A 72,089-nucleotide genomic window follows, 5' to 3' on the forward strand; every position below is an offset into this window, starting at 1 on the left:
TGGGTTAAGTCTCTTGCCCAAGGCCACACCCAGGAATACTCAGTCTTGAGATTTGAACCCATAACCTTATGGTTGCTGGCTCACAGGTTGCTCAATTGAGCTGCATCTTTCTTGTAATCTAGACTGAGCAGCTACAGGTAAGTAAAATAGCTCCTTTAAAAAAAAACACATCCACACACTGATATCATCAAAATGCAGACTTGGGGCAGGCCATATGAGTCTGTGGCTTTGTCCACTTGCAGAAGCTCCAGTTTTACTATTAAGGTTAGAGTATCCCAAAATTTGATTTCCATTCTTCTGTGGATCGGTGATAGTGCCCAGTGCAAAGCACTGAGCTGCAGGTTGGGAGTTTCTACACTATCTGAGGCTGATGATGGATTATACTGTTGTGGGCAGGGAGTAACCGGGTGGTCCCTGGAGTTAGCAGGATGTTGTTGGGTTTTGACTTGGGCCATAGTGTGCCGTTTGTGTGCTCAAAGTGATTGGACATGGCATCTGATATTTGAGAGCTCGCTGTCTCACTGCCCCCGTTCTCCAGGCCATCCACTTCTAGAGGTCCCCTCAGGACCCCTGAACCTTCATTAACTGGACTCAGTTCAGCCTCTTCCTCATCAGTGAGTGTCGGGTAGTTGGAAGAACTTAAGGGAGAATGGTGCCCCCTGCTGCCTGCTCGGCTACCTGTTCGGCTGCCTGTTCGGCTGCCTGTTCGGCTGCCCCCTCCTGACAGTGGTCTGCCCTCTGCTGGTAGAATGGCACTGCCATTTCGAGACCTGACATGTTCAGCAGTCTGATCCAGTGGGTAGAGAGAAGGCTGAAGAGGAGGGAGAAAGTGGCTTTCCTAAAATGGAAAAAGAGATAAGACATATAATAAAAAAAAACTGTAAAAAAGAACAGTATTGAATAATCTGTATAAACATGCATTAATAACATAATACAGACAAGAATCACCAATTATTTTATATACAATATTGCATACAATAGTTTAAATATTGCTAGACTAAGAAATGTTGTTTAAAGATGTTTCAGGCAATGTTTCAAGAATTTTAGATGAATATATACTGTAAATTATACATTTTAATTATAATTTTTATCAGTATATTTATCTCAATCATAGCTTATATAAGGAATTCCAAATATGAACATTATTACAACTCTCTATAAAATTGCAGAGGGCTAGCATAACGAATTCAGTTCATACAACCGATCTGGTTGTGTATTATTAAAACATTATTCCAAACTTATAGTATATGAGTTGAAAGCAGAAGTAATGTATGAATATGGAGTTACACTGACACAGTCGCAGCTCATAAAGCTGTGCAATATTTTAGTGTACATACCGAATGCACCAATGACAAATTGCTGTTCTTCACAAAAGCCTCCACTTTCAGCCGAGAGAACTCTCTGTCCCCTTCTCTCTCTCTTTCCATCGCCCGCTCCCGACCTCGTCTAGATGTGTTGTAAATGACCGGGCGACCCAAGGTGTCCAGAGCCCCTCCTAGAGTGGAACGGCTGTCCCTAGAACGAGGGTGGTCCTGTTGCATGTGAAAGACAGTGAGTGGAAAAGGAAGAAATCAAATGAAGCCAAATCAAAAAGGAAAAAATATATCATAAAAGAGATAATAAATTAAATACCAATGAACTGAGACTGGTACGTAATGTTCCTTCAACTCTTAGGGGCATTGTCTCATCAATCTGACAAGACAAAATGGAAAAGGATATACAATAAATACACAATTAAACTTTAATACATCATATATAACAGTTATACATTGAGTGTATGTGTTTGTACCTGATATTTGCTATCTGTGTTAACTGAGCCTACTCTCCTGATTGAGGCCTGTCTGGATAGAGTGCTGATTTCTTCCCTAAAAAACAGGGAGAAAGTGACAACTTAAAACACTTTTATTAATGATACAGTCAAATTTTCAAAGTCGATGACTGCTAACATATTTGGAATACCTGTTAGAATTAGGAATGTGAGTTATAATGTGAAATGTGTATAATAATTAGGATTGTTATTCAGAATTAGGGGTGTGATATAGAATGTAAAATGTGGATTAGAATTTGGATTGTTGGTCAGAATTGAGAATGTGATATAGAAGTGAAATGTGGATAAGAATTAGGGATGTGATATAGAATATAAAATGTGGATTAGAATTAGGATTGTTGGTCAGAACCAGGAATGTGAGATAGAATGTGCAATATTAAGTTTGTAATCAAGGGGTAGTAATTCAAATATCAGTTAGGAATACAAACGGTAAGTAGAAATATTGGATATACTGAAAGTAGTTTAGAATCATGAATTTGGAAATAAGACTTGGAATATGGGTTAGAATTAGGAATGTAAATTAGAATGTGTAAAATGGACTACAATTATGAATGTGAGTGGCATTTTTTTTTCTATTTAGAGCTTGGATTAGGAGGTGGGAGTAGGAATGTCAATTGAGTAGGAATGTCAAAGAATCAGGAATTTGGGTTAGGCTCATTCACACTCATTCAGTTAGCATCTGCAATATGGGTTAGAATTAGAAATGGGTTAGGAGTAGGAACATGGGTCAGAATGTGGAACCTAGATTTGAACTTGAAATGTGGTTTAGAATTAGGAATGTGTGTTGGAATTAGGAATTCTGGTCAACATAACCAGTGTCAAGATTACAATCAATAAGTAAAAATGACTATGTCCTAAAAACTTACCTTTTTTCATTCAGCTCTATGGTCAGCTGTTGGTTTTTTCTCTTGTAGTGTCTGTTTACTGTTACAACCACAGCCACTAGAATGAACACCGCTGCTACGGCCACACATCCTATGATGATCAACAAGAGGTTGTCAAATGATGTCCGTTTCTGAGGTTCCTCTGTTGGCACACAAAAAAAACACATAAATAGTCATAATAACATACATAAATAGTCATAATGCCATTCATCTTGACTACCCAGTCATTTTATAAAGTAAGTTTATGCATTGTGTATCTGCATGACACAGTATATACACTAGGGGTCACCAATGACAAGCTTGTCAAAATCTCTGAACCACAGAACCTAAAACAAAACAGACTGAAGTTAAGGGCTCTTGATATACATACAAAATCAGTGAAATTCAGTATGTTTTTTCAGTGAAATCTAGTGAGTAGCAATATATTTTAGATTATATAACATTGTTATATTATACATTATACATACAAGTCACTAATTTTACAGTCAGTCTCTGAAGACAGAATGTACACATTAACACATTAACAGAGGAAGACAAATTCAAAGGTTTGTTTTTATTATTATGTTATAATGTGATATACTTTTTTGAGGTTAAGTTATGAAACAAAAATATTAAATTTAAAGGTCCTGGCCAATAGAATAGGTGTAAACACTGAATAGAACGGTCAGAATAGATGGTAGGCTACAATGCAGTTGAATATGTGAATTGGCTCAAAAGAACCACAGCACAGATCACTGATTTGTTTAAATTAACATACTGCCATACTGGTGCCAAAGCACCAGCCAGTCTTTTGGTTAATTTTTCTTGTGTAAGAGCAATCATTAAAAACATGCAGGCCATTGTGTCATAAAATTAAAGACATGTGAGTACACTAAACCAAAACACTGAATATTTAAGTGAGTAGAAGATGAACTGATCTCCAAACAATACAAATAAACAGTGGAAATATTTAAAGGACATTTAAAGCTTATTTATACATTTTAGTTTAAAAAAAGAGCACCATGTAAAATATTTAGCAACCTAAAGCTCTGAGCCCTCAGAAAACTTTTACCAGGGTCTGAGATTAGCCTCAGATCAGTTAGCTTGCTAGAGCCATGGTTTGTTCATATGTTCATATGTACTTCATGGAAGAAGTTCTCACCACAAAATTCCTCATTTTCAAAAAGTTTCATATAAACAAGCCTGATGCATTTTAGAAACAAAACAGAAAACGTGCAGGCTATAATGAAAAGAACACATTTGGATAGGGTGGATTGCTCATGCTTTATGCTTGTGTTGTAGCCAGTGACATTTATTTACTTTCTTAAACATGAAAAGATCTGTAGAAGCAACAGAAATGTAAAACATAACAACACACATACATACCTGTTACAGTGACGTTCAGGTCAGATTTCCCTGACCCTGCCACATTGGTGGCCATGCATTCGTACACTCCTTTGTCTGTTAGGCTGAGAGGCCTGTTAAATCGCAGAACCCCCTTTTCCACGGTTACACCCTCTGGTAAATCTCCGTCTTTCCTGTGGAGTAAGAAGAGATTGTTCTGTGCTTAACTTTAATTCCTCTAAACAGGAAAATTGATGGTGGTGCAGCACACAGGTTATGACTGAAGCCACTGATGTAAAATCACTTGTTATTCTGTTACATCATGTATTTGAGCAGAAGTGTGGTTGCTTGTTTTGTAAGTATGGTGACCTGGTGGTCCACTTATATTTTAAATAGTTAATAAGTGGAATTTGCAGGAATAAATAATTCAAAACAGTCTTGTATTTACAGTGTTTTTATGCATTCCCAGCAGCTGTAACATTTGAGAAAATAGAAGTGAATAGAACCTATTTTTCATGACACACACACGAGTTTGCATAGTGACAGTAAACAACCTGTCCTGTTCCATCAGACTCAACCAGCAACATGTTTCATTGCTGGTTGCTTTTACGTGTCCATCTACAGAAACATCACTATGCAAACAAATGCAGTCAAATATCTTTCATGTAATGCACTGCAGCTATCCTTTCTCTCCCAACTGAGTACTGGCAATAATATCATATCATAACATCATAAGATTTGTCAGTAGGTATCACAATACTGCTTCTGAAGTTTGCGAACAAGTAGGAATGGTCACATTATGGTCACATTAAAATGTATATAAAATACCTGGAAAAATAATCAATTAAAATCAGATAATTCCATGATGGGTTGACATCCAATCAGGTAATTGGTACTATGCCGGTTTTGCAACTACACTCACAATAAAGGCGCTATAAAGTAATAAAAGAATCACTTTTGGTTTCATTAAGAACCATTTTTGTCAAAGTGATACATGTGTGAAAAACCCTTTATGGTTTGGATGGTTTGGACTTTGGGACCAACTACAGGAAGTTAAGCTACCGTCTCCCATTAAACAACAGAAGACGAAAAAAAAAAAACAACAACAGGAAATTAGCTGCCATAGCACATGGGGACAATTATTGGAGTATGTCATTTACACTGCTGCAACCTCATAAGGGCTGACCCAAAAAATGGAGCAGAGAAACACGTCCTTCTTTTTGCCAAATTCTGTATCCACGGTGTATCATCAAAATGTATCATTTTCAGCTTTGCATTCTCATAAGCAAGTTTATTTTCATTAAATTTAAAGTTGTGAATGTTACGGAAGACCAACTGTTTAATTAGCATTAGGCCAAATACAGACCAGTTACACTACTTTCAGGTCAGTTATGGCAATAAAAAGAATACTCTTGGCCAGCACTAAACTGAGCCATGGTATTTGAGCTCTGGGCCATGTGCAGCCCACATGCAAGCTACAACGAAAGATGTTTGGCATTTCTGTTTTTTGGTCACTTTTTCAAAGTCACTGCAATCATTACATGGTGGTAAGTGGGATGGATAAAAGTATAAGCATGAGCCAGAACTGGGCCATGTCTGTTTTGCTATATCCAGGTATACACTGTCTGTATCTTTTCTGTGCACTGTGACATCATGTATCATGATAATGATAGCATATCATCAAATTGCCTATCCCCACATTTAACCTCTTCCAAAACCATGTACACTCATCCCAAAATCATCATCCGCTCCTCCCTAGTTCTCCCCCTCCTGCCCTCCCTCCCTCCTTCGTGTGAAAGTGCGCTTGCTGACGGTTTTTGCACAAGCTGCAACACGATACCAGGACACAGTTACTTCACTTGCTTTGCATTTCCACGGAAGAGACAGAACAGGTTCTGCAACTTCAGGGCCCTCATCAAAATGTGTGTGTGTGTAAGACAAAAACTCAAGGAGCGAGTGGCTGACTGCTTGAATTTGCGTGCGTACAACTTTGAGTCACTCCTATAGACAATCCGAAAATTAGGTGTGTGCGCATGACTAATGAAATGAAACACTGCGACTTATTTGCAACATAATTACAACACAAATCATACCTGTAACACAATATATCTTCACTGTCACGCAAAAACCAAAATGGCAACTTTACAGGAAAAGGAGAAAACCTTCCTAACTTAATGGAAGTCAATGTAAAAAGTCATTCAGGAGCATTTCTATTGGTCCATTCATCATGTAATTTAACACAATGTACAGAACAACTTCCAGATTCAAATAACGTCAAAAAGTGAAAATCTGCAATAATGGAGATACAGGGTTTTTGTGTGACAATCAAGGAGGCTAGAGCTAAAGGGACATTCTGTCTAATAAACAAGAAAATCAGAGAGGGTGTGTTAATGAATTTAGCTGATTGAATCACTCACATACCACACCTTGAGACTGGATTATTGTGGCATGCAGGGAAAGAAACAAACAGAAACGCAGAAAGTGGCCATGGTAGCAAAGAGCCAGACAAAAAAACAGCACTGGAAAATGTGAATGTTTTCTCTGACATGTAGGTTGATGATTCTTACATACATACACCAAAAAAGGCAGGAAAATGTTCAATATAAAAATATTGCTTATCATATAGCCACCTTTTGTGTCTTGACATCAAAACAGAAAAAGTTTTTTTTACAAGTGCAGAATGTAAACTGAATGTAAACATAGAGTGAGATAAAGAAGAACTATGATTACCATGAAAGCAAGCCATGAGTTATGGGAGTAGAACAGGACACATACAGCTTACTACTGTTGATGTATCTGTACCACTGATTGTACTGACTGTATTTCTTAAACTCCAGAAAAGCATGTTTAGGAGTTGCTGGACTACTGCAATAAAAATACCTGCATTTTATTTAATTTACTGCATTCGTAATTTAATAGATATAATGTTAACATTTCTCTGTACATACATTTTTTACATTTTATAAATGTTTATGTATCTGCATTAAAATATATGTACATAAAAATACATATCGATTAACAGAGGGCAGACAACTGAGTGACGGTTAGGTGCTCATTTACCTGGTCCAGGTGAAATTCTCTGGTTTTGGGTTTCCTGTGCCATCGCACTGTAGTGTCGCATCCTCCCGTCCCACGTACCAGTTCTCATCATAACCTATGATCGCTGCATCCGGAGGGTCTAAACGACACACAGAATATGTCTTTAAATACCAACTTCAGTAGGTGCGGCCCTTAAAAGGTTACATTTCCACCAGTGTATAACCCGAAGGTTTGATTAATTACACGTTTACCAACTGATAGGCTTTAGATTCGCTGTTGCAATGCTAATAACATTAAATGAATATAAGCACTAATAATACAATAATCATTAGTAATAGTATGATGTCACACAGTGCTAATCTTACCATCCCATTAATAATGCTGCTTAAGAATTTCTCAGCATGGGTTGTTTATGAACAAGAGCAAAACATTTAGCCACATCACACACACACCCAAACTCTCCATAGCCAAATTCTCAGAACTTAAGATGTCAAGACAATGACTCAGGCTGAAACCAGGTAGTCATTCTACCAAGCCAGACTAAAAACAGGTGCTGCAAACCACAGAGAGGTTCACAGAGGTCACTAAGCAGATGTGAATAATATGAAGGATGATTTTCTTTCACTTGCTGTAACAAGCTGTGACGTTAGGAATGGATTGTACCTGGTGTGCTCCATGATCAAATAACCTTCACTAACTGCTTGATTACACCAGTCATAATTCCATCACATCTAAACCCATACATTCTTACACATAAAAGGTGCTTCAGTGGTTCTTTGAGTGATGCCTCAAGAAATAAGTTTGTAATACGAATGTTCGTGTGAAGAACCTTTACATGATTAGAACCACATCTCTATTACAAACATTTTCCTTTCTGGCATCTTAAGTGTTTTTCATTGTAACATGAGTTCCCAAACAAAAAATGTGACCATGTCAAACTCACAGTGTACGACAAGCTGACTGCTGTGCCTCCGGGGGCTTTTTAGAGTCGGGTGCCAGACCAGACAGTCCAGCTTGCGGCCATTCATGCTGCGCAGGGGGTGCAACGAAAACTGGACGAGGGAGACTCCATTCTCCAAACTGCGGTTCTGGCTCTGGCCTGGAAGGTCCGTGTCCCAAGACATACCCGCCCGTGGTTTCGCCATTGAGCGACATGCAGCAGCCGGCCGGAACTCCTGACCCTCCACTAGTGTAAAGGACTCCAAAGTGGAAAGGGGGGAGACTAAAGTAAGAGTAAACACAGGAGTTATGATGTTTAGTACACTTCAGAAACTGCAGAAAAGGTTCAATGGTTTATTTGACTTAACTGGAAATGCTTAGGTAACGGAATCTGTATATGTTGACCTTGTTTAATTTAGTGGAAAGTGTGGCAGTAATACATTTGTACAATTGTTAGTGTGTCATGAAAAGACCGGAAACAATGTTAAACACAAAACTAATGACTACGTATTAGTAAGGATTAGACTTGTCCCAATAGCAGAATTTTGATATTGATACTGCTCCAGATATAGGCTTGATGCCCGAGAACTCCATATTTTGGCCCTCAATAATAATTAGCTTCCCACATTTACACAACAGAACAAGTTCTGTTCCTGATTTTTTTCTGTCATTTTTAAGAGATGCTGATCTTCAGCATACGCTTTTCCTCTTCAAGGGTTTTCAGCCTCTAGCGTTTATTCAGAATAATGCAATACAGAAAAAACATCCAGTGAAGAGGCAGCTCTGCAGACAGAAACAAGAGACATCAACAGAGAATGTCCAGCAAAGGGAGGTCCTACCCAGTATTAGTATAGTGTATAGTATAGTATAGGCAAGTTCCGTCCCTGCATTAATTTATTTTATTTTAAACTAACAATTTATACAATATATGAACAAAAGTATTGGGTCACCTGCTCATTTACTGTATGTTTTTTATTAAATTAAAAGCATGAAAATTAGTTTATCCTGCTTTTATTGCATCTATTGGATTAACTGTCTTAAGTGCCTTTATTATGCTGCTCTGTTGTTTGATTTTGCTGCTGTACAAACTGACTTTCCCTGTGGGATAAATAAAGTGATCTATCTATCTATCTATCTCTCTCTCTATCTATCTATCTATCTATCTATCTATCTATCTATCTATCTAAACAGTGGGGGTTATACCCATTAGGCATGGGCTAATTTCTTATTTTAAATTTGAGTTACTTTATTTTGATTTTCACTTCGTCCATCTAGATTAGGGCTTGACATATGCTTTAGCTATATCTAACTAGCTCATAATCTAGATCATGTATGCTCATGAGTGTCAGAAGAAAATACATACTCTGCTCAGCCATGCTAATCTGTGAATCACTTATGAATGACTTATGAATGTGGAGAAAGAGAGATATCCTGCCTCATTTCCCATATGATGAAAATCATCATGTAGTGATAGTTTACTCCAAGAATCAACTTACAAAGTCAGTCAACTTACTCAAAATCTGTCAACCAAATGTACAGACAACATTGTTTCTACTACCGTTTCAGCTATGCAATGCATTTTTGCTCATTTTATAAAGAACCATATGAGATCATACAATATGCACGATTAAGTCAATTTCAGAATACAGCTTTACACAGTCTGAAACAAATGTTTGATAATTGGCATTTATTAAATAAGTTAAATTTAGACACCAAACATCTCTCAGGGGCTGTTTGAGTACATTTAGGGTAAAAGAACAACTGTATACATTTGAGTTTGGGCCAAACAATGACTTTAATATGTAGCCAACACACCATTGAGTGAAGAGCTGTGTTGAGTTTTTATGTGCACACTTACTCCACACAGTGAGAAACAGCTCAGCCTCAACAGTTCCACTGGGGAAGGTGGCAATGGTACAGATGTATTTGCCCTCATCAGCAATCCTTGTATTCATGATAATCAGAGCAGAGTTCACTGCAGGGTCACTGCTCTCGAATCGTACGCGTCCTTCATAATCAGGAAATTCTGAGAAGGAGAGACATAAACGAAAATTTTGAGAAAGATCCTGCTAGTGACAAAAAAGTATACCCTTTAACAGCCTTTAAACCATTCAAACTGTGAATGCTTTTGCTTAGCAATTAAACAAAAATACAATTTTCAAGTTTTGTTTTCCCCAATTACCAACAATACAGATTTGTATATAAAAACACTCAGTGATGGCGATGAATGCTTCTGTAAAGATCATATAATAGAAGGCTTTTGCTTCATGTGTAAAGTTGCTATTATGGAGATACAAGGGTTTTGTGTGAATCTGCAGTGCAGTAGTGCAGTAGTAAAGGATAGAGTATAATACACAGTTACTGTGAGCACTCTAGCACAACACTGAGCTTCCAAATGCACTGAGGGTGATACTGCTAATCAGTGATACTGCTAATATGGCTAATATTTATGAGCCATATACATACAGGAAATGTTTTGTAAGAGTTACCTCTGTTCTGTGACAAATGTTTAAAAAAAACTCTGAAGTCTGTAAATAAAAACTTTTAATAATAATAAAAAAACAAAATATATACAATAAAAAAACTCCTATCAAATATTAAAATATTATTTATGTTAACATTTTATGTTGTTTCATAAAACCACTATCCCCCACCAATGTGTGTTACAAGGATTTTACCACCAACTAAATGCTTTAATATGTTAACAGTATAGATACATTTTACCTTGTTGTCCAGCCAAATAATGAGCAGCTATAATCTGCTCTTTGGATCCATCCGCCTTTTCCTTACTCCATGTGATTTGAACTACTTTATCATTATCTGATGGTGCAAATTGACAGGGCAGACGCGTCTCTCCTTCTGATACTGCAAACACATTTGGCGATGAGGGCTCCACAAGCACCCCACAACTTACAGAGACCACTGGGAGAAAGAGAAAGAGATAGATAGACAGAAAGACTATTAATTGTGTACAACATTATTATTTTTTCATCATCTGATCATCAACTTCTCAATGCATCATTATGCCATTATGCCAACCCTAGTCTTGGAATACCATGGTTGACTGAAGCAAAAAAGAGTACAGAACAGACTTTCATAGCGCATCAGCCATTTTCAGTGCAGGTAACATGTTCACACTGGAAAACGAAACAAGATGTAATGTACTCCTAATACCAGAATTATGTATTAGTAACTTACATGTAACTTACAGTACAGGCCAAAAGTTTGGACACACCTTCTCATTCAATGTGTTTTCTGTATTTTCATGACTATTTACATTGTAGATTCTCACTAAAGGCATCAAAACTATGAATGAACACATGTGGAGTTATGTACTTAACAAAAAAAGGTGAAATAACTGAAAACATGTTTTATATTCTAGTTTCTTCAAAATAGCCACCCTTTGCTCCTTCTTGGTAAAATAGCCCTTACACAGCCTGGAGGTGTGTTTGGGGTCATTGTCCTGTTGAAAAATAAATGATGGTCCAACTAAACGCAAACCAGATGGGATGGCATGTCGCTGCAGGATGCTGTGGTAGCCATGCTGGTTTAGTGTGCCTTCAATTTTGAATAAATCCCCAACAGTGTCACCAGCAGAACACCCCCACACCATCACAGCTCCTCCTCCATGCTTCACAGTGGAAACCAGGCATGTGGAATCCATCCGTTCACCTTTTCTGCGTCTCACAAAGACACGGCGGTTGGAACCAAAGATCTCAAATCTCCTCTTAACAGTTGTTCTAGAGATGGGTCTGCTGCTAGAACTCTGTGTGGCATTCAACTTGTCTGTGATGTGAGCTGCTGTTAACTTGCGATTTCTGAGGCTGGTGACTCGGATGAACTGGTCCTGAGAAGCAGAGGTGATTCTTGGTCTTCCTTTCCTGGGTCGGTCCTCGTGTGTGCCAGTTTCGCTGTAGCGCTTGATGGTTTTTGTGACTCCACTTGAGGACACATTTAAAGTTTTTGCAATTTTCCAGACTGACTGACCTTCATTTTTTAAAGTAATGATGGCCACTCGTTTTTCTTTAGTTAGCTGATTGGTTCTTGCCATAATATGAATTTTAACAGCTGTCCAATAGGGCTGTCGGCTGTGTAGTAACCTGACTTCTGCACAACACAACTGATGGTCCCAAGCCCATTGATAAAGCAAGAAATTCCACTAATTAACCCTGATAAGGCACACCTGAAAACCATTTCAGGTGACTACTCATGAAGCTCATTGAGAGAATGCCAAGAGTGTGCAAAGCAGTAATCAGAGCAAAGGGTGGTTATTTTAATGAAACTAGAATATAAAACATGTTTTCAGTTATTTCACCTTTTTCACCACATGTGTTTATTCATAGTTTTGATGCCTTCAGTGAGAATCTACAATGTAAATAGTCATGAAAATACAGAAAATGCATTGAATGAGAAGGTGTGTCCAAACTTTTGGCCTGTACTGTATAAAATTCATTTTGGAAATGGCATTTTTTTTTTATTTTAGTGTCACCTAAAAATACTGCAAACAACACAATACATGGTTGGTTTATATATGCTCACTACAATGAGGACCGTAGCTTGCTATTTTTTGTAACTTCTCCTTCAAAAGGCCACTGTTGTCTGTCCAGAGTGTGTTTATTCAGTGAAATCCAGAGCAGCAGCCGTAAGAAACATTATCAGTAGTCAGTTTAAATTGCTGTTTAAATTAGAAAAGTCTTACAGCCAGGGCGTTAGCTCTCGTAAGAGTGTAGTGCATAGTGTCCAAATTGAGACTTCCCCATAAGCAACAGACAAGGACATTTTTTTTTCTTCATTTTTTCTTATATATATATATATATATATATATATATATATATATATATTGTTTTAGAAATTCACTATTTTTATTTTTTGCTTGGTAATGCCCATACAGCGTTGTCTGAGCAGTTTCCATTTAGAATGTCTGACTGCAATTATAATTTTCATATACTACATCAGGTAACGCTGTGACACATGTTTTGGATGTAAGTGTAGTTATTGTCATTTCCAACCTATATTTGATTAGCAACATATTGTAAAGCAACATAATGTAGCATTTCTACCTTAATAACAGCTTAAAAACCTTGTGATGGTACACTGACTTTAACAGGGCGAATAGCGTCTCTTTCACTGCCACCCCATGGCTGTAGCGCTGCTACTATGTAACTTTGCACTATGTCCTCAAGAAGAAGCTAGCTGAGGCTGTGAAAAGATTGAAGTTGTCTGAGGAAGCGAGAAAGAAAAAAAGTGTGACCGAGCAAGAGACTACAACAGAGTAAATCTCGGACTTAAGACAGATGCTGAGCTGGCCTTCTTGCTTTTGGTGTATAGGTACATCTGATTGCAATGGTATTTGTAGTCTTACTGTTTCTCTTGCTGTCTCTCTCTTAATTGTGTAGAGAGAACATACAGTCAGTTTTCTTTCCTTTCTTTATCACTCACTGTTCTGTTTGCAAGTGAAATGACTGAAGAAATGATTTTATTTCACAGACATTATTTCAGCCTATTTTAGAACAAAGAAATTCAAAGAAGTGTCAGATGAGAGCAGTGTTTTGGTGCTATTTGACAGCTGAAAGGTATGTGTTCAAACATGCTAACCCAACTAGCTAGACTATATAGACAAAGGTATTGGGCACCTGTCCATTCATGGTTTCTTCTGAAATTAAGGATAGTTGATGATCCTGTTTTTGTTGAAGTAACTGTCTCTACACTTCATGGGGAAGCCTTTCTACTAGATTTTGAGGCATTCCTGTAAGTATTTGATTGCACTTAGCAATAAAAGTGTTAGTCAGATCAGGATGTTGGATAATCAATATCATCAGCCCAACGCATCCCAAAAAGAATTGGATAGAGCACCATCAATAAAGAGAACCCAGTTCCACTGCCCCCTCAATGCTCATTCTATAGGCAATATGTCTCTACCAGGACTAAACAAGCTCTGTGTGCATTGGAACATCTGTGTCAGCAATGGTTGCAACTTGTGAATTTATTAGAAGGGTGTACAAAAACATTTGGACATATAGTACATTTGACAAAAACATTGACAAAAAGCTCTTTTTTTGTTCTACATAAATGAAAAGAAACCTAGCATTTGGCATTTGAGGTGTTTTGCTGTGTTAGCAAAGCTGTCAACTGGTTTTATAATATATTATAATAACCCATTTTGACAGAGATTTGCTGCTGGTGAGACAACTCAAGCTGATGTTAGCAAATTTCCTAAATAACTGCACTTGCGTCACTTATTTTTGCATCTGATTTAACAAACAAACAAACAAAAAAAAAACAAGTGGACAATATAATATTTTATCATTTTGTAATCAATTTAGGTATTTGTTGATACACAGTATGCTTTTTGAGCACTAAGTGCATTTAATCCTATTTAACTGCTACTGCTTTAAAAGCTGCTACTTCTGGTGCATTTTGCCTACCTGGTAAATTATTGTGAAATGTATTGTATCTTGTGAAAATGTCTTTAGATGTTGTATTTTAACATTTTTAGCATATCACCCAGCTCCAAAAAACAACAGAATTATGTGACGCATTTTCACATTTTCCATGACAGGACACAAAAAGACAGAGCAATGCCAAAGTAACACGAGAAGCAAAACAGAAGAAGGGAGTGAGCAAGCTGGAGTCAGGGAGGAGGGAAAACCAACGTCTAGCAGAGATTTAATGGATGAAGGCCAGATATGCTGCTTAACTTGTTGTTCAGTGTCTCAACCATAATTACCTCTGGGTGGCAAACATACAACACACCCACATACACACACACACACACACAGAGAGAGAGACTTCACCTAGTTAATATTACAGGTACAGGAGTTTCAACAATATCTATGCAAACCCTAGAGTAGTGAAAAAATCACTGCAGCAGGCCTTATTACAGTATTACAGTCATCATCATAACAAGTCAAGTCTCATGTGACAGGCGGCTAAAACTCTTGACTGTGAATCACTTTCATGATCTGAATGATGAAAAAAAGTATATTGGACAATGCTAAGTTACTGTGCAGCAATTCCATCCTAGTGAAAAAGCACCATTAGGTCAATGTTGAAATTATGTACAATCTTCATTTCAGCACCTATTAGACACCCACATATTTGCTAGGATGTTAACTACACATTTGATGATATTAGAATACAAATATGTGTCTAAAAATAAAATTACAATTACAAACTCTTTACGAATAAAACCCTTTCTTGTTTAACTTAACTGAGAGTTAAGAGCGTTTTTGGCTTCTTTTGTAACATTGTTATTTTGGAGATACAAGGTTTTGTTTTGACAGTGATGACAGCATATCTTTCTTAGCAATTCACATTTTGGCTCCGCCCCTTAGTGACGAAACTTTACACTTTAGTGTTTCAGCCAGGCTGCCAATCAGAACAGAGCTCTTTTTCATTTCTCATTAAGCTCTTTAAACCTGATAAATCATCACTTTGCATCTTCATTTTTTTTTGTTTTTTTTTTTCATAATTTTATTTTTAAGTTGTTGTTTTTTTCCACTGTGTCCAACTTTCATGATAGAAATCCAAAACGCTCCAAAATAACTTGTACAGTTGCCATTTTAGAGATATAAGGTGATGACCTGAGGAGATATCAGTGATGATTTATCTTGTCTTAAAGGCACAGTGACAAAAACAGCCTGTTTCATTCACAAATAAAAAAGAGGTTAAGAGCAGTTCAGAATTTTGTTGTGTAGGAATGAATTGGGGCCGTTAGAGATGGTGTTATAAATGAACCTCTGAGGGGGAGAAAATAAGATACAGAGCCTTTTTGGGTACTTTTTGAAGTTTGGGTGCTGTGTTAAATGTGCTGTTGAAAGAGAAATAGTCGAAAAAGGTCTGCATTTAAACACACTCAGAGTAAAGCTTTTAACAAAGAAGTAGAAGGTGTAGAGGTGTAGAGGTGTGGTGCAGTGAGCAAGGCACTGGTAGCTCAGTGGTTATTGTTCAAGTGGTTTTGGGTTCAATACATGTGCCTGCTAAACTTCCACTGTTGGGTCCCTGAACAAGGCCCTTAATCCTGTCTGCTCCAGGGGTGCTGTTGTATAGCTGATCCTGGCTGTCTAAGCTGGATATATGCAAAAAGAAGAATTTTGTCTGTCCATATTTCTGTATTAGTGTGTAATTACACACACACACACACACACACACACTGATCTGGATGTGTGTTGTTGCATCTTTCTCAAAAAAAACCTACATTTTGAAAACCAAAAAGGAACTATGGTGATAGTTCATCTTAAGAGATAAAAACAACATGTACATTCACACCTAGGCCTAAATACCAACTGCTTTCCCACACTGTGTGTGTTAGGGAGGGCCAACCTGTCACCAAGAATCACACACACACACACACACACACACACACACACACAGGAGGTGAGTTGATAATCATAACCAGTTCTTCCAGAAAGGTCAGACAGCTGTGGACGTGTTGAGCGGAGCAGAAGCTTGAGCAACAAGTGAGAGACTCCTCAGAAACTCAGTTTACACTAAATACTCACACAAAGTGCAGAAGATCAGGATCCCGGAGCGGCTGAACGCTGAAGTCATCCTCGATTTTTGTCCTAACAAATGTCTCTTGGATGTCTGTCGACCTCACTATAAACAAAGTACATCGGCCAAAAAATGCCAATAATAAAAAAATAATAATAAAACAGAAACAATAGTGTCGAGGTAGAGAATCCGAATTAATTAGTCGTTAATCCGTTAGTTGGGGGTTATTCCGTTTTCCAGGCATGTGCAGAAACGAGTGTGTTTATAAAGTCACAAACAATCCATATTAAAAGAGCTGCTGTCACCACAGTCCAAGCGAGCAGTTACAGTCAGCAGTGCCCTGGTCGTCCTGAGGGGATTCACAAAAGTGTCTTTTCGCTCCAAAAACAAACACGATAAACGTCGTTTCTACGTCCGGTTGAAAAAACTGGCTACAAAATGTGTTTAAAAGACCCGGCTGATTGAATCCTGACCGTTAGTGTGTGATGTGAGTGTCCGCTGAGGTCTGACTGGTGCTCTTCCTTTCAGACACCTGTCTGCCACACGCCCCCTCCACCCCACCCCGCCTCCTTCACCGAACCGACTCTTTTGAACTCTGAATCAACGATTCATTGATTCACATGTCACGTTCACCTTCACTATCATCGTTTCTGACTGCACTGTTCTGTACTCACGGAGTCTGATAACACCAATATCACTCACTAATGGAGTCAGAAAAAGGAAAGAGGAAAGCTTCAGGGAAGAATTAAAACATGATATAATAATTTATGCGTACGTTCGAATCAATTATATTAACATTAAAAGTCATCAGCGTGTTAACAATAAAAAATAGCGTAAACGATTCGTAGAATAGACGCTACTCTACAATTCAGATGGGCTTGTGAATCGGTTCAAGAGAATCGTAATGGTCACACTCACTTTTCTGGTTCTTTGGAGCTGTCTGAAGGAAAACAAGTTCCAATTTCCAAGGAATAATTGTGGTAATTTTATCTTAAATCTGCGAAATATTGTTTGCATGTGAGTGATTTTCATATATAAAAAGGGGAAGTGCTTAAATAATGTAGTGTAGTAATGTAATTAAAAGTAATGTAGTCCAGCAGTGAAACATGGCATTATTATGATTAAAAAAAGAAGAAAAAAACAACAACAAAAAAAAAAACAACATAATGGCTGCCTCAGTTTTTACGCTTAGTTTTTGCAGTCAATCTCATAAACCAGCAAAAGAGAGAACAGTTATTGACCGTCCATATTAAAGTGGAGGTGTGAGAGCAGATTAATCTGAACAATCTGTAACCTTCAACCTAGTCTTATTTAATGCACTCCTTTACTGATTATCTGTCTAGGCTCAAAGCATTCGCCCCCCTTTGAAGATACAGTGGTTTTCCTTAAATACCAACCCTCATTAGAGTAAAACAGACCTCCAATCAAGAGAATGCAAACCATGTTTGATGGCAATGATTGGGTACACATCATACACATAACATGTGCTTCAAATGCAGCCATGAAAGGACCAACCCCTACTTTTACTTTTGGCTAGACGTCTTTTTTCGCAGAGGGGATGCATCTGTGTGTATCTGGTTGCAGTATTCACCTAGAGGTGAAGAAACTCCACAACCTTTAAACTTTTTCTCCATTAAAAGCAGTTAGAGCCTGAGGCTGGATAGCATATAGCAGGTTAGCTGCCCTAAAAGCAAGATAGAATGACAGATTTCTGTAATGTGAGTGCTTAAGGAAGATTAATATAGTGGTCTGTGCACATTCTTTGACTAATCTGAGCTTTCTTTAAGTTGCTAAGACCCGTTAAGGGCCTCAGCCATCAGAATGATGTGATGATGCCATCTGGTGTCACATATAGGAACTTACAGAAGCTCACTAAAACTTCTGCTCTGCAGCACAGTTTTAAAGATCCACTGCTGTAATCTAAAGTCAGCAGTGTTAAGGCAGAGTATAAAACACACTTCAGCCAGTAGGCTACGTATGTCTCCAAAGGGAGGAAAACTGATAGTAAAACTGAAGGTTTTGGTACTGTGTCAAAACCTTACTAAATAAATATGCAAGTGTGAAACCAAATGAGTAAGTCAAAAAGTATCTACATCTAAACCAAACCAGTCTTTGAGATTTATTGCTGTTTCAAACATTCACTCTTGGAAATGTAACTGACAAAGTATTATAATACCGTTTAAGTTATTTTTAAATAGAATTTCCAAAATAATACTTACTTAGCAAGTAATACATAAAATCTAATGAAAACAATAGTTGAGTAAAATAGAAAACATCCAAAAAATAATCATGTATTACATTAGTGAAAATAATTTAGGTTACAGATAATATATTGTAATGTAATATGGCCGTATTTTAAGGCTTAAAATGTTAGATGATTTATTCAACATAAACAGTGGCAATAAATAATAAACATGCTGCTTCTGTTAACGATAGACGTAAACAAGCTGCTCTGTATTGTGCCCAACTCAAAAGGCAGCCCAGGCTGAAACACCTCCATAATGTCAATGTGAACAGGTGGGGCTCATGGTCTGTAGACTGAATAAGCATATATGCAGAAGATTTTTTTTTCTTTTGTGATTACACATTAAACAAACAATATAAAACCCCCTGCTAGTTTTCATATATGGACTGTATGACTTGGAAAGTGACTGTCACATTAAAAACTTGAACAATACTTACACTCTACATGTTACATTAAATAAGATTAATAAAATTACGAACTCAAAATCTAAGCAAATTTCCATTCCAAACAAGGATTCAAAGTGTAGTACCTGCTGAAGCCTTAATGCTGTGGGACAGTGGCTTTTTATTCATGTTCTGGAAACCATTGCCCTGTGTATTGTAGAGTTTTCCTTCTCCAAGACAACCACAAATTAGGAAAAGCTTCTTAATACATTGCTTGAGGAGCGCTAAAGCCGGAAAAACATGAAAACAACTCCAGCACCAGGGTTGAAACAAGAAATGTTACAATGTATGTATGTTAATGAGCCCTTCTACCATTAGGGGGCAACCACATGCCAAAAGAGGGGTGAACCATGTGACATTCACAGATTACTCAATATTTCCAGAATACCTTACCAAAGCCTAAAACAGTGATCACCAACCCTACGCCTAGAGAAGATCCTGCAAAGTTCTGTTCCATCCTGCATACATCATGCTGCACCCCTTACCTACACACAGCTTATCTAGCCACCATGTTAATAAGCTGGAGAAGGATGGTTTTAACTAGACTCAGCCGAAATACAGATATCCAGTACCAGTGATTATGAGCCCTGGACATAACTAAAAGGAAAATGAATGCACTAGAATTTGTACCTGGATAGTAACTACACTCATTGAGCAACAGATCAGATATCATCTTTAATGGTAGTGAGAAAGGTTCTGATCTCAGGTCTCTGATCTTGCAGGTGGTTAAAGTCTTGCTAAACTGTAAAGAATGTATAATCATAACCATTAAAGATTAAAAATGGAAAAAAAAGCTTTCCAGTGTTCATAAAAAAAAATAAATTAACAAGAAAGTGTATTTATGAGGTAATTTCTACATGTTGGGTTCCATGTTCTTGTTGATCAGTTGATTGGTCCTTCACATTTTCTGTCTTTTCTGTGACTTGCTCGCATGTGTCGGAGTCTCTGTCAGATTCTTCCTCGTCCTCATCATTGCCCTGCTCCTGTTTGTTCTCTTGGCCCACAGGTACAGCTCCTTTCCGCTGGGGCAAGACGGTGAAAAACGCCTCCCGCCAGTCGCGTTTTTCCAGATACGCCAGCAATATCTCAAACACTGAGGCAGATGTAAGAAAAGTCATCAGATTCAGGTAGAGACAGTGGTACTGTTACTAATTGTAAGGCTTGATACATGCATTGATGACACTTGATTGTGATGTTCCTTATAGAATGAAAACTGACCAAGGTAAAGTAAATGTTAGTTAGCTAGTGCAAAACAGGGAAGAACATTGTTTGAGAGTTTTGCATGTGTATGTAGTCCCCTAACCGTGATTCACAGCAAGCACTTTACGGCTGTTCATCTTGACAAAACTGCCCAGTGGGAGTTGAGCATGGGCAATTCCAAGCTCTTTGGCACGTTCAAAAGAGATTCCCTGAAACATGATGAAGATTGCAATCATGTTAAATCAGTTCCACATAAATAAAATGTAATGATCAGTAAAGGCATACCCCGTTAATATATCAGTAATATATGGAAGTACTGTGTTTTTCCATTGTAACTCAATTGTCACTTGAAATGGCAGACTTAACACACATCTATACGATTTAAGTTGCTGATGTGCCAAGTTGTCTCACAGGTCACTCACAACTAACCTTGTGGTGGTTGTGGTCCACTAGGCCTCCAATCACATAGGCTTTATTCTCGTCTAACTCCTGTAGCACATTGGGCGAATCAGAGGTGAGGTATACCAGATCTTCTTTGCTTAAGACTTCATGAAAGTGCTCAGGCTTGATATGTACATCCTACAGAAATTAAAATTAACAAGAAGACATGTGTTTAATGTGTTAAAGTGAATGATTTCTAGAATCCAACAGTGACACCTACACCACAAACCAAACACACCCCCACCCACAGCACCCTCAATGATACGGTTTCTTACCCTGTGAAAACCTGCTATCAGATAGTGGCATTGAAATTTATATGGGTTACAGAGATACTGGATGGAACTGATTTACGTATTACTAATATGACAGTTGGAAGACCATGGCTGCAAAGGTGAAAACCATCCGAATACAGTTATAACAGACTACAGGCCAATCGATTTGGTCCCATTACTTTTAAAAACACAGAAAAAAAATATTTTATTTCCATTTAAATGTGGGAAACTTTTAAATGGAAAAGGTTTTGTTCCCATCCTTCATTAACTCCACACGTTTAAATGAAGATCACCTGCTTACAATCCATCATATTGGATCACACAGAGTAACTCTGCATGATAAATTTACAAGCTGACTTATCAGCAAGTCAAGCACTCTGCAACATCCTCACTTTATGGCTTACTGTATTACCAGCCACAACCACCTAGCAGGGCACTTGAGTTTTTAGGACATATTGTAAGTCTAAGTAACTGGAGCTGCACTGACACTACTGCAGAATTAATAACAAACTCAATGCTTGAAAGCTTACAATCCAAAAATAAACCATTGTTTGACTATTAGTGAACAAAATCTTACCTTCCAGTTCACCCAGCCTTTGTTAATTTCATCCATGTTCTGTTTTAACTGTCCTCCATGGCTTGTTATATAAAACTGTCCAGAACAAAAAAGCTAACTGTCAAAACCGGACAAATGTACAGCTAATTGGCATACAAATAGTTCGGAAAAAAATGATTTCACTATTTACCTGCACCGGGTGGGCAGCCCGTCTGTTTTCTGCATAGCACCTCTGGATCTGCTTGTGGAGTTTCTTTACATCCTGCAAATTGATTCCATTTTTTTTTTTCAAATTATGGACATAAACATAAAGCACATTCTAGACTTGAGCCAAATAAAAACAACAGTGGGAATCAACAATAGTTTGCATCTTTGCAATGGCTAGTTGGATAATGTAAATGTAAAGACAAAAGTCATTAGGCAGAAATGTTTTTTGCAGTAATTTTATATATAGACGCTACCAAGTCGTCAGTAAAGAGGAGAGGAAAAAAATAAATAAAAGTGAATACTGATTCAGGTGTTGAATAGCTGGCAACCTATAGACAGAAAGGGCACACTGATGTGGCTGTTCAATAATATCACCATAGATGATTTATAGCTGAATTCATTTAGCTTAATTTTTTTCTTAATTTTGTATTTATTTATTAAATGTGCAACTGTGCACAGACTAGAAACAGAAACCAGCCAATCTGTTTAAACTGAACCTGCTACATAAATTATTAATAAACTTAATCCTACCTTTAGCATCATTAGGTTGTCGAAGCTACAGTCTATGACCAGACGAAGAGGACTGGGCTCTGCTTCTCTGCGGAAACGCTTTCTAGCTGTGTACTCCGTTCCATCTTCAGACTGTGTCTGTCTCTCCTGCTTCCTCTGCTGTTTCCGCTCCTTGCGCTTCTGCCTGTACAACCAAGGGAGAACCACAGAGGCACAAGGTAAAATCATAAACGCTAAAACACAAAAAGCAAGCAGGTGTCTAATTACCAAAGCTAAATTAAGTCATTTAGCATCGCAGTCACAAACAGTGTGTTTAGATTAAAAAAATTTTTTTTTTACATTTTTACATGTATTTTCATGTTTCAGTATTAATGGCATGTTTACTTTCGCAGATCTCTTTGCTCTTCCCATTGTTGTTGCTTAAGTAGTTTCTTTCTCTGTCTCTTTGACAAGGTCTCACTTTCTTCACCCTGGGCCTCCTGCTTGGTTCCATTAGCTTGGGCATCAATGTTGTCATCCTGTAATGCAGCCACACCAACTCCATCAGAGGCCATGTTAGCCATTCCTAGATATGAAAAGTTCAAATGTCAATAAAAGCAAGGGGAATGCCTTACAGCGACCCGTAGTTGAGATTTAATATGACTTTCGTCAACAGTGGCTTTTTTCCACTATTCTTTAAAGCTTTGGCTGGAAAAAAAAACTGGGCAACAGTTGCTGTCTCTAATCTTAGCTGCTGTAGCTTTCAACTCTTTCAGAGTAGTTAATAGATGTCTTGGCGACCTCCCTAGCTAGTCTCCTTCTTGTATGGTTTGATAGTGGCCTTCTAATTTCTTTTTCATTGATTTGAACTGAACTCCAGGGGATTAACCAGATTAACCAGTGACTGGACCTTTCAGGTGCCTGTATACAATCATCACTTAAGACACCTTTACTGCACTGCAGTACCAATTAGCTACCTGGGTCTCTGTTGAATTAGGTCAGTCTTATTTTTTAACTAAAAAGTCAGTGAACAGCAGCTAACAGGTAACATTAGCCAACATCAGCGCCATATCATTACTGCAGTTTTTAAGGTCACAAAACGGCTGCCATGTTATGGTGTACATATTTGGCTGCCATGTTTTCAGACATTTCTGTGTCTCAACTCAGTTAACATTAGCCAGGCATGTCCCTCTATTTCCTCTCTTTAGTAATCAAGCTTATCAGCGGCATTGGTGTTAGCTACTTGTTACAGCAACGGTAAAAACTAAACTGGTCACTAAAAGCATACATTACAAAGTTCCCCAAAAAAAACAAAATGGTCCACACACACACACAAGTCAGGAGATCATGAGCTCAAATGACAATTTTGTATAAAACTCCCAAAAACTCACCTTATTTTCCTCCAGACTAGTGTTCAGCGTGGCTGCGCTTCTACGTCATTTAACTGCGCCTGTAGTGAAGCCGATATCCTCCGCCATTTTTGTGAGGTCAGAATGAACATGGATTGCCACACCTCGGTTTAAACTTGTCACAGATAATAAAACTGTTCATACCTTGGCATAGTTGAGTAATGGGAGTTTACAGAACTGACATGGTGTCGTAAAACAACAAAAAAAAAACACACAAAATCAAAGCTGTAAACCAAGTTATGTTAAAAATGATCTGTTCCGTAACGGTCTTGACTCATTATATTTACACCCTTAATTACATATAACCAGCCCACTAGCAAAAGCCGTCCAAGCTTAACGTTAAATGTCTACTTTAGGAGTGTATGGAGCGAAGCTGTAAAGGCAAAAAGCTAACGATACGCTGACCAGAAAACGCGCACATGGACCGGCACATCTTAAAGCAGTAGACACACCACCTGACACATCCTAAAGCAGCTAGCACGTCAACCAGCACAATCAATATCAAGAGAGACTTCTCTTTGATTGTTGAACCGAGAGAGGTTCATCTGGCACAATATAAGGCTACCTTACCTCTACCATTACCTAATACTGTACCTTTTGACCACCAGCAAATAGATGCTATGGCACCTTATACTATGTTCAAAATGGTTTAAACCCTGTCGCTGCTTTTTATTATTTATTTTTTATTATTTATTATAATATATTTTTTATTTATTTATTATTCTCTGTCTGTACTGTGTTGTGTTGTCTGTCTGCACTTGTACTGTGTTGCACTTGTGTTTTGTATGCACTGTGTCTGTGTTGCACCATGGTCCTGGAGGAACGTTGTTTCGTTTCACTGTGTACTCTGTATATAGTTGAAATGACAATAAAACCCACTGGACTTGACTTGACTTGCTCTGTACAGTACAATAATACCAGTAGAAATGCTCTAAAATACTTGAAATTAGGGCTGGGCGATATGATATTAAAAATTAATAAATTAATTAATTAATATTTGCTGCGTTTCATCTAAATAAACCAGACTAATTGCACTGTTACTTATGAATATGCTGTTGATCAGTATTTATTAAGCTCTAACAATATCATCTAGTATGCTTACACGAGCATATTTTGTATGACGGTAACAAAATTAATCACAGTACAATAAAATAGTCATATTGCCCAGCTCTAGTTTGAACAAACTCTTATTTTACACTAACTTCTAATTAAAGTTCAGAGCATTGTTTCCCCCTCTGTAAAGTCACCATTTTGGAGATACATGTTTTTGATTGGACAGCGAGGTATATCTATTGCTGGATTGGCTTAAACAAACTTGTTCAACTTGACAGAAAGGCGAATTAAACTGATAATTAATCAGTTTTAATATTGATATTATGTTTATTACGGTTCATTAAAAATTAATACTGAAGCTTTTATTGTTTACATTTCTTTTTTAAACCTTAAAAATCAATGTAGACAGCTGGTTTGTGCTATACCGCTCAATATATAAAAACCTGCGATACCGCTCCTTCACACACTTGGGGTAAAGCAGCCGGTCACTAAAGGAGCTGCCCAGTGCTGCCAGAGTCTCATGCATGGGGTGGGAGCTATTCTCAAGCATGGATGCCAGCTTGGCTGTCATCCTCCTGTCTCCCACCACCTGCACTGGGTCTAAGAAGCACCCCAGGACAGAACCGGCCCTCTTTATGAGTTTGTCCGGTCTCTTCTTATCTGCCGTCGAGATGCTACTGCCCCAGCAGACCACTCCATAAGATGGCAGATGCCACCGCTGTGTCGAAGAAAGTCCTCAGGAGTGCTCCCTGCACTCCAAAGGACCTCAGTCTCCTCAGTAGGTAAAGTCTACTCTGGCCTTTCTTGAAGAGTGCAGCAGTTTTGACTGACCAGTCTAGTTTGTTGTTCAGATGAACACCCAGGTATTTATAAGAGTCCACACTCTCGATGTTCATACCCTGGATGTTCACTGATGAAGGGGGTTGTCTGCACCTGCGGAAATCCACCACCAGTTCTTTGGTCTTTCCTGTGTTTATCTGCAGATGGTTTATGATCATAGATTTATTTAATTTTTTTGTTCCGAAATAATTATATATTATTCTACAGAATGTTTTTGTCTGTTAAATTACCATTAAATGTATGTGAAATTACAATAATAATCTGTAAATAAATATGCAGATAATATAAACGTGTATGGTCATACTAGATTTGTTTAAACATGGGGCCTCTAATAAAGACCCTGAAAGCGTACACTGGAAAACAAATGATCAAATGACGAGGAGCAATGGCTGACAATCAGAGCCAGCAACACTAAAAACAAATTTTCTAATTTGAATTCAAACAATACATTTACAGAAAAACTTTTGCTGAGAAACACTGATAGAATTGACAGATTTTTCCTAAATTATTAAAACCCAACATCTTCTGCAGAAATCAAATTAAAAAGACAGAGTTAAATGTACTGAGGTTACTGATATGTTACAACCTACATTTGGTTAGAGTGACTCAAAGCCTTTATACTTCAAAAGAACGTGAGTTAATAGTTCCAAATAGTTCCCCATTCCGGATAGCAAGCCCTCTGTTCCATAATGCAATAACTGAAAGAGGTTTCTTAGTAGCTTCAATCAACTTGCTATAGATCCTGGCTACACATCCTTTGGAAGGCATAGATGGCTGAATACAATCCACCATAGGATGGGCATCTATGGAGGAGTGCCATGGAACCCCATAGGTTTTAAGCACTGATCTTAATTGCAGATACACAAAGTAAGTAGAAGCTGGTTGACAAAATGTAATCCTTAAGGTTTCAAAGGAGTGAAAACCTCCATCATCATAAAGATCACCATACACATTAACACCCCTAGAAGACCAAGAAGGTTGAGTAAAAGGTCACGCTCCTTTTAAGAAATTGTAATTATGCCATAATGGAGTAGAATGACAGATTTTAAAAGGGCCTTTCTACATGGGTCCAGACCTTAAAGGAGTGCACAACAACACAGCTGAATGTCAAGTCAAGATTCTAAGAACCAGTACTTGTAAATAATAAATCTTGTAATCGGTGTGGCCTTACTAAACAAGAATCGATAGTCCTCCGTGGGACTTTGGATTCTATGTCAAGCCAAGACTGTAATGCTGTTATTTGAAAAGACAAAGTAAAATTTTTAATTTGGTACAGCTGAGTCACCCAAGACTTTTGGCAGCTGCAATGTTGCTAGCTTCATTCTCGGGCTTCTATTATTCCATATAAATTTGAAAACCATTGAATCAATATCAGCAAAGTATTTTAGGGGAGTGGGGAGTGGTAGCATAAAGAACAGAAAGTTCAGCCGAGTCAGCACATTCATCTTAACTGTTGCAATTCGACCTTGGAGGGACATTTTAAGACTATTCCATCTTTCCATATCAAGTTTGATCCTACTTAGTGTACCAATAAAGTGTTCTCTGGCTGATTTATAGATATCAGGATAAATATTAATGCCAAGGTAGGAAAATGAATCCTTAACTGACATTACTGAAGGAATAGTAGCACTTTCATACAGTTTATTTAGTGGCATTAAAACTGATTTAGACCAGTTAATCTTAAACCCTGAAAAGCTAATAAAAACCTCACATTTCTTCGTTACAAGATGAATTTGAGACGTCCATGTTGTCTAAGAACAGAAGAATATCATCGCCATAAAGTGAAATAAAGTTGCTGTGACCTCGAATTTTGATAGGATATATTTCAGATTGTCGAATAGCTTGTGCTATTGTGCTGTACTAAGCTTCTAAAGACAGACAAAATAAATGAGGAGAAATTGGACACCCTTGTCTAGTCCCACGCTCTAGCTGAAATGTAGGTGAAATTACATTGTTAGTTAATACAGATGCTGCAGGAGAATAATACAGTGTTCGCAGCATTGAAATAAATGTCGCACCAAGCCCAAAGCATTCAAGGACTGCCCACATAAAACTCCCCTCAAGCCTATCAAAGGCTTTTTCCGCATCTAAAGAAAGCGCTTTACAAGAGCTAGGAAATGTAGGTGCAGCATCCAAAATATGAAATAATCTCTGGATATTATCTGAGGCAAGACGACCCTTTATGAACCCAGTTTGGTCTTACTAAAGCAGGTACCACAGTTTCCAATTGAAAGAGAGACTTAGCAAACAATTTGGCATCGCTACAAATAAGCAAAATATAGTTGTTGTTTTTTTTTTACATTCAGATGCATCAAAAACTGTTTCAGATTTGAATACATTTGTATAAAATGCTTTAAACACCTCGATAACACCTGAAGGATCAGAGACTAGTTTACCATCTGAATTCGTAATTCAGCTTTGGAAATTGATGAGCTTATGTTCTTTCTTTAGAGAACTCAGAAGGACCACATGATCCTCTGAAAAACATAGTTTTTGTTAATTTTCTGATGATCTTGTTTTCTAAATTATTTAGGTGCTGATTCTGTACTTTAGAATGAGCGGAAGAGAATTATATACAGAAACCTTGAATAAAGCACTTGTTTGCCTCCCACAACATTTGTGGATTACTACTGTTAGGTTTGTTAATAGATATAAAAACCTGTTAGTCAAAGTGAGCTATTGAACAGCCATCTGGGAGCCTTGATAATTTCAGGGAGGAGAACACTGCATAATACAGCTCAATGGTCAGACAGTAAAATTGGTCCTGATCGATCCTGGAACAAGACTTATGTGAGTAAAATGTATATTCTATAAGTGTATTATTTTTAAAATACCATAAATCAATAATATTAAGGTCTCTACGAATTGATTAAGAAGTCTGGAAGATGGATATGAGCATCAGGGCAAGATTTTTCCAGCGTAGGATTCATCACAGCATTAATCAAGAGGTGAAAATCAGGTAACTCCAACAGAATATTACAATTCCCATTTAGAAATCTCCTATCTGACTCGTTGAGGCAATAAACAGAAGCCAAAACTAGCCGGGGTGTCTCCAGTCTAACATTCATAAGAGTGAATCTGCCTTCTTTATCATTCATTATATGGTCTATGGATAAAAACAGCCTTGTTTCAACCAGTATTGCTACACTTTTAGTTCTGTTGGGAGCAGATGAAGAAACAGCAACCCTATAGTACTTATTATGAAAGCAAAATGCATCATATTGTTTTAAGTGTGTCTCCTGTATTAGAGCTACTGAGACAGATTTTTGATGTAAATATTCCAGAACTCATGTTAGTTTCACTGCTGAATTAAGCCCATTTACATTAAGTGACAAGACATTCAATGATAACTTTGTCACCTTAAAACATTATACAACTGTCAGTTTGTAAAAGAAAAGTGAAAAAATGGAGCATAATTCCTTCAAGAGGAATAGAGAGGGAGGGTAAAGTGATATTAATGCATCCATAATCACATAGCTGTCACATTCTAAAGAAGTTTTAAGTCAAGAGGGAGGAGGAATACTATACACAAAAAACACAGGCTGCACAGAAACAAATTCTATAGGTCTGTGAATAATACAAATATTTACTGATCCGTGGCATGTCCGCTGCAACCCACAGTAGCTGAGATCAACTCACACATCCCACAAAAAAGAAGACGCAACACCAACAACCAGTCCTTCTTTCATTTTAACCAACATGTAATCAAACACAAATGTGCCTTTGTGATTCACCTTATAAAAGTAAGTAAACAAATTTAAAAGTTCAAATTGTTAAGAAAAAATGAGTTTTCAGAAAGAGGTGAACCAACAAAAAGGTCGACTGACAGACACTAGCACTAACTAACTTTCATCCATATCCCCCACCCGTTTGTCAGCCGCTGTCTGCGGCCCGGTCGCACTCAAACATGAATCTTGTTGCTGATCATTGATGCAGCGTTGAGTCGATTCCGACTGGATCTCCTGTCGTGATAGCGCATGAGCAAAGTTCTTCGCTTTTGGGGGGCTATCAAACATCATCATTTTTCCATTGTGTCACCGTTGCAGGGTAAAGAAGGAAAGGATGCAGTCCCATAATGACCATTTTCTTAATGCTTGGATTAAAATTTTTTCGCCGTTGTTACTGGGCTGAAGTCGGGGAAAAACAGCAGGGTATTTTCTGCATACTTCACTAGATGTGCCTTTCGAGCTTCATTGAGAACTACCGCTCTATCCTGCCATCTTAAGACCCTGAAGATGACGGTACGTGGTCGACAACTGTCGTTCTCTCTACCATCGTATACAAGATGTGCACGGTCGATTTCAGTGTCCCGGCCTCTTAGTGTTGGAATCCAGTTGGAAATATTGGCACGAAGATAGCCTGCAGCATCTGAACCTTACACTCTATCATGGGGAACTGCTTTAGCCTGTAGCTCGAATTCAGCAAGTTTGGACAGCCTCGTTAGTTTTAAGCAAGCTCACTTGAACATCACGCAACCTAGGCGTCATCACAGAGTCCACAGCCTCTCTAACCGCTGCTCATTAAGAACTAGCCTAATGTCTTTAGCAATGGCAGCATAAAGCTCCCCTTGGATATAGATGAATCTTTGATTTTTTTCTTCACCGTCTCTTTCCCCGTCTCCATGTGGTATGAAGTATTAGTAAAGCAAAAAAGAAGAAAGTCAACGTTATTTTGTCAGGATAGACGGAAAAAATGTGGGTTTGTGAGCAGAGCTCAATACTTTACGTGCAATGCCGCCGAGAGGTCACGTAGTTCCTACACTTTTAAAATATTTCAGAGCTCATAGATGACACTTTTTTCTCCTAAAAACTCAGCATATGCTGATTTATAGTGATTATAAAAATTAAATGCAGTTTGAGGCTTCTCTTTCTTCTCTGCTGCAACCAAATACTTAAATTGGCAAATCTTTTGTGGAGACCTGTGCTGCTCAAGGTCTTTGACAGCAGCCGCTTATGTCTGTTATGGTGATATGTCCCTCGTAGCTCTATGGCATGACCACTAACCATTGTACTTTTTTTTCTCCATTTTCTAAATATTTCAGAGCTCAAATATGACATTTGTTTTCTAAGAATCATATGTCCCTCGTAGCTCTATGGCATGACCACTAACCATTATTAATTTTTCTTCCACTTTTTAAATAATTCAGAGCTCATTTATGACATTTTTTCCCTTAAAACCGCGTTTTAAACTCAGCATATGCTGATTTATAATGGTCTGGTGGTAACTTTCCCGTATAGAATTGTTGGAAATACTGTTTGACTGGTCTGCGCATGCTTGCTTCGGAATGCCAATCAGCCCCTCCGCGAGCATGCGCAGTAGAAGACTGACGTCACGGTATCGAATGAGATGAAGTTTGTTTAAAAAATTATTTTCGTTGTTTCCGATAATGAAAAGACAATCTGGGAGGTCGACTTAGGTATATGTGTTTTATAGAACTAGTCCACAAAGGCAGGTGGAAGAAACCCCGATTTTTCAGGTTCACCAGGATCGAGAGAAAAAGTCATCTCACAGAGTATTTAAGGGCTCGTCGTGAGTGTCTTTTGGTGATTGGTCAGTTCTTTCGGAAATTGCAGTTATGCGCTGTGTCTCCTCGTTAGACTTACAGATAATACTCCCACTGTTCGCCTCTAACCACTTTCAACCGTCTCTTCTCTGCATTTTATTTGGCTTCTTAATAAAAGCTTAAATTCTTCTCAAAACATTCTCATAACCTTTTTTGCTCAAGCGTTCTAAAATTACATGCAGTTGGAAACTTTTCTTTCTTCTCTTCCGAAATCCAAATAATCAAATTGGCAAATCTTTTGTGGAGACCTGTGCTGCTCAAGGTCCTTGACTGCAACCGCTAATGTCTGTTATGGTGATATGTCCCTCGTAGCTCTATGGCATTACCACTAACCATTATTATTTTTTCTTCCACTTTTTAAATAATTCAGAGCTCATATATGACATTTTTCCCCTTAAAACTGTAATGAGGTGCTCACTTACAGCGGGGTTTGAACCCAGGCCGCCGTGTTGGAGGGCCGGAGCGCTACTAAGTGAGCTACCACGATCACGTGACCAACGGGCCCAAGTGCAGAGAACAGGCAAAATGGAAACGAGAAATAAATCACGCAGGAATCGAACCCGGGCCGCCACGTCGCGATACCGACGCTCTGCCGCTTCACCAAAGCGGCAGTTATCGAAGCGGCCAACAAAAGAAATGTAAAGGGGTGGGTTTTGAAAATGAGGAGACGTCGCGTCTAACGCGAAATAAAGGCGGGAAAACAAAGGACGCCAGGGGAGAACTGGCTACCTCTTTAACTCTAAAGGAAAATACAACTGAAGGGCAAAAAGAAACAAGAAAACTGAGAAGTTACAGGGAAAACAGACACTCCTGCCTTACTCTGTAACACTAGTGTATGTGTGCAAACACACACACACACACACACACAGACACACACACCAGGGAAGACAGACACTCCTGCCTTCCTCTGGTACACGAGTGTATGTGTGCTACACGCACACACACACAGACACACTGCACAGACACCGGGAGACCAACTCGGGAGAGACACACGAAGGGGAGTGACACACACTCAGCCTTCCACTCGAGACCCATAGACTGACACACAGACCACCAGAGTCAAAAGATCCAGCAGCGGGGCAACTGGATCTGTGTGCCTATATAACCTACTGCCCAGGTGTAGGGAATTGGGCTCAATTACTGGCTGGGTTGACTCGAGCCCTAGAGCCACCCCTTACAGGACCCCCCCCCCCCCCCCCCGAGGGGCGGCGCCCAACGTCCCTAACCCAGCAGCACGGTCCCGACGAAACACCTGGATGAGCTCGGGGTCCAGAATGTGGCGGGAGGGCACCCAGGACCGCTCCTCCGGGCCATAACCCTCCCAGTCCACCAGATACTGAAGCCCGCCCCGGACCCGACGGACATCCAGAAGGCGCCTGACCGTGTAGGCCGGCGCACCGCCAACCGTACGCGGGCCCGGCGGATCGACGGGACCCACGGAACACAAGACGGGCTTGAGGCAGGACACGTGGAAGGTGGGGTTCACGTGCATCGAAGGGGGAAGGGCAAGGCGGTAGGCCACGGGGTTGACCTGGCGAAGGATCTTGAATGGGCCGATGTACGAGGCGCCAACTTGCGGGGAGCACCACGCAAGGGCAGATCCTTAGCCGAAAGCCAAACCTGTTGCCCAGGACGATAGGTCGGAGCTGGCCTTCGCCTCCTGTCCGCATAGCGCTTCTGAGCAGCTACTGCAGACAGGAGGGACCTGCGGGCTTTCTGCCAGGTTCTCCGACAACGCCTGACCATCTGTTCTGCCGACCGAACCCCGGCTCCTGCCTCCTGTCCTGGGAACATGGGCGGAGCGTACCCATACTGGCACTCAAAGGGTGACATTCCCAGGGACGAGTGCCAGTGGGTGTTGTGTGCGTACTCCGCCCAAATCACGCACGTCGCCTTCCATGCCGGGCCACCAGAATCGCCGGCGCAGAAGTTCGAGCATGCGTGTAGTTCCTGGGTGTGCTGCCTGGGAGGACGCATGGCCCCACTGAAGCACCCGTTCCCTTACAGGCCCGGGTACGTATAGTCGATCCGGGGGGCCACCACCCGGATCAGGTTCAGTGAGGTGGGCCCGTTTGATCGCATTCTCCAGTCCCCATCAGATGGGCGCCACAATCCGGGCCTTGGGGGCTATAGTCGTGGGTGTGCTTGATAGAGGAGGGGGCTCCCACTGGCGAGAGAGAGCATCGGGCTTGATGTTCTTCGAGCCCGGTCGGAACGATAACACAAAATCGAACCGAGTGAAGAACAATCCCCACCTGGCCTGGCGCGGATTAAGACGTTTGGCCTGTTGGATGTAGGCCAAATTCTTGTGATCCGTCCAGACCAGAAAGGGATGTTTTGCTCCCTCAAGCCAGTGCTGCCACTCCTCTAAAGCAAGCTTAACCGCCAATAATTCGCGGTCACCCACATCGTAGTTCCGTTCGGCCGGGGTAAGGTGGTGGGAGAAGTAGGCGCAGGGGTGCAGCTTTTGGCCAGGACCAGACCGCTGGGAGAGAACTGCACCCACGCCTACCTCAGAGGCGTCCACCTCCACGATGAACGGAAGGTCCGGATCGGGCAACTGGAGAACTGGGGCCGTGGTCAACAGGCGCCTTAGAGCATCGAACGCTTCCTGGGCCTCCGTGGACCAAACGAACCCCCCTGACGTCTTCCTCGTCAAAGTGGTCAAAGGGGCTGCCACGGAGCCAAAATTCCTTACGAACCTTCGGAAGAAGTTGGCAAAACCCAGGAAGCGCTGGACAAGGCGCAGAGAAGTTGGCCTGGGCCAGTTTTCCACGGCCTTGATCTTGGCCGGGTCCATGCGCAGGGTGTTGTGGGACACAACAAAGCCCAAAAAGGAGATTGACTGCGCATGGAACTGTGATTTATCCAGTTTAATGAACAGGTGGATCTCCAGGAGCAACTGGAGAACCCGCCGGACGTGGGCGACGCGTTCGTCTACGGATTTACTATAGACGAGAATGTCATCCAAGTAGACGAACACGTACCTGTCCAAAGCCTCCCGGAGGACCTCGATGATGTACTGTTGGAAGACGGCGGGCGCATTCATCAAACCAAATGGCATGACTAGGTTTTCGTAATGCCCAGACGGAGTAATGAACGCCGTCTTCCACTCATCACCCTCTTTGACCCTGACCAGGTTGTAGGCACTGCACAGGTCCAGCTTGGTGAAGATGGAGGCCTGCTGCAGTGCCTCAAAGGCTGAGGTCATGAGGGGTAACAGGTAGCGGTCTTTGACCGTAATTTTATTGAGGCCTCTGTAGTCAATACAGGGCCTCAACCCTCCATCCTTCTTCCCCACAAAAAAGAAGCCAGCCCCAGCCGGGAAAGTGGATGGCCGGATGAACCCTAAGGCCAAGGCCTCCTGGACATAGTCCTCCATTGCCTGACGCTCTGGTGCCGACAACGAAAATAGCCTACCCCTGGGGGGGTAGTGCCAGGGAGGAGGTCAATAGCAATGTCAAAGGGTCTGTGGGGAAGCAGCAGCTGGGCCTGCCGTTTACTAAACACCTCCCGAAGGTCCCAGTACTCCTTTGGGACTCGTGAGGAGTCAAAACCTTGGGGACTGGTGTCAGTACCCACAGTAACCCTAGGAGTCTTGAGGCATGAGGACTGACAGACTGGCCCCCATGCCAAGACAGACCGGGATAGCCAGTCCACATGAGGGTTATGACGCTGGAGCCAAGGGAACCCCAGCACCAACTGCAAGTCAGGAGCACTGATAATGAAGAACACTATCAGCTCGGTGTGAGGACTGACTCACAGCGTGAGAGGGTGGGTTTGGTGGGACACCAACCCTGGGCTCCAGTGACCGACCGTCTATGGCTGCTATGGGCATGGGCTCCTTCAAGGGGACCAGCGGCAGAGCCAACTTCCTGGCGAGGCCGGCATCTAAAAAGTTTCCTGCCGCTCCAGAGTCCAGAAAGGCAGGCAGGCGGACCTCAGACAACCCTGACACTAGGGTGGCATTGAGGAACACCCCCTGGGCCCGAGGGAGAACTGTCAGGTCCGTCAGTGGTCTCCCCTCCCCTGGCGGACGTTGGCGTTTCCCGAGAGTTCGGGGCACGCAGAACGGAGGTGCCCGGAGACCCCACAGTAGAGGCACCTGCCTTCGCGCATGCGGGCCTCGCGCTCCTGTCATGGCAGGCGAGTGTGCCCCAACTGCATGGGTTGGACACCACTGTCGGGAGGCTCTTCTAACCCCCGAAAAGAGCCTGAGACAGCAGAGGGGCCATGAGGAGCTCGAGAGGCCTTGCCACTCCGCGCCCTTCGCCTCTCCTCGAGACGGTTACCAACCCGTTGGGCCAACTCAATGAGCCGATCGAGGGAGGCGGGAGGGTCACGGTAGGCCAGCTCATCCTTGAGCTCCTCACTTAGGCCATGGTGGAAAGCCGAGGTGAGAGCGCTGGCATTCCATCCGCTCTCCGCCGATAGCGTGCGGAATTCAATGGCGTAATCAGCCACCGACCTTTTTCCCTGACGCAGGTGCAGGAGGCGGGACCCCGCCTCGTCTCCGCGGACGGGGAGGTCGAAGGTTTGTGACAGAGCCGCCGCAAACCGGGCCGCGGAGGCACATACATCAGGTTGGTACTTCCACACCGGGGTGGCCCAGGCTAATGCCCTACCGGTGAGGAGAGAGAGGATATACGCCACCTTAGCATGCTTAGACAGAAAGTGTGATGGCTGCTGCTCGAATGCCAGCGAACATTGGAGGAGGAACCCTCTACAGCCTCCAGGTTCACCAGCGTAGCACTCTGGGGTCGGTAGAGAGGGTTCAGCACGAGGCACCATGGCTGCTATGGCTGCTTCAGCAGCTACGGCTGCTCCAGCAGCCACAGCCTCCTCCTGGGGAGGTTCAGGAGGTTGCTGGACAGTGAGCTGAGCTACCAGAGTTGTCAGACCCTGCAGCTGAGAAAGAATCTGCTGCAGGGCCTGCACATGCCTCCCTACGATTGCCCCCTGACTAACTAGAGCAACCTTTGCCTGCTCTAGATCAAATGGCTCTGCTGGGTCCATGTCGTTGGCTGGATCTTTCTGTAATGAGGTGCTCACGTACAGCGGGGTTTGAACCCAGGCCGCCGTGTTGGAGGGCCGGCGCGCTACTAAGCTACCACGATCACGTGACCAACGGGCCCAAGTGCAGAGTCTTTAATCTTAGAACAGGCAAAATGGAAACGAGAAATAAATTACCCGGGACTCGAACCCGGGCCGCCGCGTCGCGATACCGACGCTCTGCCGCTTCACCAAAGCGGCAGTTATCGAAGCGGCCAACAAAAGAAATGTAAAGGGGTGGGTTTTGTCAATGAGGGGACGTCGCGTCTAACGTGAAATAAAGGCAAGAAAACAAAAGACGCAAGGGGAGAACTGGCTACCTCTTTAACTCTAGAGGAAAATACAACTGAAGGGCAAAAAGGATCTCCCAAAAGAAACAAGAAAACTGAGAAGTTACAGGGAAACACACACACACACACACACACCAGGGGAGACACTCCTGCCTTCCTCTGATACACGAGTGTATGAGTGCTACACGCACACACACACAGACACACTGCACAGACACCAGGAGACCGACTCGGGAGAGACACACGAAGTGGAGTGACACACACTCAGCCTTCCACTCGAGACCCATAGACTTCTCTGCCTTTTATTTGGCTTCTTAATAAAAGCTTAAATTCTTCTCAAAACATTCTCTTAACCTTTTTTGCTCAAGCGTTCTAAAATTACATGCAGTTGGAAGCTTCTCTTTCTTCTCTGCTGAAGCTCAAATGATCAAATTGGCAAATCTTTTGTGGAGACCTGTGCTGCTCAAGGTCCTTGACTGCAACCGCTAATGTCTGTTATGGTGATATGTCCCTCGTAGCTCTATGGCATGACCACTAACCATTATTATTTTTTCTTCCACTTTTTAAATAATTCAGAGCTCATATATGACATTTTTCCCCCTTAAAACAGTGTTTAAAACTTAGCATATGCTGATTTATAATGGTCTGGTGGTAACTGTCCCGTATAGAAATGTTGGAAATACCGTTTGACTGGTCTGCGCATGCTTGCTTCGGAATGCCAATCAGCCCCTCCGCGAGCATGCGCAGTAGAAGACTGACGTCACGGTATCGAATGAGATGAACTTTGTTTAAAAAATTATTTTCGTTGTTTCCGATGATTAAAAGACAATCTGGGAAGTCGACTTAGTTATATGTGTTTTATAGAACTAGTCCACGTAGGCAGGTGGAAGAAACCCTGATTTTTCAGCTTCACCAGGATCGAGAGAAAAAGTCATCTTACAGATTATTTAAGGGCTCGGTTTGATAGCCTGTTTGTGATTGGTCAGTTCTTTCGAAAATTGCAGTTCTGTGCTGTGTCTCCTCGCTAAACTTACAGATAATACTCCCACTGTTCGCCTCTAACCACTTCCAACCGTCTCTTCTCTGTCTTTTATTTGGCTTCTTAAGAAAAGCTTAAATTCTCCTCAAAACATTCTCTTACCTTTTTTGCTCAAGCGTTTCAAAATTAAATGCAATTGGAAGCTTCTCTTTCTTCTCTGCTGAAGCCCAAATGATCAAATTGGCAAATCTTTTGTTGAGACCTGTGCTGCTCAAGGTCTTTGACTGCAACCGCTAATGTCTGTTATGGTGATATGTCCCTCGTAGCTCTATGGCATGACCACTAACCATTGTTATTTTTTCTTCCACTTTTTAAATAATTCAGAGCTCATATATGACATTTTTTCACCTTAAAACAGTGTTTAAACCTAAGCATATGCTGATTTATAATGGTCTGGTGATAACTATCCCGTATAGAAATGTTGGAAATACCGTTTGACTGGTCTGCGCATGCTTGCGTCGGAATTCCAATCAGCCCCTCCGTGAGCATGCGCAGTAGAAGACTGACGTCACAGTATCGAATGAGATGAAGTTTGTTTAAAAAATTATTTTCGTTGTTTCGGATGATGAAAAGACAATATGGGAGGTCGACTTAGTTACATGTGTTTTATAGAACTAGTCCACGTAGGCAGGTGGAAGAAACCCTGATTTTTCAGCTTCACCAGGATCGAGAGAAAAAGTCATCTCACAGAGTATTTAAGGGCTCGTTTTGAATGCCTGTTTGTGATTGGTTAGTTCTTTCGACAATTGCAGTTCTGCGCTGTGTTTCCTCGCTAAACTTACAGATAATATTCCCACTGTTCGCCTCTAACCACTTCCAACCGTCTCTTCTCTGCCTTTTATTTGGCTTCTTAAGAAAAGCTTAAATTCTTCTCAAAACATTCTCTTAGCCTTTTTTGCTCAAGCGTTCTAAAATTAAATGCATTTGTAAGCTTCTCTTTCTTCTCTGCTGAAGCCCAAATGATCAAATTGGCAAATCTTTTGTGGAGACCTGTGCTGCTCAAGGTCCTTGACTGCAACCGCTAATGTCTGTTATGGTGATATGTCCCTCTTAGCTCTATGGCATGACCACTAACCATTATTATTTTTTCTTCCACTTTTTAAATAATTCAGAGCTCATATATGACATGTTTTCCCCTTGAAACAGTGTTTAAAACTCAGCATATGCTGATTTATAATGGTCTGGTGGTAACTGTCCCGTATAGAATTGTTGGAAATACCGTTTGACTGGTCTGCGCATGCTTGCGTCGGAATGCCAATCACCCCCTTCGTGAGCATGCGCAGTAGAAGATTGACGTCACGGTATCGAATGAGATGAAGTTTGTTTAAAAAATTATTTTCGTTGTTTCCGATGATGAAAAGATAATCTGGGAGGTCGACTTAGGTATATGTGTTTTATAGAACTAGTCCACGTAGGCAGGTGGAAGAAACCCTGATTTTTCAGCTTCACCAGGATCGAGAGAAAAAGTCATCTCACAGAGTATTTAATGGCTCGATTTGACTGCCTGTTTGTGATTGGTCAGTTCTTTCGAAAATTGCAGTTCTACGCTGTGACTCCTTGCTAAACTTACAGATAATACTCCCACTGTTCGCCTCTAACCACTTCCAACCGTCTCCTCTCTGCCTTTTATTTGGCTTCTTAAGAAAAGCTTAAATTCTTCTCAAAACATTCTCTCAACCTTTTTTGCTCAAGCGTTTCAAAATTAAATGCAGTTGGAAGCTTCTCTTTCTTCTCTGCTGAAGCCCAAATGATCAAATTGGCAAATCTTTTGTGGAGACCTGTGCTGCTCAAGGTCTTTGACTGCAACCGCTAATGTCTGTTATGGTGATATGTCCCTCGTAGCTCTATGGCATGACCACTAACCATTGTTATTTTTTCTTCCACTTTTTAAATAATTCAGAGCTCATATATGACATTTTTTCACCTTAAAACAGTGTTTAAACCTCAGCATATGCTGATTTATAATGGTCTGGTGATAACTATCCCGTATAGAAATGTTGGAAATACCGTTTGACTGGTCTGCGCATGCTTGCTTCGGAATGCCAATCAGCCCCTCCGCGAGCATGCGCAGTAGAAGACTGACGTCACGGCATCGAATGAGATGAAGTTTGTTTAAAAAATTATTTTCGTTGTTTCCGATGATGAAAAGACAATCTGGGAAGTCGACTTAGTTATATGTGTTTTATAGAACTAGTCCACGTAGGCAGGTGGAAGAAACCCTGATTTTTCAGCTTCACCAGGATCGAGAGAAAAAGTCATCTCACAGAGTATTTAAGGGCTCGTTTTGAATGCCTGTTTGTGCTTGGTCAGTTCTTTCGAAAATTGCAGTTCTGCGCTGTGTCTTCTCGCTAAACTTCCAGATAATACTCCCACTGTTCGCCTCTAACCATTTCCAACCGTCTCTTCTCTGTCTTTTATTTGGCTTCTTAAGAAAAGCTTAAATTCTTCTCAAAACATTCTCTTAACCTTTTTTGCTCAAGCGTTCTAAAATTACATGCAGTTGGAAGCTTCTCTTTCTTCCCTGCTGAAGCCCAAATGATCAAATTGTCAAATCTTTTGTGGAGACCTTTGCTGCTCAAGGTCCTTGACTGCAACCGCTAATGTCTGTTATGGTGATATGTCCCTCTTAGCTCTATGGCATGACCACTAACCATTATTATTTTTTCTTCCACTTTTTAAATAATTCAGAGCTCATATATGACATTTTTCCCCTCAAAACAGTGTTTAAAACTCAGCATATGCTGATTTATAATGGTCTGGTCGGAACTGTCCCGTATAGAATTGTTGGAAATACCGTTTGACTGGTCTGCGCATGCTTGCGTCGGAATGCCAATCAGCCCCTCCGCGAGCATGCGCAATAGAAGACTGACGTCACGGTATCGAATGAGATGAAGTTTGTTAAAAAAATTATTTTCGTTGTTCCGGATGATGAAAAGACAATCTGGGAGGTCGACTTAGTTATATGTGTTTTATAGAACTAGTCCACGTAGGCAGGTGGAAGAAACCCTGATTTTTCAGCTTCACCAGGATCGAGAGAAAAAGTAATCTCACAGAGTATTTAAGGGCTCGTTTTGAAGTTTTGTTTGTGATTGGTCAGTTCTTTCGAAAATTGCAGTTCTGCGCTGTGTCTCTTCGCTAAACTTACAGATAATGCTTCCACTGTTCGCCTCTAACCACTTCCAACCGTCTCTTCTCTGCCTTTTATTTGGCTTCTTAAGAAAAGCTTAAATTCTTCTCAAAACATTCTCTTAACCTTTTTTGCTCAAGCGTTTCAAAATTACATGCAATTGGAAGCTTCTCTTTCTTCCCTGCTGAAGCCCAAATGATCAAATTGTCAAATCTTTTGTGGAGACCTTTGCTGCTCAAGGTCCTTGACTGCAACCGCTAATGTCTGTTATGGTGATATGTCCCTCTTAGCTCTATGGCATGACCACTAACCATTGTTATTTTTTCTTCCACTTTTTAAATAATTCAGAGCTCATATATGAAATTTTTCCCCTTAAAACAGTGTTTAAAACTCAGCATATGCTGATTTATAATGTTCTGGTGGTAACTGTCCCGTATAGAATTGTTGGAAATACCGTTTGACTGGTCTGCGCATGCTTGCGTCGGAATGCCAATCAGCCCCTCCGTGAGCATGCGCAGTAGAAGACTGACGTCACGGTATCGAATGAGATGAAGTTTGTTTAAAAAATTATTTTCGTTGTTTCGGATGATGAAAAGACAATATGGGAGGTCGACTTAGTTACATGTGTTTTATAGAACTAGTCCACGTAGGCAGGTGGAAGAAACCCTGATTTTTCAGCTTCACCAGGATCGAGAGAAAAAGTCATCTCACAGAGTATTTAAGGGCTCGTTTTGAATGCCTGTTTGTGATTGGTTAGTTCTTTCGAAAATTGCAGTTCTGCGCTGTGTTTCCTCGCTAAACTTACAGATAATACTCCCACTGTTCGCCTCTAACCACTTCCAACCGTCTCTTCTCTGCCTTTTATTTGGCTTCTTAAGAAAAGCTTAAATTCTTCTCAAAACATTCTCTTAACCTTTTTTGCTCAAGCGTTCTAAAATTAAATGCAGTTGGAAGCTTCTCTTTCTTCTCTGCTGAAGCCCAAATGATCAAATTGGCAAATCTTTTGTGAAGACCTGTGCTTCTCAAGGTCCTTGACTGCAACCGCTAATGCCTGATATGGTGATATGTCCCTCGTAGCTCTATGGCATTACCACTAACCATTATTATTTTTTCTTCCACTTTTTAAATATTTCAGAGCTCATATATGAAATTTTTCCCCTTAAAACAGTTTTTAAAATTCAGCATATGCTGATTTATAATGGTCTGGTGGTAACTGTCCCGTATAGAATTGTTGGAAATACCGTTTGATTGGTCTGCGCATGCTTGCGTCGGAATGCCAATCAGCCCCTCCGCGAGCATGCGCAATAGAAGACTGACGTCACGGTATCGAACGAGATGAAGTTTGTTAAAAAAATTATTTTCGTTGTTTCGGATGATGACAAGACAATATGGGAGGTCGACTTAGTTACATGTGTTTTATAGAACTAGTCCACGTAGGCAGGTGGAAGAAACCCTGATTTTTCAGCTTCACCAGGATCGAGAGAAAAAGTCATCTCACAGAGTATTTAAGGGCTCGTTTTGAATGCCTGTTTGTGGTTGGTCAGTTCTTTCGAAAATTGCAGTTCTGCGCTGTGTCTTGTCGCTAAACTTCCAGATAATACTCCCACTGTTCGCCTCTAACCACTTCCAACCGTTTCTTCTCTGCCTTTTATTTGGCTTCTTAATAAAAGCTTAAATTCTTCTCAAAACATTCTCTTAACCTTTTTTGCTCAAGCGTTCTAAAATTACATGCAGTTGGAAGCTTCTCTTTCTTCCCTGCTGAAGCCCAAATGATCAAATTGTCAAATCTTTTGTGGAGACCTTTGCTGCTCAAGGTCCTTGACTGCAACCGCTAATGTCTGTTATGGTGATATGTCCCTCTTAGCTCTATGGCATGACCACTAACCATTAATATTTTTTCTTCCACTTTTTAAATAATTTAGAGCTCATATATGACATTTTCCCCCTCAAAACAGTGTTTAAAACTCAGCATATGTTTTAAGGGGAAATACCTTAAAACATCAGATTTTTCTTCCACTTTTTAAATATTTCAGAGCTCATATATGAAATTTTTCCCCTTAAAACAGTGTTTAAAATTCAGCATATGCTGATTTATAATGGTCTGGTGATAACTATCCCGTATAGAAATGTTGGACATACCGTTTGACTGGTCTGCGCATGCTTGCTTCGGAATGCCAATCAGCCCCTCCGCGAGCATGCGCAGTAGAAGACTGACGTCACGGCATCGAATGAGATAAAGTTTGTTTAAAAAATTATTTTCGTTGTTTCCGATGATGAAAAGACAATCTGGGAGGTCGACTTAGTTATATGTGTTTTATAGAACTAGTCCACGTAGGCAGGTGGAAGAAACCCTGATTTTTCAGCTTCACCAGGATCGAGAGAAAAAGTCATCTCACAGAGTATTTAAGGGCTCGTTTTGAATGCCTGTTTGTGATTGGTTAGTTCTTTCGAAAATTGCACTTCTGCGCTGTGTCTTCTCGCTAAACTTCCAGATAATACTCCCACTGTTCGCCTCTAACCACTTCCAACCGTCTCTTCTCTGTCTTTTATTTGGCTTCTTAATAAAAGCTTAAATTCTTCTCAAAACATTCTCTTAACCATTTTGGCTGAAGCGTTCTAAAATTACATGCAGTTGAAAGCTTCTCTTTCTTCTCTGCTGAAGCCCAAATGATCAAATGATCAAATCTTTTGTGGAGACCTGTGCTGCTCAAGGTCCTTGACTGCAACCGCTAATGCCTGTTATGGTGATATGTCCCTCGTAGCTCTATGGCACTACCACTAACCATTATTATTTTTTCTTCCACTTTTTAAATATTTCAGAGCTCATATATGAAATTTTTCCCCTTAAAACAGTGTTTAAAATTCAGCATATGCTGATTTATAATGGTCTGGTGGTAACTGTCCCGTATAGAATTGTTGGAAATACCGTTTGATTGGTCTGCGCATGCTTGCGTCGGAATGCCAATCAGCCCCTCCGTGAGCATGCGCAGTAGAAGACTGACGTCACGGCATCGAATAAGATAAAGTTTGTTAAAAAAATTATTTTCGTTGTTTCGGATGATGAAAAGACAATATGGGAGGTCGACTTAGTTATATGTGTTTTATAGAACTAGTCCACGTAGGCAGGTGGAAGAAACCCTGATTTTTCAGCTTCACCAGGATCGAGAGAAAAAGTCATCTCACAGAGTATTTAAGGGCTCGTTTTGAATGCCTGTTTGTGATTGGTCAGTTCTTTCGAAAATTGCAGTTCTGCGCTGTGTCTTGTCGCTAAACTTCCAGATAATACTCCCACTGTTCGCCTCTAACCACTTCCAACCGTTTCTTCTCTGCCTTTTATTTGGCTTCTTAAGAAAAGCTTAAATTCTTCTCAAAACATTCTCTTAACCTTTTTTGCTCAAGCGTTCTAAAATTAAATGCAATTGGAAGCTTCTCTTTCTTCTCTGCTGAAGCCCAAATGATCAAATTGGCAAATCTTTTGTGAAGACCTGTGCTTCTCAAGGTCCTTGACTGCAACCGCTAATGCCTGATATGGTGATATGTCCCTCGTAGCTCTATGGCACTACCACTAACCATTATTATTTTTTCTTCCACTTTTTAAATATTTCAGAGCTCATATATGAAATTTTTCCCCTTAAAACAGTGTTTAAAATTCAGCATATGCTGATTTATAATGTTCTGGTGGTAACTGTCCCGTATAGAATTGTTGGAAATACCGTTTGACTGGTCTGCGCATGCTTGCGTCGGAATGCCAATCAGCCCCTCCGTGAGCATGCGCAGTAGAAGACTGACGTCACGGCATCGAATGAGATAAAGTTTGTTAAAAAAATTATTTTCGTTGTTTCGGATGATGAAAAGACAATATGGGAGGTCGACTTAGTTATATGTGTTTTATAGAACTAGTCCACGTAGGCAGGTGGAAGAAACCCTGATTTTTCAGCTTCACCAGGATCGAGAGAAAAAGTCATCTCACAGAGTATTTAAGGGCTCGTTTTGAATGCCTGTTTGTGATTGGTCAGTTCTTTCGAAAATTGCAGTTCTGCGCTGTGTCTTGTCTCTAAACTTCCAGATAATACTCCCACTGTTCGCCTCTAACCACTTCCAACCGTTTCTTCTCTGCCTTTTATTTGGCTTCTTAATAAAAGCTTAAATTCTTCTCAAAACATTCTCTTAACCTTTTTTGCTCAAGCGTTCTAAAATTACATGCAGTTGGAAGCTTCTCTTTCTTCCCTGCTGAAGCCCAAATGATCAAATTGGCAAATCTTTTGTGGAGACCTGTGCTGCTCAAGGTCCTTGACTGCAAAAGCTAATGTCTGTTATGGTGATATGTCCCTCTTAGCTCTATGGCATGACCACTAACCATTATTATTTTTTCTTCCACTTTTTAAATAATTCAGAGCTCATATATGACATGTTTTCCCCTTAAAACAGTGTTTAAAACTCAGCATATGCTGATTTATAATGGTCTGGTCGGAACTGTCCCGTATAGAATTGTTGGAAATACCGTTTGACTGGTCTGCGCATGCTTGCGTCGGAATGCCAATCACCCCCTTCGTGAGCATGCGCAGTAGAAGACTGACGTCACGGTATCGAATGAGATGAAGTTTGTTTAAAAAATTATTTTCGTTGTTTCCGATGATGAAAAGATAATCTGGGAGGTCGACTTAGGTATATGTGTTTTATAGAACTAGTCCACGTAGGCAGGTGGAAGAAACCCTGATTTTTCAGCTTCACCAGGATCGAGAGAAAAAGTCATCTCACAGAGTATTTAATGGCTCGATTTGACTGCCTGTTTGTGATTGGTCAGTTCTTTCGAAAATTGCAGTTCTGCGCTGTGACTCCTTGCTAAACTTACAGATAATACTCCCACTGTTCGCCTCTAACCACTTCCAACCGTCTCCTCTCTGCCTTTTATTTGGCTTCTTAATAAAAGCTTAAATTCTTCTCAAAACATTCTCTTAACCTTTTTTTCTCAAGCGTTCTAAAATTACATGCAGTTGGAAGCTTCTCTTTCTTCCCTGCTGAAGCCCAAATGATCAAATTGTCAAATCTTTTGTGGAGACCTTTGCTGCTCAAGGTCTTTGACTGCAACCGCTAATGTCTGTTATGGTGATATGTCCCTCGTAGCTCTATGGCATGACCACTAACCATTGTTATTTTTTCTTCCACTTTTTAAATAATTCAGAGCTCATATATGACATTTTTTCACCATAAAACAGTGTTTAAACCTCAGCATATGCTGATTTATAATGGTCTGGTGATAACTATCCCGTATAGAAATGTTGGAAATACCGTTTGACTGGTCTGCGCATGCTTGCTTCGGAATGCCAATCAGCCCTCCACGAGCATGCGCAGTAGAAGACTGACGTCACGGCATCGAATGAGATAAAGTTTGTTTAAAAAATTATTTTCGTTGTTTCCGATGATGAAAAGACAATCTGGGAAGTCGACTTAGTTATATGTGTTTTATAGAACTAGTCCACGTAGGCAGGTGGAAGAAACCCTGATTTTTCAGCTTCACCAGGATCGAGAGAAAAAGTCATCTCACAGAGTATTTAAGGGCTCGTTTTGAAGGTTTGTTTGTGCTTGGTCAGTTCTTTCGAAAATTGCAGTTCTGCGCTGTGTCACTTCGCTAAACTTACAGATAATGCTTCCACTGTTCGCCTCTAACCACTTCCAACCGTCTCTTCTCTGCCTTTTATTTGGCTTCTTAAGAAAAGCATAAATTCTTCTCAAAACATTCTCTTAACCTTTTTTGTTCAAGCGTTTCAAAATTAAATGCAATTGGAAGCTTCTCTTTCTTCTCTGCTGAAGCCCAAATGATCAAATTGGCAAATCTTTTGTGGAGACCTGTGCTGCTCAAGGTCTTTGACTGCAACCGCTAATGTCTGTTATGGTGATATGTCCCTCGTAGCTCTATGGCATGACCACTAACCATTGTTATTTTTTCTTCCACTTTTTAAATAATTCAGAGCTCATATATGAAATTTTCCCCCTTAAAACAGTGTTTAAAACTCAGCATATGCTGATTTATAATGTTCTGGTGGTAACTGTCCCGTATAGAATTGTTGGAAATACCGTTTGACTGGTCTGCGCATGCTTGCGTCGGAATGCCAATCAGCCCCTCCGTGAGCATGCGCAGTAGAAGACTGACGTCACGGTATCGAATGAGATGAAGTTTGTTTAAAAAATTATTTTCGTTGTTTCGGATGATGAAAAGACAATATGGGAGGTCGACTTAGTTACATGTGTTTTATAGAACTAGTCCACGTAGGCAGGTGGAAGAAACCCTGATTTTTCAGCTTCACCAGGATCGAGAGAAAAAGTCATCTCACAGAGTATTTAAGGGCTCGTTTTGAATGCCTGTTTGTGATTGGTTAGTTCTTTCGAAAATTGCAGTTCTGCGCTGTGTTTCCTCGCTAAACTTACAGATAATACTCCCACTGTTCGCCTCTAACAACTTCCAACCGTCTCTTCTCTGCCTTTTATTTGGCTTCTTAAGAAAAGCTTAAATTCTTCTCAAAACATTCTCTTAACCTTTTTTGCTCAAGCGTTCTAAAATTAAATGCAGTTGGAAGCTTCTCTTTCTTCTCTGCTGAAGCCCAAATGATCAAATTGGCAAATCTTTTGAGAAGACCTGTGCTTCTCAAGGTCCTTGACTGCAACCGCTAATGCCTGATATGGTGATATGTCCCTCGTAGCTCTATGGCACTACCACTAACCATTATTATTTTTTCTTCCACTTTTTAAATATTTCAGAGCTCATATATGAAATTTTTCCCCTTAAAACAGTGTTTAAAATTCAGCATATGCTGATTTATAATGGTCTGGTGGTAACTGTCCCGTATAGAATTGTTGGAAATACCGTTTGATTGGTCTGCGCATGCTTGCGTCGGAATGCCAATCAGCCCCTCCGTGAGCATGCGCAGTAGAAGACTGACGTCACGGCATCGAATGAGATAAAGTTTGTTAAAAAAATTATTTTCGTTGTTTCGGATGATGAAAAGACAATATGGGAGGTCGACTTAGTTATATGTGTTTTATAGAACTAGTCCACGTAGGCAGGTGGAAGAAACCCTGATTTTTCAGCTTCACCAGGATCGAGAGAAAAAGTCATCTCACAGAGTATTTAAGGGCTCGTTTTGAATGCTTGTTTGTGATTGGTCAGTTCTTTCGAAAATTGCAGTTCTGCGCTGTGTCTTGTCGCTAAACTTCCAGATAATACTCCCACTGTTCGCCTCTAACCACTTCCAACCGTTTCTTCTCTGCCTTTTATTTGGCTTCTTAATAAAAGCTTAAATTCTTCTCAAAACATTCTCTTAACCTTTTTTGCTCAAGCGTTTCAAAATTAAATGCAATTGGAAGCTTCTCTTTCTTCTCTGCTGAAGCCCAAATGATCAAATTGGCAAATCTTTTGTGGAGACCTGTGCTGCTCAAGGTCTTTGACTGCAACCGCTAATGTCTGTTATGGTGATATGTCCCTCGTAGCTCTATGGCATGACCACTAACCATTGTTATTTTTTCTTCCACTTTTTAAATAATTCAGAGCTCATATATGAAATTTTTCCCCTTAAAACAGTGTTTAAAACTCAGCATATGCTGATTTATAATGTTCTGGTGGTAACTGTCCCGTATAGAATTGTTGGAAATACCGTTTGACTGGTCTGCGCATGCTTGCGTCGGAATGCCAATCAGCCCCTCCGTGAGCATGCGCAGTAGAAGACTGACGTCACGGTATCGAATGAGATGAAGTTTGTTTAAAAAATTATTTTCGTTGTTTCGGATGATGAAAAGACAATATGGGAGGTCGACTTAGTTACATGTGTTTTATAGAACTAGTCCACGTAGGCAGGTGGAAGAAACCCTGATTTTTCAGCTTCACCAGGATCGAGAGAAAAAGTCATCTCACAGAGTATTTAAGGGCTCGTTTTGAATGCCTGTTTGTGATTGGTTAGTTCTTTCGAAAATTGCAGTTCTGCGCTGTGTTTCCTCGCTAAACTTACAGATAATACTCCCACTGTTCGCCTCTAACCACTTCCAACCGTCTCTTCTCTGCCTTTTATTTGGCTTCTTAAGAAAAGCTTAAATTCTTCTCAAAACATTCTCTTAACCTTTTTTGCTCAAGCGTTCTAAAATTAAATGGAGTTGGAAGCTTCTCTTTCTTCTCTGCTGAAGCCCAAATGATCAAATTGGCAAATCTTTTGTGAAGACCTGTGCTTCTCAAGGTCCTTGACTGCAACCGCTAATGCCTGATATGGTGATATGTCCCTCGTAGCTCTATGGCACTACCACTAACCATTATTATTTTTTCTTCCACTTTTTAAATATTTCAGAGCTCATATATGAAATTTTTCCCCTTAAAACAGTGTTTAAAATTCAGCATATGCTGATTTATAATGGTCTGGTGGTAACTGTCCCGTATAGAATTGTTGGAAATACCGTTTGACTGGTCTGCGCATGCTTGCGTCGGAATGCCAATCAGCCCCTCCGTGAGCATGCGCAGTAGAAGACTGACGTCACGGCATCGAATGAGATAAAGTTTGTTAAAAAAATTATTTTCGTTGTTTCGGATGATGAAAAGACAATATGGGAGGTCGACTTAGTTATATGTGTTTTATAGAACTAGTCCACGTAGGCAGGTGGAAGAAACCCTGATTTTTCAGCTTCACCAGGATCGAGAGAAAAAGTCATCTCACAGAGTATTTAAGGGCTCGTTTTGAATGCCTGTTTGTGATTGGTCAGTTCTTTCGAAAATTGCAGTTCTGCGCTGTGTCTTGTCGCTAAACTTCCAGATAATACTCCCACTGTTCGCCTCTAACCACTTCCAACCGTTTCTTCTCTGCCTTTTATTTGGCTTCTTAATAAAAGCTTAAATTCTTCTCAAAACATTCTCTTAACCTTTTTTGCTCAAGCGTTCTAAAATTACATGCAGTTGGAAGCTTCTCTTTCTTCCCTGCTGAAGCCCAAATGATCAAATTGGCAAATCTTTTGTGGAGACCTTTGCTGCTCAAGGTCCTTGACTGCAACCGCTAATGTCTGTTATGGTGATATGTCCCTCGTAGCTCTATGGCATGACCACTAACCATTATTATTTTTTCTTCCACTTTTTAAATAATTCAGAGCTCATATATGACATTTTTCCCCTCAAAACAGTGTTTAAAACTCAGCATATGCTGATTTATAATGGTCTGGTCGGAACTGTCCCGTATAAAATTGTTGGAAATACCGTTTGACTTGTCTGCGCATGCTTGCGTCGGAATGCCAATCAGCCCCTCCGTGAGCATGCGCAGTAGAAGATTGACGTCACGGTATCGAATGAGATGAAGTTTGTTTAAAAAATTATTTTCGTTGTTTCCGATGATGAAAAGATAATCTGGGAGGTCGACTTAGGTATATGTGTTTTATAGAACTAGTCCACGTAGGCAGGTGGAAGAAACCCTGATTTTTCAGCTTCACCAGGATCGAGAGAAAAAGTCATCTCACAGAGTATTTAATGGCTCGATTTGACTGCCTGTTTGTGATTGGTCAGTTCTTTCGAAAATTGCAGTTCTGCGCTGTGACACCTTGCTAAACTTACAGATAATACTCCCACTGTTCGCCTCTAACCACTTCCAACCGTCTCTTCTCTGCCTTTTTTTTTGCTTCTTAAGAAAAGCTTAAATTCTTCTCAAAACATTCTCTTAACCTTTTTTGCTCAAGCGTTTCAAAATTAAATGCAATTGGAAGCTTCTCTTTCTTCTCTGCTGAAGCCCAAATGATCAAATTGGCAAATCTTTTGTGGAGACCTGTGCTGCTCAAGGTCTTTGACTGCAACCGCTAATGTCTGTTATGGTGATATGTCCCTCGTAGCTCTATGGCATGACCACTAACCATTGTTATTTTTTCTTCCACTTTTTAAATAATTCAGAGCTCATATATGAAATTTTTCCCCTTAAAACAGTGTTTAAAACTCAGCATATGCTGATTTATAATGTTCTGGTGGTAACTGTCCCGTATAGAATTGTTGGAAATACCGTTTGACTGGTCTGCGCATGCTTGCGTCGGAATGCCAATCAGCCCCTCCGTGAGCATGCGCAGTAGAAGACTGACGTCACGGTATCGAATGAGATGAAGTTTGTTTAAAAAATTATTTTCGTTGTTTCGGATGATGAAAAGACAATATGGGAGGTCGACTTAGTTACATGTGTTTTATAGAACTAGTCCACGTAGGCAGGTGGAAGAAACCCTGATTTTTCAGCTTCACCAGGATCGAGAGAAAAAGTCATCTCACAGAGTATTTAAGGGCTCGTTTTGAATGCCTGTTTGTGATTGGTTAGTTCTTTCGAAAATTGCAGTTCTGCGCTGTGTTTCCTCGCTAAACTTACAGATAATACTCCCACTGTTCGCCTCTAACCACTTCCAACTGTCTCTTCTCTGCCTTTTATTTGGCTTCTTAAGAAAAGCTTAAATTCTTCTCAAAACATTCTCTTAACCTTTTTTTGCTCAAGCGTTCTAAAATTACATGCAGTTGGAAGCTTCTCTTTCTTCCCTCCTGAAGCCCAAATGATCAAATTGGCAAATCTTTTGTGGAGACCTGTGCTGCTCAAGGTCCTTGACTGCAACCGGTAATGTCTGTTATGGTGATATGTCCCTCGTAGCTCTATGGCATGACCAATAACCATTATTATTTTTTCTTCCACTTTTTAAATAATTCAGGGCTCATATATGACATGTTTTCCCCTTAAAACAGTGTTTAAACCTAAGCATATGCTGATTTATAATGGTCTGGTGATAACTATCCCGTATAGAAATGTTGGAAATACCGTTTGACTGGTCTGCGCATGCTTGCGTCGGAATGCCAATCAGCCCCTCCGCGAGCATGCGCAATAGAAGACTGACGTCACGGTATCGAATGAGATGAAGTTTGTTTAAAAAATTATTTTCGTTGTTTCGGATGATGAAAAGACAATCTGGGAGGTCGACTTAGTTATATGTGTTTTATAGAACTAGTCCACGTAGGCAGGTGGAAGAAACCCTGATTTTTCAGCTTCACCAGGATCGAGAGAAAAAGTCATCTCACAGAGTATTTAAGGGCTCGTTTTGATTGCCTGTTTGTGATTGGTCAGTTCTTTCGAAAATTGCAGTTTTGCGCTGTGACTCCTCGCTAAACTTACAGATAATACTCCCACTGTTCGCCTCTAACCACTTCCAACCGTCTCTTCTCTGCCTTTTATTTGGTTTCTTAGGAAAAGCTTAAATTCTTCTCAAAACATTCTCTTAACCTTTTTTGCTCAAGCGTTCTAAAATTACATGCAGTTGAAAGCTTCTCTTTCTTCTCTGCTGAAGCCCAAATGATCAAATTGGCAAATCTTTTGTGAAGACCTGTGCTTCTCAAGGTCCTTGACTGCAACCGCTAATGCCTGATATGGTGATATGTCCCTCGTAGCTCTATGGCACTACCACTAACCATTATTATTTTTTCTTCCACTTTTTAAATATTTCAGAGCTCATATATGAAATTTTTCCCCTTAAAACAGTGTTTAAAATTCAGCATATGCTGATTTATAATGTTCTGGTGGTAACTGTCCCGTATAGAATTGTTGGAAATACCGTTTGACTGGTCTGCGCATGCTTGCGTCGGAATGCCAATCAGCCCCTCCGTGAGCATGCGCAGTAGAAGACTGACGTCACGGCATCGAATGAGATAAAGTTTGTTAAAAAAATTATTTTCGTTGTTTCGGATGATGAAAAGACAATATGGGAGGTCGACTTAGTTATATGTGTTTTATAGAACTAGTCCACGTAGGCAGGTGGAAGAAACCCTCATTTTTCAGCTTCACCAGGATCGAGAGAAAAAGTCATCTCACAGAGTATTTAAGGGCTCGTTTTGAATGCCTGTTTGTGATTGGTCAGTTCTTTCGAAAATTGCAGTTCTGCGCTGTGTCTTGTCGCTAAACTTCCAGATAATACTCCCACTGTTCGCCTCTAACCACTTCCAACCGTCTCTTCTCTGCCTTTTATTTGGCTTCTTAAGAAAAGCTTAAATTCTTCTCAAAACATTTTCTTAACCTTTTTTGCTCAAGCGTTTCAAAATTAAATGCAATTGGAAGCTTCTCTTTCTTCTCTGCTGAAGCCCAAATGATCAAATTGGCAAATCTTTTGTGGAGACCTGTGCTGCTCAAGGTCTTTGACTGCAACCGCTAATGTCTGTTATGGTGATATGTCCCTCGTAGCTCTATGGCATGACCACTAACCATTGTTATTTTTTCTTCCACTTTTTAAATAATTCAGAGCTCATATATGAAATTTTTCCCCTTAAAACAGTGTTTAAAACTCAGCATATGCTGATTTATAATGTTCTGGTGGTAACTGTCCCGTATAGAATTGTTGGAAATACCGTTTGACTGGTCTGCGCATGCTTGCGTCGGAATGCCAATCAGCCCCTCCGTGAGCATGCGCAGTAGAAGACTGACGTCACGGTATCGAATGAGATGAAGTTTGTTTAAAAAATTATTTTCGTTGTTTCGGATGATGAAAAGACAATATGGGAGGTCGACTTAGTTACATGTGTTTTATAGAACTAGTCCACGTAGGCAGGTGGAAGAAACCCTGATTTTTCAGCTTCACCAGGATCGAGAGAAAAAGTCATCTCACAGAGTATTTAAGGGCTCGTTTTGAATGCCTGTTTGTGATTGGTTAGTTCTTTCGAAAATTGCAGTTCTGCGCTGTGTTTCCTCGCTAAACTTACAGATAATACTCCCACTGTTCGCCTCTAACCACTTCCAACCGTCTCTTCTCTGCCTTTTATTTGGCTTCTTAAGAAAAGCTTAAATTCTTCTCAAAACATTCTCTTAACCTTTTTTGCTCAAGCGTTCTAAAATTAAATGCAGTTGGAAGCTTCTCTTTCTTCTCTGCTGAAGCCCAAATGATCAAATTAGCAAATCTTTTGTGAAGACCTGTGCTTCTCAAGGTCCTTGACTGCAACCGCTAATGCCTGATATGGTGATATGTCCCTCGTAGCTCTATGGCACTACCACTAACCATTATTATTTTTTCTTCCACTTTTTATATATTTCAGAGCTCATATATCAAATTTTTCCCCTTAAAACAGTGTTTAAAATTCAGCATATGCTGATTTATAATGTTCTGGTGGTAACTGTCCCGTATAGAATTGTTGGAAATACCGTTTGACTGGTCTGCGCATGCTTGCGTCGGAATGCCAATCAGCCCCTCCGTGAGCATGCGCAGTAGAAGACTGACGTCACGGCATCGAATGAGATAAAGTTTGTTAAAAAAATTATTTTCGTTGTTTCGGATGATGAAAAGACAATATGGGAGGTCGACTTAGTTATATGTGTTTTATAGAACTAGTCCACGTAGGCAGGTGGAAGAAACCCTGATTTTTCAGCTTCACCAGGATCGAGAGAAAAAGTCATCTCACAGAGTATTTAAGGGCTCGTTTTGAATGCCTGTTTGTGATTGGTCAGTTCTTTCGAAAATTGCAGTTCTGCGCTGTGTCTTGTCTCTAAACTTCCAGATAATACTCCCACTGTTCGCCTCTAACCACTTCCAACCGTTTCTTCTCTGCCTTTTATTTGGCTTCTTAATAAAAGCTTAAATTCTTCTCAAAACATTCTCTTAACCTTTTTTGCTCAAGCGTTCTAAAATTACATGCAGTTGGAAGCTTCTCTTTCTTCCCTGCTGAAGCCCAAATGATCAAATTGGCAAATCTTTTGTGGAGACCTGTGCTGCTCAAGGTCCTTGACTGCAAAAGCTAATGTCTGTTATGGTGATATGTCCCTCTTAGCTCTATGGCATGACCACTAACCATTATTATTTTTTCTTCCACTTTTTAAATAATTCAGAGCTCATATATGACATGTTTTCCCCTTAAAACAGTGTTTAAAACTCAGCATATGCTGATTTATAATGGTCTGGTCGGAACTGTCCCGTATAGAATTGTTGGAAATACCGTTTGACTGGTCTGCGCATGCTTGCGTCGGAATGCCAATCACCCCCTTCGTGAGCATGCGCAGTAGAAGACTGACGTCACGGTATCGAATGAGATGAAGTTTGTTTAAAAAATTATTTTCGTTGTTTCCGATGATGAAAAGATAATCTGGGAGGTCGACTTAGGTATATGTGTTTTATAGAACTAGTCCACGTAGGCAGGTGGAAGAAACCCTGATTTTTCAGCTTCACCAGGATCGAGAGAAAAAGTCATCTCACAGAGTATTTAATGGCTCGATTTGACTGCCTGTTTGTGATTGGTCAGTTCTTTCGAAAATTGCAGTTCTGCGCTATGACTCCTTGCTAAACTTACAGATAATACTCCCACTGTTCGCCTCTAACCACTTCCAACCGTCTCCTCTCTGCCTTTTATTTGGCTTCTTAATAAAAGCTTAAATTCTTCTCAAAACATTCTCTTAACCTTTTTTGCTCAAGCGTTCTAAAATTACATGCAGTTGGAAGCTTCTCTTTCTTCCCTGCTGAAGCCCAAATGATCAAATTGTCAAATCTTTTGTGGAGACCTTTGCTGCTCAAGGTCTTTGACTGCAACCGCTAATGTCTGTTATGGTGATATGTCCCTCGTAGCTCTATGGCATGACCACTAACCATTGTTATTTTTTCTTCCACTTTTTAAATAATTCAGAGCTCATATATGACATTTTTTCACCATAAAACAGTGTTTAAACCTCAGCATATGCTGATTTATAATGGTCTGGTGATAACTATCCCGTATAGAAATGTTGGAAATACCGTTTGACTGGTCTGCGCATGCTTGCTTCGGAATGCCAATCAGCCCTCCACGAGCATGCGCAGTAGAAGACTGACGTCACGGCATCGAATGAGATAAAGTTTGTTTAAAAAATTATTTTCGTTGTTTCCGATGATGAAAAGACAATCTGGGAAGTCGACTTAGTTATATGTGTTTTATAGAACTAGTCCACGTAGGCAGGTGGAAGAAACCCTGATTTTTCAGCTTCACCAGGATCGAGAGAAAAAGTAATCTCACAGAGTATTTAAGGTCTCGTTTTGAAGGTTTGTTTGTGCTTGGTCAGTTCTTTCCAAAATTGCAGGTCTGCGCTGTGTCTCTTCGCTAAACTTACAGATGATGCTTCCACTGTTCGCCTCTAACCACTTCCAACCGTCTCTTCTCTGCCTTTTATTTTGCTTCTTAAGAAAAGCTTAAATTCTTCTCAAAACATTCTCTTAACCTTTTTTGCTCAAGCGTTTCAAAATTAAATGCAATTGGAAGCTTCTCTTTCTTCTCTGCTGAAGCCCAAATGATCAAATTGGCAAATCTTTTGTGGAGACCTGTGCTGCTCAAGGTCTTTGACTGCAACCGCTAATGTCTGTTATGGTGATATGTCCCTCGTAGCTCTATGGCATGACCACTAACCATTGTTATTTTTTCTTCCACTTTTTAAATAATTCAGAGCTCATATATGAAATTTTTCCCCTTTAAACAGTGTTTAAAACTCAGCATATGCTGATTTATAATGTTCTGGTGGTAACTGTCCCGTATAGAATTGTTGGAAATACCGTTTGACTGGTCTGCGCATGCTTGCGTCGGAATGCCAATCAGCCCCTCCGTGAGCATGCGCAGTAGAAGACTGACGTCACGGTATCGAATGAGATGAAGTTTGTTTAAAAAATTATTTTCGTTGTTTCGGATGATGAAAAGACAATATGGGAGGTCGACTTAGTTACATGTGTTTTATAGAACTAGTCCACGTAGGCAGGTGGAAGAAACCCTGATTTTTCAGCTTCACCAGGATCGAGAGAAAAAGTCATCTCACAGAGTATTTAAGGGCTCGTTTTGAATGCCTGTTTGTGATTGGTTAGTTCTTTCGAAAATTGCAGTTCTGCGCTGTGTTTCTTCGCTAAACTTACAGATAATACTCCCACTGTTCGCCTCTAACCACTTCCAACCGTCTCTTCTCTGCCTTTTATTTGGCTTCTTACGAAAAGCTTAAATTCTTCTCAAAACATTCTCTTAACCTTTTTTGCTCAAGCGTTCTAAAATTAAATGCAGTTGGAAGCTTCTCTTTCTTCTCTGCTGAAGCCCAAATGATCAAATTGGCAAATCTTTTGTGGAGACCTGTGCTTCTCAAGGTCCTTGACTGCAACCGCTAATGCCTGATATGGTGATATGTCCCTCGTAGCTCTATGGCACTACCACTAACCATTATTATTTTTTCTTCCACTTTTTAAATATTTCAGAGCTCATATATGAAATTGTTCCCCTTAAAACAGTGCTTAAAATTCAGCATATGCTGATTTATAATGGTCTGGTGGTAACTGTCCCGTATAGAATTGTTGGAAATACCGTTTGACTGGTCTGCGCATGCTTGCGTCGGAATGCCAATCAGCCCCTCCGTGAGCATGCGCAGTAGAAGACTGACGTCACGGCATCGAATGAGATAAAGTTTGTTAAAAAAATTATTTTCGTTGTTTCGGATGATGAAAAGACAATATGGGAGGTCGACTTAGTTATATGTGTTTTATAGAACTAGTCCACGTAGGCAGGTGGAAGAAACCCTGATTTTTCAGCTTCACCAGGATCGAGAGAAAAAGTCATCTCACAGAGTATTTAAGGGCTCGTTTTGAATGCCTGTTTGTGATTGGTCAGTTCTTTCGAAAATTGCAGTTCTGCGCTGTGTCTTGTCGCTAAACTTCCAGATAATACTCCCACTGTTCGCCTCTAACCACTTCCAACCGTTTCTTCTCTGCCTTTTATTTGGCTTCTTAATAAAAGCTTAAATTCTTCTCAAAACATTCTCTTAACCTTTTTTGCTCAAGCGTTCTAAAATTACATGCAGTTGGAAGCTTCTCTTTCTTCCCTGCTGAAGCCCAAATGATCAAATTGGCAAATCTTTTGTGGAGACCTTTGCTGCTCAAGGTCCTTGACTGCAACCGCTAATGTCTGTTATGGTGATATGTCCCTCGTAGCTCTATGGCATGACCACTAACCATTGTTATTTTTTCTTCCACTTTTTAAATAATTCAGAGCTCATATATGACATTTTTCCCCTCAAAACAGTGTTTAAAACTCAGCATATGCTGATTTATAATGGTCTGGTCGGAACTGTCCCGTATAAAATTGTTGGAAATACCGTTTGACTTGTCTGCGCATGCTTGCGTCGGAATGCCAATCAGCCCCTCCGTGAGCATGCGCAGTAGAAGATTGACGTCACGGTATCGAATGAGATGAAGTTTGTTTAAAAAATTATTTTCGTTGTTTCCGATGATGAAAAGATAATCTGGGAGGTCGACTTAGGTATATGTGTTTTATAGAACTAGTCCACGTAGGCAGGTGGAAGAAACCCTGATTTTTCAGCTTCACCAGGATCGAGAGAAAAAGTCATCTCACAGAGTATTTAATGGCTCGATTTGACTGCCTGTTTGTGATTGGTCAGTTCTTTCGAAAATTGCAGTTCTGCGCTGTGACTCCTTGCTAAACTTACAGATAATACTCCCACTGTTCGCCTCTAACCACTTCCAACCGTCTCCTCTCTGCCTTTTATTTGGCTTCTTAATAAAAGCTTAAATTCTTCTCAAAACATTCTCTTAACCTTTTTTGCTCAAGCGTTTCAAAATTAAATGCAATTGGAAGCTTCTCTTTCTTCTCTGCTGAAGCCCAAATGATCAAATTGGCAAATCTTTTGTGGAGAACTGTGCTGCTCAAGGTCTTTGACTGCAACCGCTAATGTCTGTTATGGTGATATGTCCCTCGTAGCTCTATGGCATGACCACTAACCATTGTTATTTTTTTTCCACTTTTTAAATAATTCAGAGCTCATATATGACATTTTTTCACCTTAAAACAGTGTTTAAACCTCAGCATATACTGATTTATAATGGTCTGGTGATAACTATCCCGTATAGAAATGTTGGAAATACCGTTTGACTGGTCTGCGCATGCTTGCTTCGGAATGCCAATCAGCCCCTCCGCGAGCATGCGCAGTAGAAGACTGACGTCACGGCGTCGAATGAGATAAAGTTTGTTTAAAAAATTATTTTCGTTGTTTCCGATGATGAAAAGACAATCTGGGAAGTCGACTTAGTTATATGTGTTTTATATAACTAGTCCACGTAGGCAGGTGGAAGAAACCCTGATTTTTCAGCTTCACCAGGATCGAGAGAAAAAGTCATCTCACAGAGTATTTAAGGGCTCGTTTTGAAGGTTTGTTTGTGCTTGGTCAGTTCTTTCGAAAATTGCAGTTCTGCGCTGTGTCTCTTCGCTAAACTTACAGATAATGCTTCCACTGTTCGCCTCTAACCACTTCCAACCGTCTCTTCTCTGCCTTTTATTTTGCTTCTTAAGAAAAGCTTAAATTCTTCTCAAAACATTCTCTTAACCTTTTTTGCTCAAGCGTTTCAAAATTAAATGCAATTGGAAGCTTCTCTTTCTTCTCTGCTGAAGCCCAAATGATCAAATTGGCAAATCTTTTGTGGAGACCTGTGCTGCTCAAGGTCTTTGACTGCAACCGCTAATGTCTGTTATGGTGATATGTCCCTCGTAGCTCTATGGCATGACCACTAACCATTGTTATTTTTTCTTCCACTTTTTAAATAATTCAGAGCTCATATATGAAATTTTTCCCCTTAAAACAGTGTTTAAAACTCAGCATATGCTGATTTATAATGTTCTGGTGGTAACTGTCCCGTATAGAATTGTTGGAAATACCGTTTGACTGGTCTGCGCATGCTTGCGTCGGAATGCCAATCAGCCCCTCCGTGAGCATGCGCAGTAGAAGACTGACGTCACGGTATCGAATGAGATGAAGTTTGTTTAAAAAATTATTTTCGTTGTTTCGGATGATGAAAAGACAATATGGGAGGTCGACTTAGTTACATGTGTTTTATAGAACTAGTCCACGTTGGCAGGTGGAAGAAACCCTGATTTTTCAGCTTCACCAGGATCGAGAGAAAAAGTCATCTCACAGAGTATTTAAGGGCTCGTTTTGAATGCCTGTTTGTGATTGGTTAGTTCTTTCGAAAATTGCAGTTCTGCGCTGTGTTTCCTCGCTAAACTTACAGATAATACTCCCACTGTTCGCCTCTAACCACTTCCAACCGTCTCTTCTCTGCCTTTTATTTGGCTTCTTAAGAAAAGCTTAAATTCTTCTCAAAACATTCTCTTAACCTTTTTTGCTCAAGCGTTCTAAAATTAAATGCAGTTGGAAGCTTCTCTTTCTTCTCTGCTGAAGCCCAAATGATCAAATTGGCAAATCTTTTGTGAAGACCTGTGCTTCTCAAGGTCCTTGACTGCAACCGCTAATGCCTGATATGGTGATATGTCCCTCGTAGCTCTATGGCACTACCACTAACCATTATTATTTTTTCTTCCACTTTTTAAATATTTCAGAGCTCATATATGAAATTTTTCCCCTTAAAACAGTGTTTAAAATTCAGCATATGCTGATTTATAATGTTCTGGTGGTAACTGTCCCGTATAGAATTGTTGGAAATACCGTTTGACTGGTCTGCGCATGCTTGCGTCGGAATGCCAATCAGCCCCTCCGTGAGCATGCGCAGTAGAAGACTGACGTCACGGCATCGAATGAGATAAAGTTTGTTAAAAAAATTATTTTCGTTGTTTCGGATGATGAAAAGACAATATGGGAGGTCGACTTAGTTATATGTGTTTTATAGAACTAGTCCACGTAGGCAGGTGGAAGAAACCCTGATTTTTCAGCTTCACCAGGATCGAGAGAAAAAGTCATCTCACAGAGTATTTAAGGGCTCGTTTTGAATGCCTGTTTGTGATTGGTCAGTTCTTTCGAAAATTGCAGTTCTGCGCTGTGTCTTGTCTCTAAACTTCCAGATAATACTCCCACTGTTCGCCTCTAACCACTTCCAACCGTTTCTTCTCTGCCTTTTATTTGGCTTCTTAATAAAAGCTTAAATTCTTCTCAAAACATTCTCTTAACCTTTTTTGCTCAAGCGTTCTAAAATTACATGCAGTTGGAAGCTTCTCTTTCTTCCCTGCTGAAGCCCAAATGATCAAATTGGCAAATCTTTTGTGGAGACCTGTGCTGCTCAAGGTCCTTGACTGCAAAAGCTAATGTCTGTTATGGTGATATGTCCCTCTTAGCTCTATGGCATGACCACTAACCATTATTATTTTTTCTTCCACTTTTTAAATAATTCAGAGCTCATATATGACATGTTTTCCCCTTGAAACAGTGTTTAAAACTCAGCATATGCTGATTTATAATGGTCTGGTCGGAACTGTCCCGTATAGAATTGTTGGAAATACCGTTTGACTGGTCTGCGCATGCTTGCGTCGGAATGCCAATCACCCCCTTCGTGAGCATGCGCAGTAGAAGACTGACGTCACGGTATCGAATGAGATGAAGTTTGTTTAAAAAATTATTTTCGTTGTTTCCGATGATGAAAAGATAATCTGGGAGGTCGACTTAGGTATATGTGTTTTATAGAACTAGTCCACGTAGGCAGGTGGAAGAAACCCTGATTTTTCAGCTTCACCAGGATCGAGAGAAAAAGTCATCTCACAGAGTATTTAATGGCTCGATTTGACTGCCTGTTTGTGATTGGTCAGTTCTTTCGAAAATTGCAGTTCTGCGCTGTGACTCCTTGCTAAACTTACAGATAATACTCCCACTGTTCGCCTCTAACCACTTCCAACCGTCTCCTCTCTGCCTTTTATTTGGCTTCTTAATAAAAGCTTAAATTCTTCTCAAAACATTCTCTTAACCTTTTTTGCTCAAGCGTTCTAAAATTACATGCAGTTGGAAGCTTCTCTTTCTTCCCTGCTGAAGCCCAAATGATCAAATTGTCAAATCTTTTGTGGAGACCTTTGCTGCTCAAGGTCTTTGACTGCAACCGCTAATGTCTGTTATGGTGATATGTCCCTCGTAGCTCTATGGCATGACCACTAACCATTGTTATTTTTTCTTCCACTTTTTAAATAATTCAGAGCTCATATATGACATTTTTTCACCATAAAACAGTGTTTAAACCTCAGCATATGCTGATTTATAATGGTCTGGTGATAACTATCCCGTATAGAAATGTTGGAAATACCGTTTGACTGGTCTGCGCATGCTTGCTTCGGAATGCCAATCAGCCCTCCACGAGCATGCGCAGTAGAAGACTGACGTCACGGCATCGAATGAGATAAAGTTTGTTTAAAAAATTATTTTCGTTGTTTCCGATGATGAAAAGACAATCTGGGAAGTCGACTTAGTTATATGTGTTTTATAGAACTAGTCCACGTAGGCAGGTGGAAGAAACCCTGATTTTTCAGCTTCACCAGGATCGAGAGAAAAAGTAATCTCACAGAGTATTTAAGGGCTCGTTTTGAAGGTTTGTTTGTGCTTGGTCAGTTCTTTCGAAAATTGCAGTTCTGCGCTGTGTCACTTCGCTAAACTTACAGATAATGCTTCCACTGTTCGCCTCTAACCACTTCCAACCGTCTCTTCTCTGCCTTTTATTTGGCTTCTTAAGAAAAGCTTAAATTCTTCTCAAAACATTCTCTTAACCTTTTTTGCTCAAGCGTTTCAAAATTAAATGCAATTGGAAGCTTCTCTTTCTTCTCTGCTGAAGCCCAAATGATCAAATTGGCAAATCTTTTGTGGAGACCTGTGCTGCTCAAGGTCTTTGACTGCAACCGCTAATGTCTGTTATGGTGATATGTCCCTCGTAGCTCTATGGCATGACCACTAACCATTGTTATTTTTTCTTCCACTTTTTAAATAATTCAGAGCTCATATATGAAATTTTTCCCCTTAAAACAGTGTTTAAAACTCAGCATATGCTGATTTATAATGTTCTGGTGGTAACTGTCCCGTATAGAATTGTTGGAAATACCGTTTGACTGGTCTGCGCATGCTTGCGTCGGAATGCCAATCAGCCCCTCCGTGAGCATGCGCAGTAGAAGACTGACGTCACGGTATCGAATGAGATGAAGTTTGTTTAAAAAATTATTTTCGTTGTTTCGGATGATGAAAAGACAATATGGGAGGTCGACTTAGTTACATGTGTTTTATAGAACTAGTCCACGTAGGCAGGTGGAAGAAACCCTGATTTTTCAGCTTCACCAGGATCGAGAGAAAAAGTCATCTCACAGAGTATTTAAGGGCTCGTTTTGAATGCCTGTTTGTGATTGGTTAGTTCTTTCGAAAATTGCAGTTCTGCGCTGTGTTTCCTCGCTAAACTTACAGATAATACTCCCACTGTTCGCCTCTAACCACTTCCAACCGTCTCTTCTCTGCCTTTTATTTGGCTTCTTAAGAAAAGCTTAAATTCTTCTCAAAACATTCTCTTAACCTTTTTTGCTCAAGCGTTCTAAAATTAAATGCAGTTGGAAGCTTCTCTTTCTTCTCTGCTGAAGCCCAAATGATCAAATTGGCAAATCTTTTGTGAAGACCTGTGCTTCTCAAGGTCCTTGACTGCAACCGCTAATGCCTGATATGGTGATATGTCCCTCGTAGCTCTATGGCACTACCACTAACCATTATTATTTTTTCTTCCACTTTTTAAATATTTCAGAGCTCATATATGAAATTTTTCCCCTTAAAACAGTGTTTAAAATTCAGCATATGCTGATTTATAATGGTCTGGTGGTAACTGTCCCGTATAGAATTGTTGGAAATACCGTTTGATTGGTCTGCGCATGCTTGCGTCGGAATGCCAATCAGCCCCTCCATGAGCATGCGCAGTAGAAGACTGACGTCACGGCATCGAATGAGATAAAGTTTGTTAAAAAAATTATTTTCGTTGTTTCGGATGATGAAAAGACAATATGGGAGGTCGACTTAGTTATATGTGTTTTATAGAACTAGTCCACGTAGGCAGGTGGAAGAAACCCTGATTTTTCAGCTTCACCAGGATCGAGAGAAAAAGTCATCTCACAGAGTATTTAAGGGCTCGTTTTGAATGCCTGTTTGTGATTGGTCAGTTCTTTCGAAAATTGCAGTTCTGCGCTGTGTCTTGTCGCTAAACTTCCAGATAATACTCCCACTGTTCGCCTCTAACCACTTCCAACCGTTTCTTCTCTGCCTTTTATTTGGCTTGTTAATAAAAGCTTAAATTCTTCTCAAAACATTCTCTTAACCTTTTTTGCTCAAGCGTTCTAAAATTACATGCAGTTGGAAGCTTCTCTTTCTTCCCTGCTGAAGCCCAAATGATCAAATTGGCAAATCTTTTGTGGAGACCTTTGCTGCTCAAGGTCCTTGACTGCAACCGCTAATGTCTGTTATGGTGATATGTCCCTCGTAGCTCTATGGCATGACCACTAACCATTATTATTTTTTCTTCCACTTTTTAAATAATTCAGAGCTCATATATGACATTTTTCCCCTCAAAACAGTTTTTAAAACTCAGCATATGCTGATTTATAATGGTCTGGTCGGAACTGTCCCGTATAAAATTGTTGGAAATACCGTTTGACTTGTCTGCGCATGCTTGCGTCGGAATGCCAATCAGCCCCTCCGTGAGCATGCGCAGTAGAAGATTGACGTCACGGTATCGAATGAGATGAAGTTTGTTTAAAAAATTATTTTCGTTGTTTCCGATGATGAAAAGATAATCTGGGAGGTCGACTTAGGTATATGTGTTTTATAGAACTAGTCCACGTAGGCAGGTGGAAGAAACCCTGATTTTTCAGCTTCACCAGGATCGAGAGAAAAAGTCATCTCACAGAGTATTTAAGGGCTCGTTTTGACTGCCTGTTTGTGATTGGTTAGTTCTTTCGAAAATTGCAGTTCTGCGCTGTGACTCCTTGCTAAACTTACAGATAATACTCCCACTGTTCGCCTCTAACCACTTCCAACCGTCTCCTCTCTGCCTTTTATTTGGCTTCTTAATAAAAGCTTAAATTCTTCTCAAAACATTCTCTTAACCTTTTTTGCTCAAGTGTTTCAAAATTAAATGCAATTGGAAGCTTCTCTTTCTTCTCTGCTGAAGCCCAAATGATCAAATTGGCAAATCTTTTGTGGAGACCTGTGCTGCTCAAGGTCTTTGACTGCAACCGCTAATGTCTGTTATGGTGATATGTCCCTCGTAGCTCTATGGCATGACCACTAACCATTGTTATTTTTTCTTCCACTTTTTAAATAATTCAGAGCTCATATATGACATTTTTTCACCATAAAACAGTGTTTAAACCTCAGCATATGCTGATTTATAATGGTCTGGTGATAACTATCCCGTATAGAAATGTTGGAAATACCGTTTGACTGGTCTGCGCATGCTTGCTTCGGAATGCCGATCAGCCCTCCACGAGCATGCGCAGTAGAAGACTGACGTCACGGCATCGAATGAGATAAAGTTTGTTTAAAAAATTATTTTCGTTGTTTCCGATGATGAAAAGACAATCTGGGAAGTCGACTTAGTTATATGTGTTTTATAGAACTAGTCCACGTAGGCAGGTGGAAGAAACCCTGATTTTTCAGCTTCACCAGGATCGAGAGAAAAAGTCATCTCACAGAGTATTTCAGGGCTCGTTTTGAATGTTTGTTTGTGATTGGTCAGTTCCTTCGAAAATTGCAGTTCTGCGCTGTCTCTTCGCTAAACTTACAGATAATGCTTCCACTGTTCGCCTCTAACCACTTCCAACCGTCTCTTCTCTGCCTTTTATTTGGCTTCTAAAGAAAAGCTTAAATTCTTCTCAAAACATTCTCTCAACCTTTTTTGCTCAAGCGTTTCAAAATTAAATGCAATTGGAAGCTTCTCTTTCTTCTCTGCTGAAGCCCAAATGATCAAATTGGCAAATCTTTTGTGGAGACCTGTGCTGCTCAAGGTCTTTGACTGCAACCGCTAATGTCTGTTATGGTGATATGTCCCTTGTAGCTCTATGGCATGACCACTAACCATTGTTATTTTTTTTCCACTTTTTAAATAATTCAGAGCTCATATATGACATTTTTTCACCTTAAAACAGTGTTTAAACCTCAGCATATACTGATTTATAATGGTCTGGTGATAACTATCCCGTATAGAAATGTTGGAAATACCGTTTGACTGGTCTGCGCATGCTTGCTTCGGAATGCCAATCAGCCCTCCACGAGCATGCGCAGTAGAAGACTGACGTCACGGCATCGAATGAGATAAAGTTTGTTTAAAAAATTATTTTCGTTGTTTCCGATGATGAAAAGACAATCTGGGAAGTCGACTTAGTTATATGTGTTTTATATAACTAGTCCACGGAGGCAGGTGGAAGAAACCCTGATTTTTCAGCTTCACCAGGATCGAGAGAAAAAGTCATCTCACAGAGTATTTCAGGGCTCGTTTTGATTGCCTGTTTGTGATTGGTCAGTTCTTTTGAAAATTGCAGTTCTGCGCTGAGTCTTCTCGCTAAACTTCCAGATAATACTCCCACTGTTCGCCTCTAACCACTTTCAACCGTCTCTTCTCTGCCTTTTATTTGGCTTCTTAATAAAAGCTTAAATTCTTCTCAAAACATTCTCTTAACCTTTCTTGCTCAAGCGTTCTAAAATTACATGCAGTTGGAAGCTTCTCTTTCTTCCCTCCTGAAGCCCAAATGATCAAATTGGCAAATCTTTTCTGGAGACCTGTGCTGCTCAAGGTCTTTGACTGCAACCGGTAATGTCTGTTATGGTGATATGTCCCTCGTAGCTCTATGGCATGACCAATAACCATTATTATTTTTTCTTCCACTTTTTAAATAATTCAGAGCTCATATATGACATTTTCCCCCTCAAAACAGTGTTTAAAACTCAGCATATGCTGATTTATAATGGTCTGGTCGGAACTGTCCCGTATAGAATTGTTGGAAATACCGTTTGACTGGCCTGCGCATGCTTGCGTCGGAATGCCAATCAGCCCCTCCGAGAGCATGCGCAGTAGAAGACTGACGTCACGGTATCGAATGAGTTGAAGTTTGTTAAAAACATTATTTTCGTTGTTTCCGATGATGAAAAGACTATCTGGGAAGTCGACTTAGTTAAATGTGTTTTATAAAACTAGTCCACGTAGGCAGGTGGAAGAAACCCTGATTTTTCAGCTTCACCAGGAACGAGAGAAAAAGTAATCTCACAGAGTATTTAATGGCTCGTTTTGACTGCCTGTTTGTGGTTGGTCAGTTCTTTCGAAAATTGCAGTTCTGCGCTGTGTCTCTTCGCAAAACTTTCAGATAATGCTTCCACTGTTCGCCTCCAACCGTCTCTTTGCCTTTTATTTGGCTTCTTACGAAAAGCTTAAATTCTTCTCAAAACATTCTCTTAACCTTTTATGCTCAAGCGTTTCAAAATTAAATACAATTGGAAGCTTCTCTTTCTTCTCTGCTGAAGCCCAAATGATCAAATTGGCAAATCTTTTGTGGAGACCTGTGCTGCTCAAGGTCTTTGACTGCAACCGCTAATGTCTGTTATGGTGATATGTCCCTCGTAGCTCTATGGCATGACCACTAACCATTGTTATTTTTTCTTCCACTTTTTAAATAATTCAGAGCTCATATATGAAATTTTTCCCCTTAAAACAGTGTTTAAAACTCAGCATATGCTGATTTATAATGTTCTGGTGGTAACTGTCCCGTATAGAATTGTTGGAAATACCGTTTGACTGGTCTGCGCATGCTTGCGTCGGAATGCCAATCAGCCCCTCCGTGAGCATGCGCAGTAGAAGACTGACGTCACGGTATCGAATGAGATGAAGTTTGTTTAAAAAATTATTTTCGTTGTTTCGGATGATGAAAAGACAATATGGGAGGTCGACTTAGTTACATGTGTTTTATAGAACTAGTCCACGTAGGCAGGTGGAAGAAACCCTGATTTTTCAGCTTCACCAGGATCGAGAGAAAAAGTCATCTCACAGAGTATTTAAGGGCTCGTTTTGAATGCCTGTTTGTGATTGGTTAGTTCTTTCGAAAATTGCAGTTCTGCGCTGTGTTTCCTCGCTAAACTTACAGATAATACTCCCACTGTTCGCCTCTAACCACTTCCAACCGTCTCTTCTCTGCCTTTTATTTGGCTTCTTAAGAAAAGCTTAAATTCTTCTCAAAACATTCTCTTAACCTTTTTTGCTCAAGCGTTCTAAAATTAAATGCAGTTGGAAGCTTCTCTTTCTTCTCTGCTGAAGCCCAAATGATCAAATTGGCAAATCTTTTGTGAAGACCTGTGCTTCTCAAGGTCCTTGACTGCAACCGCTAATGCCTGATATGGTGATATGTCCCTCGTAGCTCTATGGCACTACCACTAACCATTATTATTTTTTCTTCCACTTTTTAAATATTTCAGAGCTCATATATGAAATTTTTCCCCTTAAAACAGTGTTTAAAATTCAGCATATGCTGATTTATAATGGTCTGGTGGTAACTGTCCCGTATAGAATTGTTGGAAATACCGTTTGATTGGTCTGCGCATGCTTGCGTCGGAATGCCAATCAGCCCCTCCATGAGCATGCGCAGTAGAAGACTGACGTCACGGCATCGAATGAGATAAAGTTTGTTAAAAAAATTATTTTCGTTGTTTCGGATGATGAAAAGACAATATGGGAGGTCGACTTAGTTATATGTGTTTTATAGAACTAGTCCACGTAGGCAGGTGGAAGAAACCCTGATTTTTCAGCTTCACCAGGATCGAGAGAAAAAGTCATCTCACAGAGTATTTAAGGGCTCGTTTTGAATGCCTGTTTGTGATTGGTCAGTTCTTTCGAAAATTGCAGTTCTGCGCTGTGTCTTGTCGCTAAACTTCCAGATAATACTCCCACTGTTCGCCTCTAACCACTTCCAACCGTTTCTTCTCTGCCTTTTATTTGGCTTGTTAATAAAAGCTTAAATTCTTCTCAAAACATTCTCTTAACCTTTTTTGCTCAAGCGTTCTAAAATTACATGCAGTTGGAAGCTTCTCTTTCTTCCCTGCTGAAGCCCAAATGATCAAATTGGCAAATCTTTTGTGGAGACCTTTGCTGCTCAAGGTCCTTGACTGCAACCGCTAATGTCTGTTATGGTGATATGTCCCTCGTAGCTCTATGGCATGACCACTAACCATTATTATTTTTTCTTCCACTTTTTAAATAATTCAGAGCTCATATATGACATTTTTCCCCTCAAAACAGTTTTTAAAACTCAGCATATGCTGATTTATAATGGTCTGGTCGGAACTGTCCCGTATAAAATTGTTGGAAATACCGTTTGACTTGTCTGCGCATGCTTGCGTCGGAATGCCAATCAGCCCCTCCGTGAGCATGCGCAGTAGAAGATTGACGTCACGGTATCGAATGAGATGAAGTTTGTTTAAAAAATTATTTTCGTTGTTTCCGATGATGAAAAGATAATCTGGGAGGTCGACTTAGGTATATGTGTTTTATAGAACTAGTCCACGTAGGCAGGTGGAAGAAACCCTGATTTTTCAGCTTCACCAGGATCGAGAGAAAAAGTCATCTCACAGAGTATTTAAGGGCTCGTTTTGACTGCCTGTTTGTGATTGGTTAGTTCTTTCGAAAATTGCAGTTCTGCGCTGTGACTCCTTGCTAAACTTACAGATAATACTCCCACTGTTCGCCTCTAACCACTTCCAACCGTCTCCTCTCTGCCTTTTATTTGGCTTCTTAATAAAAGCTTAAATTCTTCTCAAAACATTCTCTTAACCTTTTTTGCTCAAGTGTTTCAAAATTAAATGCAATTGGAAGCTTCTCTTTCTTCTCTGCTGAAGCCCAAATGATCAAATTGGCAAATCTTTTGTGGAGACCTGTGCTGCTCAAGGTCTTTGACTGCAACCGCTAATGTCTGTTATGGTGATATGTCCCTCGTAGCTCTATGGCATGACCACTAACCATTGTTATTTTTTCTTCCACTTTTTAAATAATTCAGAGCTCATATATGAAATTTTTCCCCTTAAAACAGTGTTTAAAACTCAGCATATGCTGATTTATAATGGTCTGGTGATAACTATCCCGTATAGAAATGTTGGAAATACCGTTTGACTGGTCTGCGCATGCTTGCTTCGGAATGCCGATCAGCCCTCCACGAGCATGCGCAGTAGAAGACTGACGTCACGGCATCGAATGAGATAAAGTTTGTTTAAAAAATTATTTTCGTTGTTTCCGATGATGAAAAGACAATCTGGGAAGTCGACTTAGTTATATGTGTTTTATAGAACTAGTCCACGTAGGCAGGTGGAAGAAACCCTGATTTTTCAGCTTCACCAGGATCGAGAGAAAAAGTCATCTCACAGAGTATTTCAGGGCTCGTTTTGAATGTTTGTTTGTGATTGGTCAGTTCCTTCGAAAATTGCAGTTCTGCGCTGTCTCTTCGCTAAACTTACAGATAATGCTTCCACTGTTCGCCTCTAACCACTTCCAACCGTCTCTTCTCTGCCTTTTATTTGGCTTCTAAAGAAAAGCTTAAATTCTTCTCAAAACATTCTCTCAACCTTTTTTGCTCAAGCGTTTCAAAATTAAATGCAATTGGAAGCTTCTCTTTCTTCTCTGCTGAAGCCCAAATGATCAAATTGGCAAATCTTTTGTGGAGACCTGTGCTGCTCAAGGTCTTTGACTGCAACCGCTAATGTCTGTTATGGTGATATGTCCCTTGTAGCTCTATGGCATGACCACTAACCATTGTTATTTTTTTTCCACTTTTTAAATAATTCAGAGCTCATATATGACATTTTTTCACCTTAAAACAGTGTTTAAACCTCAGCATATACTGATTTATAATGGTCTGGTGATAACTATCCCGTATAGAAATGTTGGAAATACCGTTTGACTGGTCTGCGCATGCTTGCTTCGGAATGCCAATCAGCCCTCCACGAGCATGCGCAGTAGAAGACTGACGTCACGGCATCGAATGAGATAAAGTTTGTTTAAAAAATTATTTTCGTTGTTTCCGATGATGAAAAGACAATCTGGGAAGTCGACTTAGTTATATGTGTTTTATATAACTAGTCCACGGAGGCAGGTGGAAGAAACCCTGATTTTTCAGCTTCACCAGGATCGAGAGAAAAAGTCATCTCACAGAGTATTTCAGGGCTCGTTTTGATTGCCTGTTTGTGATTGGTCAGTTCTTTTGAAAATTGCAGTTCTGCGCTGAGTCTTCTCGCTAAACTTCCAGATAATACTCCCACTGTTCGCCTCTAACCACTTTCAACCGTCTCTTCTCTGCCTTTTATTTGGCTTCTTAATAAAAGCTTAAATTCTTCTCAAAACATTCTCTTAACCTTTCTTGCTCAAGCGTTCTAAAATTACATGCAGTTGGAAGCTTCTCTTTCTTCCCTCCTGAAGCCCAAATGATCAAATTGGCAAATCTTTTCTGGAGACCTGTGCTGCTCAAGGTCTTTGACTGCAACCGGTAATGTCTGTTATGGTGATATGTCCCTCGTAGCTCTATGGCATGACCAATAACCATTATTATTTTTTCTTCCACTTTTTAAATAATTCAGAGCTCATATATGACATTTTCCCCCTCAAAACAGTGTTTAAAACTCAGCATATGCTGATTTATAATGGTCTGGTCGGAACTGTCCCGTATAGAATTGTTGGAAATACCGTTTGACTGGCCTGCGCATGCTTGCGTCGGAATGCCAATCAGCCCCTCCGAGAGCATGCGCAGTAGAAGACTGACGTCACGGTATCGAATGAGTTGAAGTTTGTTAAAAACATTATTTTCGTTGTTTCCGATGATGAAAAGACTATCTGGGAAGTCGACTTAGTTAAATGTGTTTTATAAAACTAGTCCACGTAGGCAGGTGGAAGAAACCCTGATTTTTCAGCTTCACCAGGAACGAGAGAAAAAGTAATCTCACAGAGTATTTAATGGCTCGTTTTGACTGCCTGTTTGTGGTTGGTCAGTTCTTTCGAAAATTGCAGTTCTGCGCTGTGTCTCTTCGCAAAACTTTCAGATAATGCTTCCACTGTTCGCCTCCAACCGTCTCTTTGCCTTTTATTTGGCTTCTTACGAAAAGCTTAAATTCTTCTCAAAACATTCTCTTAACCTTTTATGCTCAAGCGTTTCAAAATTAAATACAATTGGAAGCTTCTCTTTCTTCTCTGCTGAAGCCCAAATGATCAAATTGGCAAATCTTTTGTGGAGACCTGTGCTGCTCAAGGTCTTTGACTGCAACCGCTAATGTCTGTTATGGTGATATGTCCCTCGTAGCTCTATGGCATGACCACTAACCATTGTTATTTTTTCTTCCACTTTTTAAATAATTCAGAGCTCATATATGAAATTTTTCCCCTTAAAACAGTGTTTAAAACTCAGCATATGCTGATTTATAATGTTCTGGTGGTAACTGTCCCGTATAGAATTGTTGGAAATACCGTTTGACTGGTCTGCGCATGCTTGCGTCGGAATGCCAATCAGCCCCTCCGTGAGCATGCGCAGTAGAAGACTGACGTCACGGTATCGAATGAGATGAAGTTTGTTTAAAAAATTATTTTCGTTGTT

At 40.3% G+C, this 72,089-nt stretch overlaps 2 protein-coding genes across 2 annotated transcripts; both read right to left on the reverse strand.

Annotated features, from left to right (window-relative positions):
- Positions 1–352: 352 nt before the first annotated feature.
- On the reverse strand, positions 353–16,563 carry nectin4a (nectin cell adhesion molecule 4a). The gene is made up of 11 exons (XM_072686856.1): positions 16,515–16,563; positions 10,738–10,935; positions 9,872–10,039; positions 8,018–8,296; positions 7,096–7,213; positions 4,078–4,229; positions 2,695–2,854; positions 1,790–1,865; positions 1,633–1,692; positions 1,338–1,532; positions 353–838 (listed from the first exon to the last, which is right to left on the reverse strand). Exons 1-11 carry the CDS (start codon positions 16,561–16,563, stop codon positions 353–355), a joined length of 1,941 nt encoding a protein of 646 aa, XP_072542957.1.
- A 2,146-nt stretch (positions 16,564–18,709) lies between these two features.
- Positions 18,710–23,830, reverse strand: trmt10a (tRNA methyltransferase 10A). Its single transcript, XM_072686857.1, has 8 exons — positions 23,751–23,830; positions 22,765–22,945; positions 22,402–22,564; positions 21,854–21,925; positions 21,685–21,759; positions 20,824–20,973; positions 20,498–20,603; positions 18,710–20,287 (listed from the first exon to the last, which is right to left on the reverse strand). Exons 2-8 carry the CDS (start codon positions 22,941–22,943, stop codon positions 20,034–20,036), a joined length of 999 nt encoding a protein of 332 aa, XP_072542958.1. The 5' UTR covers positions 22,944–22,945; positions 23,751–23,830; the 3' UTR covers positions 18,710–20,033.
- Between the last annotated feature and the right edge of the window lie 48,259 nt (positions 23,831–72,089).

The sequence above is a fragment of the Salminus brasiliensis genome, chromosome 9 (genome assembly GCF_030463535.1).
Source record: "Salminus brasiliensis chromosome 9, fSalBra1.hap2, whole genome shotgun sequence".
In the NCBI taxonomy this organism is placed as follows: Eukaryota; Metazoa; Chordata; class Actinopteri; order Characiformes; family Bryconidae; genus Salminus; species Salminus brasiliensis.

Excerpts from the sequence above, each read along its gene's own strand:
- nectin4a (XM_072686856.1), bottom strand. The coding sequence starts at position 16,563 with ATGACTTCAGCGTTCAGCCGCTCCGGGATCCTGATCTTCTGCACTTTG. Across the intron at positions 10,040-10,737 it reads TTATTTGGCTGGACAACAAG|AATTTCCTGATTATGAAGGA; the intron begins GTAAAATGTATC and ends TCTCCTTCTCAG. Across the intron at positions 7,214-8,017 it reads CAGTCAGCTTGTCGTACACT|ACCCTCCGGATGCAGCGATC; the intron begins GTGAGTTTGACA and ends TGTGTCGTTTAG.
- trmt10a (XM_072686857.1), bottom strand. The coding sequence starts at position 22,943 with ATGGCTAACATGGCCTCTGATGGAGTTGGTGTGGCTGCATTACAGGAT. Across the intron at positions 21,926-22,401 it reads ACAACCTAATGATGCTAAAG|GATGTAAAGAAACTCCACAA; the intron begins GTAGGATTAAGT and ends ATCAATTTGCAG. Across the intron at positions 21,760-21,853 it reads GGGCTGCCCACCCGGTGCAG|TTTTATATAACAAGCCATGG; the intron begins GTAAATAGTGAA and ends TGTTCTGGACAG.